At 41.2% G+C, this 72,089-nt stretch overlaps 1 protein-coding gene across 1 annotated transcript; it reads right to left on the bottom strand.

Moving 5' to 3' along the window:
- Window positions 1–13,089: 13,089 nt before the first annotated feature.
- LOC131922893 (uncharacterized) lies at window positions 13,090–50,432 on the bottom strand. The gene is made up of 6 exons (XM_059277729.1): window positions 50,327–50,432; window positions 38,305–38,465; window positions 21,320–21,606; window positions 15,031–15,126; window positions 13,517–13,569; window positions 13,090–13,177 (listed from the first exon to the last, which is right to left on the bottom strand). Exons 3-6 carry the CDS (start codon window positions 21,593–21,595, stop codon window positions 13,090–13,092), a joined length of 513 nt encoding a protein of 170 aa, XP_059133712.1. The 5' UTR covers window positions 21,596–21,606; window positions 38,305–38,465; window positions 50,327–50,432.
- Between the last annotated feature and the right edge of the window lie 21,657 nt (window positions 50,433–72,089).

The following is a 72,089-nucleotide window of genomic DNA, read 5'->3' as shown; positions in this document are numbered from 1 at the left end:
TTCCCACCAGCAGTGGAGGAGAGTTCCCCTAGCTCCACATCCTCTCCAGCATAAGGTGTCTTCAGTGTTTTTGATCATAGCCATTCTGACAGGCATAAGGTGGTATCTCAGAGTTGTTTTGATTTGCATTTCCCTGATGATTAGGGATGTTGAGCAATTCCTTAAATGTCTTTCAGCCATTTGAGTTTCCTCTGTTGAGAATTCTCTGTTTAGTTCTATAGTCCATTTCTTAATTGGACTGTTGGGCATTTTGATGTCTAATTTCTTGAGTTCCTTATATATTCTGGATATCAGTCCTCTGTCAGATGTGGGGTTGGTGAAGATCTTTTCCCATTCCATAGGCTGTCGCTTTGCCTTATTGACTGTATCCTTTGCTCTACAAAAGCTTCTCAGTTTCAAGAGGTCCCATTGATTGATTGTTTCTCTCAGTGTCTGTGCTACTGGTGTTCTATTTAGGAAGTGGTCTCCTATGCCAATGCGTTCAAGACTACTTCTTACCTTCTCTTCTAGCAGGTTCAGAGTAGCTGGATTTATGTTGAGGTCCTTGATCCACTTGGACTTAAGTTTTGTGCACGGTGATAGATATGGATCTATTTGCAGCCTTCTACATGTTGATATCCAGTTTTGCCAGCACCATTTGTTGAAGATGCTTTCTTTTTTCCATTGTGCACTTTTGGCTTCTTTGTCAAAAATTATTTGTTCATAGGTGTGCGGATTAATGTCAGGGTCTTCAATTCGATTCCATTGGTCCACATGTCGGTTTTTATGCCAGTACCAAGCTGTTTTTATTACTGTAGCTCTATAGTACAGCTTGAAGTCAGGGATCGTGATGCCTCCAGAGGTTGTGTTATTGTACAGGATTCTTTTGGCTATCCTGGGTTTTTTGTTTTTCCATATGAAGTTGAGTATTATTCTTTCCAGGTCTGTGAAGAATTGTGTTGGTATTTTGATGGGGATTGCATTGAATCTGTAGATTGCTTTTGGTAAGATTGCCATTTTTTCTATGTTAGTTCTGCCTATCCATGAGCATGGGACATCTTTCCATTTTCTGACACCTTCTTCAATTTCTTTTTTCAGGGACTTAAAGTTCTTGTCATATAGGTCTTTCACTTGCTTGGTTAGTGTTACCCCAAGGTATTTTATGTCATTTGTGGCTATAGTAAAGGGTGATGTATCTCTGATTTCCTTCTCCGCTTCTTTGTCTATTGTATATAGGAGGGCTACTGATTTTTTTGAGTTGATCTTGTATCCTGCTATGTTGCTGAAGGTGTTTATAAGCTGTATCAGTTCCTTGGTGGAATCTTTGGGGTTGCTCAAGTATACTATCATGTCATCTGCAAATAGGGAAAGCTTGACTTCTTCCTTTCCAATTTGTATCCCCTTAATCTCCTTATGTTGTCTTATTGCTCTGGCTAGAACTTCAAGTACTATATTGAATAAGTATGGGGAGAGTGGACAGCCTTGCCTCGTTCCTGATTTTAGTGGAATTGCTTTGAGTTTCTCTCCATTTAATTTGATGTTGGCTGTTGGCTTGCTGTAAATTGCCTTTATTATGTTTAGGTATGTTTCCTGTATTCCTGATCGCTCCAAGACCTTTATCATGAAGGGGTGTTGGATTTTGTCAAATGCCTTTTCAGCATCTAGTGAGATGATCATGTGGTTTTTTTCTTTGAGTTTGTTTATATGGTGTATTACATTGACAGACTTTCATATGTTGAACCATCCTTGCATCCCTGGAATGAATCCTACTTGATCATGGTGGATAATTGTTTTGATGTGTTCTTGGAGTCTGTTTGCCAGTATTTTATTGAGTATTTTTGTATCAATGTTCATGAGGGAGATCGGTCTGTAGTTCTCTTTCTTTGTTGTATCCTTGTTTGGTTTAGGAATCAGGGTAATTGTAGCCTCATAGAAGGAGTTTGGTAATGTTCCTTCTGTTTCTATTGTGTGGAACAATTTAGAGAGTATTGGTATTAACTCTTCTTTGAAGATCTGGTAGAATTCTGCACTGAAACCATCTGGTCCTGGGCTTTTTTTGGTTGGGAGACTTTTAATGACTGTTTCTATTTCGTTAGGGGTTATTGGACTATTTAAATAGTTTGTCTGGTCTTGACTTAGTTTAGGTATGTGGTACCTATCCAGAAAATTATCCATTTCTTTTAGGTTTTCCAGTTTTGTGGAATAGAGGTTTTTGAAGTATGACCTGATGATTCTCTGGATTTCCTCAATGTCTTGTTGTTATGTCCCCCTTTTCATTTCTGATTATGTTGATTTGGATGCTCTCTCTCTGTCTTTTGGTTAGTTTGGATAAGGGCTTGTCTATCTTGTTGATTTTCTCAAAGAATCAACTCTTTGTTTCATTAATTTTTTGTATTGTTCTCTTTGTTTCTATTTTATTGATTTCAGCTCTCGGTTTGATAATTTCCTGGCATCTATTTTTCCTGGGAGACTTTGCTTCTTCTTGTTCTAGAACTTTCAGGTGTGCTGTTAAGTCACTAGTGTGAGATTTCTCCAGCTTGTTTATGTGGGCATTTAGTGCTATGAATTTCCCTCTTAGTATTGCTTTCATAGTGTCCCATAGGTTTGGATATGTGGTGTCTTCATTTTCGTTGATCTCTAGGAAGTCTTTAATTTCTTTCTTTATTTCTTCCTTAACCCATTGGTGATTCAGTTGGGTATTATTCAGTTTCCATGAGATTGTAGGTTTTCTGTAGTTTTTGTTGTTGTTGAAATCCAACTTTAGACCATGGTGGTCTGATAGAACACAGGAGGTTATTCCAATTGTTTTGTATCTGTTTAGATTTGTTTTGTGGCCAAGTATGTGGTCGATTTTAGAGAAGGTTCCATGGGGTGCTGAGAAGAAGGTATATTCTTTTTTGTTAGGATAGAATGTTCTGTAGATATCGATTAAGTCCATTTGAGTCATGATATCAATTAAGTCCTTTTTTTCTCTGTTAACTTTCAATTTGGGAGATCTGTCCAGTGGTGAAAGTGGGGTGTTGAGGTCTCCCACTATTAATGTGTGGGGTTTTATATGTGATTTAAGCTTTAGTAATGTTTCTTTTACATATGAGGGTGCCCTTGTGTTTGGGGCATAAATGTTCAGAATTGAGACTTCATCTTGGTGGCTCTTTCCTGTGATGAGTATGTAATGCCTTTCTTGATCTCTTTTGATTGATTTTAGTTTGAAGTCTATTTTGCTGGATATCAGGATGGCTACACCCGCTTGTTTCTTAAGACCGTTTGATTGGAAAGTCTTTTCCCAGCCTTTTATTTTTAGGTAGTGTCTATCTTTGAACTTGAGATGTGTTTCTTGTATGCAGCAGAAAGATGGGTCCTGCTTTCGTATCCATTCTGTAAGCCTATGTCTTTTTATAGGTGAATTAAGTCCATTGATATTGAGGGATATTAATGTCCAGTGATTGTTCATTCCTGTTATTTTTTGATGGTGATGTGTGTGTACTTCTCTTCGTTGGGGTTTACTGCTGTGGCTTTATCTATTGCCTGTGTTTTTGAGGGTGTATCTGACTTCCTGAGGTTGGAATTTTCCTTCTAGTGCTTTCTGTAGGGCTGGGTTTGTGGATAAATATTGTTTAAATCTGGCTTTGTCATGGAATGTCTTGTTCACTCCATCTATGATGATTGAAAGTTTTGCTGGGTATATTAGTCTAGGCTGACATCCATGGTCTCTTAGTGTCTCATTACATCTGTCCAGGTCCTTCTGGCTTTCAAAGTCTCCATTGAGAAATCGGGTGTTATTCTGATAGGTTTGCCTTTATATGTCACTTGGCCTTTTTCCTTTGCTGCTCTTAATATTCTTTCTTTATTCTGTACATTTAATTGTTTAATTATTATGTGGCGAGGGGACTTTTTTGGGGGGTCTAGTCTGTTTGGTGTTCTATAGGCTTCTTGTATCTTCATAGGCATTTTCTTCTTTAAGTTGGGAAAGTTTTCTTCTATGATCTTGTTGAATATATTTTCTGTGCCCTTGAGTTGGTATTCTTCTCCTTCTTCTACCCCTATTATTTGTAGGTTTGGTCTTTTCATGGTGTCCCAAATTTCTTGGACATTTTGGTTCATGACTTTGTTGGCTTTAGTGTTTTCTTTGACTGATGAATCTATTTCTTCTACTGTATCTTCAACACTAGAGATCCTCTCTTCCATCTCTTGCATTCTGTTGATTATACTTGCATCTGAAGTTCCCAATCGTTTTCTCAGATTTTCTATTTCCAGCATTCCCTCTGTTTGTGTCTTCTTCATTTTTTCTATTTCCCTTTTCAGGTCTTGGACTGTTTCCTTCATTTGTTTCATTGATTTTTCTTGATTTTCTTTCAGTACTTTATTGTTTTCTTCCAGGACTTTATTGATTTCTTCTAATTTGTTTGCCCTTTCCTCTAGTTGTTTACAGCGTTCTTCACATTTTTTTGTCTTTTCCTCTACACAAGCCTCTAGCTTCTTCATGATGTCATTCATAAGGCTATTTTCTTCTGCTTCTTCCAATTTCTGATGTTCAGGTCTAGGTGTTGGAGGAGGGCTAGGGCCTGGTGATGCTGTATTGCTATTCATTTTGTTATATGCGTTTCTGCCTTGACGTCTGCCCATCTCCTTGTGGTTCGTTCTTGGCCTTATCCACACACTTGGTTCAGACAGAGCTAACAGATTTAGGGAGTCTCTCTCTCTTGTCCAGATGGGAGCTCTCTTGTCCAAATTGGAAGTCCAGGGCAGGATGGGAGCTCTTGTCCAGAAGGGAAGTCCGGGGCAGGATGGGAGCTCTCTCTCTCTCTCTCTCTCTCTCTCTCTCTCTCTCTCTCTCTCTCTGTGTGTGTGTGTGTGTGTGTGTGTGTGTGTGTGTGTGTGTGCTCCAGAAGGGAAGTCCGGGGCAAGATGGGAGCTGGGGGCTGGCCTCTAAGTCGCAGGAAGAGGCTTGGGGCTCAGGCGGATGGGCCTGGGGGCAGGGCGTGGAGACTGCAGGGTCTGCCAGGGGTCCTGGAGAAAGGGATCCTTCCCGGTGGGGCTAGAAGGGAACCTGCCCAGTGGCCAGAACCTGGGGCCAAGTTGGGCAGGTCTTCCCCGGAGTGGCTGGTGCCCAGGGATGGGGTCCGGGGCAATCTAGGGGACTCACCTGAGCTCCAGAAGGGAAGTCCGGGGCAAGATGGGAGCTGGGGGCCGGCCTCTAAGTCTCAGGAAGAAGCTTGGGGCTCGGGCGGATGGGCGTGGGGGCAGGGCGTGGAGACTGCAGGGTCTGCCAGGGGTCTTGGAGAAGGGGATCCTTCCCGGTGGCGCTAGAAGGGAACCTGCCCGGTGGCCAGAACCTGGGGCCAAGTTGGACAGGTCTTCCCCGGAGTGGCTGGTGCCCAGGGATGGGGTCCGGGGCAATCTAGGGGACTCCTATTTTTTTGGTTCTTAATGATTTATTACAGCCTGTCATTCTATCCATTACATCACTGGTCTCTCGGTTTGCATTTTTATCTTTCGAGTCTCAGTTGAGTCTTGAAGAACGGTGAGTAACATTTTAGTTTCAGAGGGTTAGAGCCCATGACCACCACGGCAGAGAGCACGTCGGCACACAGGTAGGCGTGGATCTTATAAATTAAGACTCAGCCATGCGGCACCTCCATTTTTAAGAAGAACTTTAGATTGAGGCCTAACATACTAATGTTTTCTGTCAGAGTCCTGTAGGGGATAAGATTTAGCAACTGATGCCAAGCTTACCACACACCGAGACGTGAATGACTACAGCAAATTAGAAGTGCCGTTGTTAAAATTTCCCCAACCTATCATATTACATAGAGTTTTAAATGACATGGTAATCTCTGGGTCAAGTGAACCCAAACAGGGAAAGATTAGTTTTTGTGGTTCATTTAGTCTTAAGGAAGAATGTGTCAATCATACTGTGAGGTTTTTTTAAGAGAAAATTAGGTCAGTAAGTTGTAAAAGTCTATTCCACAAGGAAAAAAAAAGAGGTACTTGATCTCAATGACTCATAGAAATGAAAGGTAAAAAAAATAACCAACTTAGCACATATTATAGGTGTTTCAATTTCATGTTCTTGCAATGAGTTGAGCACACAGATGCAAGAAGACTTGGGACATAGCAGAAGTAGATACCATGGAAAGCGAAGTGTGAAGCTATAGGCATATCTCAGTGTCAGAGCACAGTGCTTGCTTAACAAGTAATAAACATAGGGTCTGGGACAGGGAGAGGGGGAGACAGGAGGAAGAAGAGCAAGACAAACAAGGAGGAGAAGTAGAGAAAAGATATTTTTAAAAATCAAAGTGTAAAGATCAGGACTGCACAAAGGGGTTCACTCGAATTATTGCAGATCACTTAAATCTCACATCCTCTAATGAAATCGAAGAATCTAGGGAAATAGCCTTACTGTGCCTTACAGAAGCGAGTTTTTCCTGGAAGAATTAGCATGAGCAATCTAAGCCACAAGAGGAAGGAGAGACCACGAGCTAATAATATGTTCAAAACCTGCACGGTAACAGCAGCAGTCGCCAGCACCCATCCCACTCCAGTGCCTCAGTCACACCTCACTCTCAGGCAGAAGAGTGGGTAAAGAAGCAGACTTCCAAGAAAAGAGCCTACAGACTGAGGTAGCTAGAGGTCTACCCAGAAGCTGTTCACATCTGAGCATCCTACAGTCACTGGAGGATAGGTCCTATGATGGCTCTTCTTGGTTGTCAACTTGACTACGTCTGGAATGAACTACATTCCAGAAATGGGGGGCACACCTATGAGAGATTCTTTTTGCCACGTTTGGAATACATGAATCCACTTCTAGTCTGGACCTTTGAGGTGGGAAGATAGATGCCTTCAATCCTGATCTTGAGGCAGGAAGACATGCCTTAAATCTGAGCCATACCTTCTGATGGAAACTGGATGTGCTGGAAATGATGGCTTTTCAATCCATCCAAAATTTAAGGATGAACGATGAAAAAAGAAGCCAATGAACTATTGCTCAAGAACGAGTCTGTCTGTGAAGTGTTAAAGCAGCTGACCGGCGATTCATCCCATTCCTTCTAGGAGGATGCTACTAAGGAAAAAAGAAAGTAACAAGAAACAATAAAAAAATAAGTCAGCATGACCCAGTCCAATATTCTTGTGGAAGGGATAAGCGGAGACCAAGTAAATAGAAAAATTATACTAACTGGAAACAAGTTCTTATCTGTGAAAAAGCCTTAAAATGAATATTCATATCCTTTTGTTTAATACTTGGGTATTAAAATAAGACTACAATTTATGGACTATAAGCCATGGTTCCTTAGAAATATCACATATACCAAAGTATAAAATAGGGACCTGTCATCGATTAAAAACATTCACTATGCAAGACAGGAGCACAACACCTCACAGAGATCTGGTCGACCAGAACACAGACATCTATCTAATCTGGGAAAGAAGGACCCAAGAGCCACCTACTACATCTTAGGCCTCACTCAGCTTTCTTTGAGTCTCTTCCTTACCTAAATACCTGAAATGATCGGTAAAATATGATAGTGGCTATGATATCTTCTTATAGTGAGTTTAATGTGACAGCCTTGTTCGGGCTCACACTCCTGGGAAAGAAAAATAAGGAACCACTGTGCACAGCAGGCTAGCTGTGCGCTTCCAGGGATTCTCTCGTCCTTGCATCTCATCTCACATAGCAGCACTGGGATTGCAGACATGTGCTACTGCGGCACTGTAACACGTGGATTGACACCCAGGCCCTCACACTTACACAGCAATTACCTTATCCATTGGGCCATTGGGCCATCTCCCCATCTCCAGCCTTCTACTTATTATGTATTACGCTCAAGTAGGTTTCATCCCCTAAAAACCAGGTTGGCATCAGGTATCAGTATAAAGATTTAACTCAGTACAACAGACTGAGTTACAACTTCTCTAACTGATTAGTGAGGAAAATGTTTACTACCAGGAAAAATCAAAATATGATTCGAAAAGTCCATTCACTATTAAGAGACTAGAACCCTCTGAGCAACCTAGGAATGTATGTGTGGGAAATCGACAGTCAATGTCTATTTATTTCTATCAATATTTTTTCACTGTGTCTATGACTCAAACTTCATCAAATTGTTGTTTTGTTTTGTCTTTTTGCTTTTAAACCAGAAGTAAAGTGAATCTATGTAATCCAGAACTTGGGTACTAGAAACAGAAGAATCAAGAGTTCCGGGTCATCCTAAACTACAGATTGAGTTCAAGGCCAGTCTGGGCTACTTAGGACCCTGTCTCAAAAAGAGAGGTGATGATGATGATGATGATGATGATGAACTTTTTCACTTATACTCAGTCATATTCTCTATTCAACACTTTCTTGTTCCACAATTCCAACATGACTTCATTCTATGGAATTTTATAAACTAATACCAAAGGGTTTATGGAACAACACAACAACAAAAAATTGTTTTCAATAAAAATAAATACACAAATAGTGTGGTTAAAACCTGTCTTACCAGGTATTCAAGAGCAAAATAATATTAAAGAAATTTGAGAATTATTGTACTGGACCCAAAACAGACAAACTGGTGTGTGAAGTGAACAAGGTTCCAAACCAGACTCCTGACCACATGAAGCAATGCCTTATCCATAGGAAGCAATGCTCTGTAAAGGTTACCTGGACAGCTGGCCTGGAAAATAGTTTTATTTCCTACTAGGGATGGAAAACAAATGAGCCAAAGGCTTCCCATTTGCCTAGAAATGCCTAACAGTGGGTATTGACTAGATAGACACCTGGATCACCTGTCCATCCTTGAGAACATCAGAGGGGAGATAACAAACCCTGTGAATACCCAGGAACCTGTCACGTCATTCCATTTTCTAGAGCTTGAGCTTGGCATGGGGATGTACATCTGTAAGCCCAGAGCACTCAAAAAGCTGAGACAGGCAGGTTGAGAGGATAAAGCCAGCCTAGCATGACACACAGCAAGACCTTGTCTCAAAAAACAAAATTATTTTTCTTTTCAATTTAGGGATTTAGTGATCTAGAACAAGCCAGAACTTCACATCTGAAGTTAAGGACTAATTGCCAAACTTTGTACCTCACACCAAAAAGGAGTGCAATGTACTTGCCTTGTCTGAGCACTGAAGGCAGCCTAGTCCATACCTAACTACTGTCTGGAGTTTCTTCCTGTGAAGGGCTTTCTGCTTTGAGTTGCAGTTCATATTTAGGGTCCCATGAAGGTATAAACAACATCATTTCTGTAACAGTTACCTCAAGCACAATTTGATATGGTGTGTGTGTGTGTGTGTGTGTGTGGTGTGTATGTATGGTTCACCATCATGGGAGGCATGATCTTGCTCTTTCCCTACTGTTTCTCCTATGCTTTCACATAACAGTACCTCCAATGCAGTAGTGACTTCTGGCAATGGGACTCAAAAACAGAGCTACATGCCGTGGAATCCAGGCCAGGTATACCTGGTCAAGTTCCTGAATGGATAAAGACTGTAAGTTCAGAGCCAAATAAATAAATAAATAAAATAAACCTTGGATAGAAGCATGTGAATGTACATATGGGAATGGGTCTAATGTCTCAAGTATCTATGCCTATGGTCCCTACCAGAGAATGTATGCCACAAAAACGTCTAACTATTCAGGCGACATCAGTCAGTTTCTGTCACTTGTCTTCCTCTGCCTGCAACATACAAAAAAGGCATGACATCAAGGTTAGTGGCTGACACTTCCAACAGTATAGACGCCCCCACTCACAAAAGCTGATCTTCCTACTTTAATCTAACTCCTTCCTTTCACCAAATGCCAGATCAGATCTATAAACCGCATCCATCAATGCTGGCCCCTAGAAAACCCTCAATGAAACTGTCAGTGGTAGCATATCCCACCATTCCTTCCTCCTCGATAAGCCCATGTGGTTTGCCCATCAAAAAAGTGGAACCTGTCTCCCCCTGAATCTGGAACGGACCCCAGTATCTTTATTTACTATCTTGGGACTTCAAAGACTAAGTCATAAGACCTGCAAGTATCCTCTTAACCTCTTGAGCTACTTTCTGTCTTTAGGAAGTATCACATGAGAGAAACCAGGCACCGAATTCGAGATCAGACTACCTTGGAGTGACCATGCTGTGGGGTGATCAAGCCGTGTAGACATGCACTGAAGAATGAGCTATCTGTGCAGAAAAACAGAAGCAAACACACCTTGAAATGGACATGTGAGAAGTCATCACCTCTGAAGTAAATCTCTATCCCTGGACCCCGCAGCTGATGGCATGTTGAGTGAAGACAAGCTCCCTGGATCCATCCTGAATCCATAAATGAAGAATCAAGGACTTTAATTTTTATTTTATTTTAAGCCACCAAGTATTATGGTGACTTATTTCACAAAAATAAAGACCAGTCTGCCAGTTATTAGGCACTGACTGCATTAGATCCTTTCCTAATTCATCTCATAAATGGTATGCAAATCTTGCCTCTTCTGTTTGCAGGTCTAAGGCACTTAGAAACATTGACCCACTGACCCACATCTTACATGATATTGTCCCACTGCCAGAGGAACCACAACAAAAGAGATGCAGGAATTGGCAGATGAATCTTTAAGTCATTCACATAGTATAAAAAGCAAGCTCAGCTGAAATGCCAAATCAGAGGCCACATCTTACAGAGATATAAATGCCATCCTTTAGAATATAAGATTTCAGATATTTTACCTTCATATGATACTAGATACCCAACAGGGGATAAGGAGCATGAAGTGGAAGCAGGCATGGCCCACTTACAGCATCTCCAATCTTTTATAGTAGTCCCCTGTTGTAGCACCTCGAGGATTTGGGGGGTTAGGAATCTCAGTCTCAATGATACAACATTGTCACAGCAGACTGTTGTGTGACAGACTTCTCCTTGGGAGACAAAAGGCACAGTTAACTCACTCCAGATAAGGAGCCCGTGACAGAGACTGAAGTGCAAATACCACCAAATCCAGCTTGGTGAACCAATGAGTTTTATTGGGATTACTTGAGAAATATGGATGAGGGGTTACTCCTAGGATTTCTCAGAAATTACTCCCAGCATGAGTGGCAGCTCACAAAAGCTGCAAACCCAGAGCACACTGCACTTCCTACAGGCAGCTCAACAGGTTGGCGAGTGTCCTTTTCAGGTAGCTCAGTTGGTCTAAGTCCCTTCGAGGCAGCTCAACTGGTCTCTACTTCTTCAAGGTGCTGGTCTGAGCATCTTCTTTAAAGTTTGGCTCACCTGAAAGTGACCCTCGGCAATCTTTATTGTTTACTCTTAGGGAAGGAGGGGCCTAGTGAATCTGGTCAGTTTCAGGGAGTTCCTGATGCTATTTTGAGCTGTTTCTTTTCCACCTTGAGGAGTTTCCCTGGAGGATAGAAGGTTTCAATCTAGAGGAAACTACTATAAAACAGAGATGCAGGAAAGGCCCTATTCATCTTTGTAGTGTCCTTGCCTCCTATGCTCTTCAGCAAATAATTCCAAGCTCTCAGCAGGTTAGAAGTCACTTTATGTTTGCCACAGCACGAGATGTGACTTTGGAGAGATGGTTCTTTTCAGCAATCTCTAAGACAGCTGGCCACTAAGGCCCAGAAGCCAAGGAATTATGTCTCTCCTGTAAGAGAATCTTGGCAGAACATCCCACTTCTAGCCACTTCACACTCGGTTTAAGAGGAATAGGGACGACCTTCTATTCTGTAAGTAGATAACTATACCAAGCTCAATAAAACTCCTGGGGTTGTTAAAGTAAACCAAAGTGGATTCATTGAGCCTTCGTTGTCGAAACTGAAAGCATGGTATGAAAAACAAAGCTTTTCAACCAACCGAAAAAAACAGAACAGAGTCCAGCAAAATGCCCAGCCATATAAAATTAACCACATATTGACAAAAGGAACACCGTACTTTAGTAGAGAATAGCTACTTTAGTCAATAATACTGGATTAGTTGAATTTACGTATTGTAATGGTTAATTTATGTGTCAACCTAAATGAGGTAAGGGATACCTAAACAGCTGGCAAAACACTTCTGGGTGTGTCTCTGAAGGTGACATTGAACTGGTGGACTTTGTAAAGAGGATGGCCCTCAATGTGAGTGGATATCATTCAACCCAAGTAAAAGAAAGACACATGTTCTCTCCACTCTGAAGCTGGGACACTGAGGCTCCTGGTTCTCAGGGTTCAGATCTAAAAGCTGAGACATAGATCATGGGATTGAACTAATGATGTCGGGCTTGGTAGCAAGAGCCTTTGCCCAATATGTCACCTCACTGGTCTTCCTACTTATCACTTTTCATCCCATGCCTCTTTGTTCTTTCTCCCTTGATTGATGAATATTGAAAAAAGTGACATCATCAGAGAAAACATAACTTCTGGCAAGTCAACAAACTTATCTGTATGTATACCCAAGTTCTCCATCTTCCTTTTTATTAAAATTAAGCTCTACTTCTGTACTATTAAGAATGGATAGAGGATAGATTATAGGTAGGTGGATGGATGGATAGATAGATAGATAGATAGATAGATAGATAGATAGATCAATCCAAAAACAAATTCTGTTTATAATCTAGATCTCCTCTGTATGCCTCCTTTATTCACCTATAAAAACAGTAAGATTCATAATAGCACCTACATCATTGGTTATGACACTTCTTCAATTAATGGCATATAAAAAGTATTATTTCCCTCGTAGGAAGCACTAAACAGATGTTATTTCCTATACCATCCAACATAAAATCTTAAAGAAGTTAACTACATTTGTGGTCTCCTGTTGGAACAGTCCAAGAATGACATCATGTGAGAAAAACTCTGAGTGCTTATGAGAAAACAAGACAAGAGTCTTTTGACCTCAGTTTCTTCAAAAACAGAATTGTTCTTGGTATGTACTTTTGTGTCCCTCCCAAGTGTAGCAGATAGGAGTGGGTTTACTTCAGATTATCCATTACAATAGGATATTGTTATTTATTTATATACCTCTATGGAAAACATGTTTTGTCATGTGTCATGTGTGGCTTGTCCACAAGATGTGACATGCCCTTGTGATTGTACAGTTTACTGTTGTGACTCTTCTTAACCTTCAGAGTATAAATTGTCTGATGCTCTGAATAAAGCTGGTTATTGTGTGAGACTTTAGTCCTCCTCATTTATCAGCTCCATTCTCCCAGGTCCCACCACCTCTAGAGTGGAGACAGTCTCCACTTCCTCATTCTCATTTGCTCTTCAAAACAAAAATCAAATAATATCGTCACCTGTGTGGACTGTAAAGACTTCTCATTGCATATTGGAATAAAATTTAACTTCCTTCTGTGATAATTAATTTCCACTGTCAAATTGAGTGGATTAAGAAACATCCAGGGGATTAGTGAGATGCACCTTTGAGTATTGGGTGGGGCAGAGAGGATTGATTAACCAAGGATATGACATGCCCTGCGTATGTGTGGCAGCACCGCACAGGCTGGGGTTTGAGACTAAAGAAAAAAGAAAGAAGGAGGAAGCCAGCTGAACATCAGCATTCATTTCTCTGTTTCCTGGCTGCTGACACAATTCATCCAGTTGCCTCAGGCTCCCACCGTTGTCCCTTCTGCTCTGTGAGGGACTGTACTCCTTGAACTGTGAGACAAAAAAAGAAGAAGTAGAAGAAGAAGAATGAGGAGGAGAGGAGAGGAGAGAAGGAGAGAAGAAGAGAAGGAGAGAAGGGAGAGGAAGAGGAGAGGAGAGAAGGAGAGGAGAGAAGAAGAGAAGGAGAGAAGGAAGAAGGAGAGAAGGGAGAGAAAGAGAAGAGGAGAGAAGGAGGAGGAGGAGGAGGAAGAGGAGGAGGAGGAAGAGGAGGAGGAGGAGAAAAGAAAAAGAAAAACTCACTGGGTGGTGGTGGCGGCAGCGGCGGCGGCGGCGGCGCACGCCTTTAATCCCAGCACTCGGGAGGCAGAGCCAGGCAGATCTCTGTGAGTTCGAGGCCAGCCTGGTCTACAAAGTGAGTTCCAGGAAAGGTGCAAAACTACACAAAGAAACCCTGTCTTGAAAAACCAAAAAAAAAGAAAGAAAGGAAAAAAACTCCCTTTCTTAAGTTGCTTTACCAAGCTTTATTTGTCCTTATTTTTGTTTTTTTGTATGTGTGTATAAGGAAGATGGACAGACAGACAGATAGTAAATATGTTTATGCGTGTCAATGTATGAATGTTAGAAGATAACTGTCGTGGATATCGTTCTGTATAAATAAAACACTGATTGGCCAGTGGCCAAGCAGGATGTATAGGTGGGACAAGGAGAGAGGAGAATTCTGGGAAGTGGAAGGCGGAGGAAGGAGACACTGCCAGCTGCCGACATAACAAGCAGCATGTGAAGATGTTGGTAAGCCATGAGCCATGTGGCAAGGTATAGATTTATTTTTATTTTTATTTTGATAGCCAAATTTTGTGAGTCCCAGGGCTGTATCCTATACTGCATATCTCTCTCGCTCTCACTGTGAGAGCGAGAGACATAGATGATAGATAGACTGATGATTGATAGATAGATAGATAGATAGATAGATAGATAGATAGATAGATAGGTAGATAGATGATAGATAGATAGATAGATAGATAGATGATAGATAGATAGATAGATAATAGATAGATGACTCATTCTATCTGTACCGAAGTTGTCCTGTTGCTTCAGCATGGAAATTGCAATTAACATATCAAAAAGGAGGGAAGAATTCTGACTTTTTCCATGCCATGTGGAATTCCTGTTTATGCACTGAAGACTTCAGTGTTTGTGCAATGATTTCATCACAAGTGAGGTTGAATGCAGGGACATCCCACATCTTGTTTATGATGTCTCAGGCTGTGGTTGCTACCCTCCTAACCTCACTATTTCTCCTACTCTCTGCTCAGGCATGCCACTGTCTCTTCCTGTGATCTGTTACTCATCTGCTCCTGGTATCTTTGTTCTCACACTACGCTCTTTCTACACCTCCTATCTACAACATCAATCATGTGCTCTCTGCAGACATATGCAGACAGGTGTGGGACAGCGATGTGCCCATCATGTGTGAGAAAAGGAAGAGCAATTAGCATCTGTACATCTCATTACCTGGCCACCAATCTTCTCGCTGAATGAACTCAACACATTTTCTGTTGTTCTTCCTCCCATTTCTACAAGTTCTGATCCAATAACTGCTGTATTAGTCTTCCAAAACGTAGCCAAAGTTTTCAAAAAGACATCACATAGAACAAAGAAGTAGATTCAAAACCATTTATCAAACAAAACATTTGATTAGATGTTTATAGAGAATTATACAGTTTTCAAGCTTACAAAATCTTTTTATTGTTAGCAGATATGTTTCTCTCTCTGCCTAAGATGTACTATTACAAAATTAGCTAACAATAGAAAATAAAGGGAAAAAAACTCTCCAGTGAATTAATGTAGTTATTCTTTGTCCAGACACTTGCCTGAGCAGAACTTTGTCTAATAATGAGGAAGTAAATAGCTTCTTGAAACATGATTGAGAATAGTCTGCCTACGCCCTTAAGATTTAAATCTAACAAGTAATGGGTAGTAATAAAAAAATTATCACATAAATATTACTTGCTACATCATTCCTACTAATCATTTTCTTCAATTTATTCAATTTATTCAGAACTATCTCAGCAAACAAATGTGTAAATTATCTGCATATTCTGAGTATATCCAGGTCACCACCTAAAAGCAATGATATAACTCGGGGAATAGACCATGAATTTGAAAGATAATAAGAGGGTAAATTGAAGGGGTTGGAGGAAAGAAGGGGAAGGGGGTAATGATATGATTATATTTGTGTGTGTGTGTGTGTGTGTGTGTGTGTGTGTGTGTGTGTGTGTGTATATATATATGAAGAAAATATTCCCACAGGCTTTCCTAAAGCCAATCTAATGGGAATTTTTTTTCTAAGTTGAGGTTTTCTCTTCCCAGATGTGTGATGATATTTTGTTCCCCAAAATATTGTGCACCCTAATAAACTTATCTGTGGTCAGAGAACAGAACAGCCATAATATTAAACATAGAGGTTAGGCTGTGGTAGCACATGCCTTTAATCCTAGCATTCCAGAGGCAGAGATCCATCTGTATCTCTGTGAGTTCAAGGCCACACTGGAAACAGCCAGGCATGGTGACATGCCTTTAATCCCAGGAAGTGATGGCAGAAAGCAAAAAGGTATTTAAGGTGTGAGGACCAGAAACCAGAGCTGGTTAAGCTTTTAGGCTTTTGAGCAGCAGTTCAGCTGAGACCCATTCAGATGAGGACACAGAGGCTTCCAGTCTGAGGAAACAAGATCAGCTGAGGAATTGGCGAGGTGAGGGAGCTGTGGTTTGTTCTGCTTCTCTGATCTTCCAGCATTCACCCCAATACCTGGCTCCAGGCTTGTTTTTATTAATAAGACCTTCTAACAATTAATGCTACATAGATGAGTCTAGTTGTGTCAAGTTGACAAAAAATAAATAAAATAAGATGAAACAGCACATACATCACGTTCATTTAATCAAACAACAGTAGGAGATTTCCCACTAGAGTCTATGACCTTCTGAGCCTTGGGGTTTTGACCAGATTTACAATATCAAGCATGAATTCCCTCCCTCTGGCACTCAACATTGGACTTCAAATCCAATAAAGAAACAGTTCATTATCCCCATAAAATCATACCACTATTATACCATTGGGCACATCTTGCCTCGCAAGCCAGTGTATATCTTCCAGAGTTCACAGATGGAAAAGATTATTGATTTTTTTCTTCTCCAGAAGCCTGCATAGCACAATCTAGCACTATGATAGCTATCTAGTAGGGAGAGAGCTCCAGTTCAGTTCCAATTTGATTCCTCAAAACCCTGCCACCTAAGTATAAGAAGCCATCAGCAACAGGGTCTTACCGTCTAAGATGGTAACCAAGAGCAATGGTAATAGGTTGTGTTGTTTCGGGGGCCTCTGAGGACTCCCTGACCAAAAAATAATGTGTAGGGAGATAAAACACACCTGGCACTGAGATTGACTTCTAAGATTAACATTATCTACCCATGAAGACTACCTCTGTCCAAACTCTTTTTTATTATATTTTTAATCAGTCTACAGTGTGGTGGGTTTCCATACTGTTTTTCTCATATATCCTTGGTTTTCATTAACCTTCCCCTCACCTTCTCCTCTCCTCCCTCCTGCCTACCCCATTCCTGTTTGAAACTTTTTACTCCTAGCCTTCTCCAGCGCTACCTTCATGTCTCATATCCCTATACTATCCCCCCTCCCTTAAGGCTTTTGTCTCTAAAGTACACTTCTATTAGCTTTAATGTTGCCATGCTGTCATTAGTCATAGGCTTCCATAGGAATCACCAAACTAACTGCTTTTATCCAAGTGTGCCAAGCTGACACATTTTTCTTTGTCAATGAGACAAAAAATACTAATCATACAGCATACATCTACTACAATATACTGACTGAGAACTGAAAACATGTAAATTAGCATTCAGAAGAAACTTTTTCATTTCATGCTCCATCAGAATACTATCTTTCCACAGCTAAAGGTCATTCATCAGTCCAGTTTTGTTATAAAGATTTGTTTCTCACTGGTGACAGTTACTTTTTTTCACTTCTACACTATGCGTTTCTGTTTCTATATGGTTCAGAATGGACTGCTGGCATATTTTGTCTTCCACGGCTATTGGGTAGTGATTCTCCAGTCCTTGCCTTCCTCGAAGTAAATTCATCATCCTGATGAATTCATCTGATCTTCCTGCATCTTCCCTGGCTTTCTTACACCCACAGCTCCTGCTTTCCTGGCCTGGTGTCCAGACAAGCACTGCCTAGCTGTTCCTACAGCTGTTCCACCATCAATATGCCCCAGTGGGTGGTCCCATAACCACATGCATTTAGATAGCACTAAATGGACACTGGAGAGGGGAATAGAAAGTGAGTATGATCAAAATACATCATATACATGTGTCAATTTTCAAAGAATAAATAAAAGTATTAGAAAATAAGGAAGTCCATGACTCTTGTCTATATGCACTTCCTGAAGAATATATGGCAGAATGCTTCCTAATTAGTAACTTCCTAAGCTGTGGTTACTAATGCCTCTTGGATTTTATACTTTATTCCAAACTTCAATAGTCTATTACTATGACAAAAAATGCCTGCAACTGTGTAACATATAAAGAAAACAGTTGTATTTAGCTCATAATCTTGAAGATTTAAAACTATGGTGTTGCCATATGCTCAGCCCTGGCAAGGACTTTGTGGGTTGAGTCACGTGGCAAGATTGCATCACAGTAGGAGGGCAGGTGAGAGAAATATCTCACATGATGAGGCAGGACACCTGAGTGAGAAGGAACCAGTCTTAATCTTCCATAGCTCCCTCTCTTGAGGGATACTAGCATCTCCATAGGTCAGCCTTAAACCTTGCAATAGCAACATCCACAGAGCCCTAGTAACCTTGAATCAAGCTTCATCACTCAGAACTTCCATACCTCTCCAATATCACCATACTGAGGACCAAGCTGCCATCACATGAACCTGGGAAGACATTCAAACCACAGCATACACTCAGGTGTTCTTGTCCTGGCCATGTGACATTTGAATATTGAAATAGAGAAAAAGACCACATCACTTTCCCCAAATGATGTCCACACACAAGCTTGCTGCATCTCAGCCACCAGTGAACCCAGTCCTTGAGGAGCCACAGATAAGCTGTCATTTCCAGGGTGGAAAAGAGTCACGAATCCATAAGAAAACTTAAACCACCAGATCCTGACCCTTCAAAACCGCATGATGAAATGCTAAGTTAGAAATTTCCATTTCCCATACACGGGGCAACACTTAAAATAGGGGACAATCCTACTACCAGGAAGTTTGCTAATGAAGTTGTACTTGAGTGCTTAATTAAAACTCCAAATTATCACATAAATCCAACACTAAGGGCTAAATCTCTGTCTGTATTGATGCTACAACTTCCTGAGTAATGTAAGTCATAAGCCCACTCTCTCTAGCTCCAACCAGTAATTCATGCTTCCTTTCCCTGGGAGACAGGTGAAACCTGGGCACTCCTGCACCCAGCTCCCTGGGTTTCATCACAAATAATATCTTTACTCTCCTCCCGTGCATGTCTTAGCTTCGTCTTCACCGGATAGCTGGCTCATCCTTTCCATATAGCAGCCATTTGTACACTGTCTCTCCTTTCTGACAGTATCATACAAGTATATAATGAATCTTAATCATTCTTCCTCCCCATGACCCTTTCTTCTCTCCTTCCTCTAACATACATCATCCTAGCAAATATCCCTCTTCCTCCTCCTCCTCTCATGGCTTCTTTCTGTGGGTGACCCACTGGGTTTATTTGGAATTCTTTGCGTGAGCAGGGGCAGGAGGTTATTTACTGAAGCAAAGCCAACTTATACGCAGCTACATCACTATCTGCAGTTAGTAGGTAAATAACACCCCTACTACCAGTACCCGTCAACTGCCATTCCTCTCTCAGGGAGGCACAGGGCCTTGTGTTTTATGCAGGTAATCAAAAGCTGTTCAAGAGTGCAATGGCTGTGTCATGCAAAAAGATGTCTTTTTGCTGCACATTCCTCTGGCTGCTACCTCCTCCTCTTCCTCCTCTTCCTCCTCCTCCTTTTAAGAAGGTCTCGTGTATCCTGGGTTGGCCTCCAACTTTCTATGTACTAAAGATGGACTCGAACTTCTGATCTTCCTCTCCCTGTGTCCTTAGTTCTGGGATTACCAATGTGCACCATCACATCTGGTTTATTCAGTGCTTCTGATGAAAACCGGAGCCTCATGTATGTATGCTAAGCAAGATTTCTACCAATCATCAGTCCCTAGAAAACTGTTATGAGCACAAATTATACCATAGTATTTTCTCACTACTAACACTGAGCTGGCCCAAACAAAAACAAAACAAAACAAAGAAAAAAACCCTACTAGATAATAGTAGGTAAGCACAAGTCATCTGCTGTCTTACTTTCTTGCTTATCATGATTCTTTTCCTTGGCAGGCCCTCATCACCTATATGCCCTTCACTGAAACCATTAGATAGGTGACTTTCTCCTCATTCCTTTCAAATAGCCACTGGTTTTATTTGTTTTTGTTCTGGTTTTTTGTTTTTTGTTTTGTTTTTTTTTGTCCTCCACAATCTTACCAAAAAAATACTTTATGGTTCTGCAGGTAACTTTCTGTCTTGACTAAGGACTTTTTCTTGGACCCACTGTCTCTTTTTCCTGTCTCATCTCCCACACTAATGACTGTGAGTTTAAAAGGCTATCACTATAGCATTGCACTGTCAACAATGATAGACGGAAAATCCATCCTGAGAAGCAGAAGGGCTTTGCTGCCACAGCAGCTGTGGGTTAAACAGAAAGAAAAACTCACAGAAAGCTGTTGACTTTTCCACCTGAGCAACAAAGAGAGCATCTCCACACTCAGTCATACTTTGTCTGATTCATAACTGGCTTGTAACAATACTTCGGGGACTATGGGGATGGCTCCGTTGGTTAAAACCAGCCACACAAACAGGTGGGCCTGAGTTTGCATCCCCAGCACCCACTAAAAGCCAGGCACAGACACCTGCACATGCCTGAAATGTGAGATCTGTGGGAAGATGCAGAGATGGGTAGATCCCTAGAGTGTATTTATCCAGCCAGCCTACCCAGATTGGTGAACTCCAGATTCAGTAAGAGTAAGACCCTGTCTCAAAAAATGAGCCATCTAGGAAGACACTGACATCAACCTCTCTATCTGTCTCCCCCACTTCTCTCTTTCTCTCTCCTGCCTCTTCTCTCTCTCTCTCTCTCTCTCTCTCTCTCTCACACACACACACACACACACACACACTCACATACACATATATACACACACACACACACACAGGCTCATGCACATATACACACAAACACTTACATACTCTACACACATGCACAAAATACTTGAGATTTCCAACAGTGAATATGGAAGTGTTTTTATAGGACCACTAGCATATGGATACTAAAAACTTACTAATTACACTTTTCACTGTCTTTTCCATCCCTTTAAGGATTTCTGGATAGGAGACTTTACCTTGAGGTATAATATTTAAGGGTTGTTTTTTGTTGTTCTTCTTCTATTTATGTGTGTCTACCATATGTGTACAGGTGTACATAGAGGATAGAATAGGGCACTGGACCCCCTGGAGCTGGAATTATAGGATGTCATGAACCTCCCAACATGGGTGCTGAGGCCTGAACTCTGCAGGAACAGCAAGCACGCTTAACCACTAAGCTATCTCTCCAGCAACATAAAATGAATTTTAAAGATAAAAATCAAACTGTTCATGTTCACTATTATATAATTTCTAGGAACCATGTGATCGGTAATCTCCAGTACCTGATGAATGCATGTTGTAAGAAGAAAGTAGCAAGACTCATTCCCATGCATTGCCCTTGAAAGCTCATCCATTACTTCAAAGTCAGGGCAGATATGCTGTTTCTTGAATGAGGGCCCAGTATGAAAAGGCGTAGATGACTGGATGTAGATCAAGGCAAACCCTAGCAGTGATGACACATCTCCAGGTTGTTTGGCTTCATTTTTCTTCTGCCTGTCACAGTTCCCAGCCTTCCTGTCAGAACACATCCTGTCTTTCTTATTGAAACTATTATTCATAGTCAAAGTATCTGCAAGGAAAAACATAAACAACAGGGAAGGCTCGTAGTTCACATTCATTCTTCTTGAAGACAGCTAAGTCAGTTCCTCCTCTCTTCATCTCCCCAACATGCATATGCCAACCTGCCTTAGAGAAATTTACCCACCTTGCCCTAGGGAAAATAAATATATCTTAATCTTGAATAGAATATCAAGGAGCAAAAAAAAAGTATGATTTCAATGTGTTATAGAGTAACAACATCCTTTATTTCTGCTTCATATATCATGTCAACCTTGGAAAAGCAACACTCACAGAAACTAGACCTGCTCCATGGAGGCAAGTCCAAGTTCAGACACTTTGGCAAAGTCTGGAGCATGCTTAGTCTTAGGTTCTCATTCCCAATCTTAGGAAGAACCCATATGGCAAAGCCACTGAAGAACTTGCATCTGCCGTGTGGGAATGTGGTAGATATTTATGAGCAGACCCCAAGTTCAAACAAATCCTGCTTTCAGTTCAAAACTCCATGTGTTGATGAGAATAAAGGGAAACAGTTAGAGTGAGTGAGAATACCACATTAAATCTCTCCCTTCTTCAAACTGTGTGAGTGAGACATAGATCAAGAATAGATGTTTGGAGTAGGTTATAGGGCAACATTTTTTTTTTCTTTTTAAAAGCAAACTTTAATTGACATCTTCATTGTACATAGTGATGGGTTTCATGAAGACATTTCCTTTTTTTGTTTTATTTTGAGGGCAATCTGGCTGCGACATCTGTCACCCCATTGATTGTCAGGGTTGATTCAGCTGATCCGGCTGGCTAGGCAGGTGTCCCCTTCCTCTCTGACTGCTCCATGTGCATCCCTCCCAAAGCCCAGTCAAAGAGGATGACCTTCCCCAAATAGAGGAAGATTGGTCTTTGGTCAAGGGCATAGAAGTAGCTGTACTCCCCTGTTAGAACCTCCAAACAATCTCTCAACGATAACATTGTTCATAGCCTTGATTCCACAGCATTTACTGTTTTACCAAATGCCACAAGGGTAAGGGTACCTGCTTACTTCCTTCTTCCTCAGCCAACAGTATCCAGTGCCTAGTCCATTGCCCTGCCTTCCATCTCAACTATGTGGTCTAAAATGTCCTCCAATCCAGCTATGATAATGGTCCTGCTGTCCAACTCAACTATGTACCCTAGTTATGTAGGAAAAACACACGGAAATCTCCCACAAAAGATCAGTTGAGATGAAGACAGCCTGTTTCTGTTGAACTATCAGGTTATCATTAGTTCAAGATCATCCAAAACTGAAAATCTAGAATGCTTCTCTAGACTGTAATCATCAGTAAAAACCAATGTCCCTGGGCTTGCCTGGAAAGACAGTTTACGGATCGCTGATGGTACTTATATATCATCTCGTTCAACACTTGGAAGATTATAAGGGTTAAAGATGGTCCCATGATTAAAATGAGATTGTCAGTATCGATATAAATGGGATCTGGTGATAGGTGTGCTGCTGGTCCCGTGGTGGGGGTTTAGGTGCCCATCTGTGAAGTACTCTTCTTCATCACTAAGTACTCCACTTGTGGATTGACCCTTTGGGACAGTTTCTCTTCTTCCAGAAGAGAAGCTTCTTGGAAAGTGTGGCATAAGGTGAAGACAAAAGAGTGAAGTTTACCCCAGGATTCTAACTCAGAGGCAAGTCTAGAAATATCCACACATCAATGGAGCTTCCAAGTCAGCATTTCTGTCCCTCAAATCTACTATAGCCACATACAGCTGGTTTTCTGTCTCTACCACAGCTGAACTCTCTCAGAGCATGAGACACTGGTGGGAATAATTCACGGAAATCAGCTCTGAAGGCAAAACTCATAGACTAGTTCCTAATGGCTGAATAAAAGTAGGAAGGTATTGCTTCTCTTACACCAACATTACTAACCTCCCTACTAGCACTGGAGAAGGTCCGGTCACTATATGGAAGACATTCTTCACATGTCACATGGTATGTGACAGCCATGGAACAAAGGGAAAAAGAATACTGCATGTCTCTGGCCTGCAGTGGATCCCCAGAAACTTTGTTCACCTATAATTACCAAGACTCTGTGGTCAGCTTATATTTTTAACTTCTGCTCTTTAATAATAAACATCTGGCTCCCAGCAGCACTTTATGTATGAACTCATACTTGAGTGCATTTTGTCTTCCATTGGTTGTCTCTGCATAAGACTCTCATCAAAATGCCTGCCAAAATTAAGTGCATTCAAAAAGTACTATAACTTACCCAGAGCTCGGAATGAGTCAATTTTATGCATGGGTTACTTTGCCTGCTGCTGTGACCAAACACCTGATGAGAAGCAACTTACTAGAGGAGGTTTTTATCTGAGGTTCTGGTTTGCAGAGATACTCTCAATCATGGTGCGAAGGCCACTTGGTAGGAATGGCTTGCAGCTGTGCAAGCAGGAGCCTGACAAGATGTGCTCACATCTCCAGAGATCAGGAAGCAGAGAGAGAGAACAAGGAGAGGAATCAGGCTATAAACCCACCACCACCCACCCCACCCACCACCATCCCACGACCCACCCCCACCCACCATCACCCTGATAACCCACTTCCTCCAGCACTTGGCTCCACCTCCTAAAGTTTCCACACCCAAAGACAGTAGAAAACATCAAGGAAACAGTGTTTTCCAGACAAAAGTCCCACCACTAGCTGAGGAAATAATGGTATTTATAGCTGTTATGATAGGGGAAATCAGTTTTCTTTCATGATGTGACCCCCCCCCTCCCCCGTGAGCTGACTACACACCAGGAGAGAACCAGTTCCTCAGATTAGCTTGACAACACAAACTGGACACAGTGGGGAAAGAAGAAAAGGAGTCATCTCAAAGTTGGGTGAGAGAAGAAGGTAGAGAGAGTGGTAATTGGAGGAGCTGGGGGAGTCAGGTAAATATATTCAAAATACATTGGAAGAAATTCTCAAAATTTTTAATTTAAAATGTTGCCCAAAAGAGTACATTTCCATACCCTGCCAAAATAGCACCACCACAGAAGACCAAGTGTTCCAACACACGAGCCTGGGGAAAGAGGGCATCGTACATTTAAACCACAACATGGAGAAATCTACTTCTAAACCTTAAGCTCAACTTTTAAAAAAAATTTTCCCATGCTACTAGATCCTCAGTTTTTTATACACCAACTGCCAGACTATGTGGTGATATTTTGTGTGTGCTGAAATGTGGTGATATTTTATTTGTGCTTTAATAAATAAAGCTTGCCTGCAGATCAGAGGAAAAAGCCAGCCACAACACAGAAGTCATGCAATGTTAGCACACACCTTTAATCCTATCACTCACTTGGCAGGCAGGATCTCTGTGTGTTCAAGGCCATACTGGAAACAGAGCTAGGTGTGGTGGCACACTCCTTAAATTCCAACACTAGTTAACCATGGAGGTCTGGAGGTCTGTACAGATAGACAGGAAGTGACAGAGCTGGCCAGGAAGAGGAAGTGATGTAGCCGAATGGAGAGAGTAAATCAGATGGCAGAACAGCAAGGTATATAGGCGTGGGTAGACAGGAAGTCGCTCTCTTTGGTAGCTGCAGAGTTGGTGAGGTAATGTTGGCTGGTGGCTTTCCCTATTTCCCTGATCTCTCTAAGGCTTTCACCTCTATATATGGCTCCATGTTTTTTATTTAATAAGACCATTTAGAAATTCATCTACAAAACTACCTAAAATTTTTAAAAAGGAAAACAATAGCATGTCTGCTTAACCTTGTGCAGAAAGAAAACCCTAAGTCCAAAAAAAGACTGAACATGCAAGTCAAAACAACTAAAATTCTTGTGATGGTTACCATGGTAATCACAACATGGCTGCAGAGGAGGCAAAAAATGTCAAGAGGCTGAGACCCCTGAAGGTCCTGTTTCTCTGTTCCCAAGGACGTCTGTTATCTAAATGTGGACAAACAGGATAAGACAGGACATGGAAACCAGACAGTTGCAGCCAGGAAGAGTCAAGATAAGGCCAACAAAATATTTCCAGATATCTCAAGCAACAGCCTGGCAGCAGCTGCTGCTTAACAGAGGCTTCAGGGTCCTGCCCTAGTGACCACCAAGAATTTTACAGTTGATTAGAAGCATTTGGCCAGGAGAATCTTTTATTCCTCGAAATCTAACCCGAAGCAGCATCCAAGGTACACTGAACACTTTCATAGTAGATGTTTAATTTTACTGATGCTAGCCTTATAGACATTTAATACATGCCTATAACTGAATTATGTTTACATAAAACAAGATACTTTTGTTCTCAGCATTGTCTGTCAATGATGCAAAGAGGTAAGGAAAAAACATATCTGACCTGGGAGCCATGGGACCCTAGTTTCTCCTCAAGCCAGAGCCTCCTCTAGTTAGCTATATCACAGGCAAATCATAAATTCTTCACTTCTACTAATCTAAATGTATGTCAGATTTGAAGATCTTCCATCACTTGATACATTGATTGAGCTCATGAAATACCTTGTTGAGAGGATATTTGATCACACTGTGAATCCTGAATTTGCCTTTGGTTTAATTAAATAAAATTAACCTTGGGTCATGAGGCTGCATCAACAACTAGTTGACAGAAAGTAATCATAGAGCCTCAGAGGGCATCTAGGAGAGCTAGAGAGACACCAGAAGTACTAGGGTGGGGTTTGGAGTGGTGCAAGTTTCTGTGTACACCAGCAAGGAGAGAGAGTTAGCTAGTTGCTACTCAGCCTCTCTGAGCTCACAGGTTTTCACCCCAGCCTTTGAATCTCGAGTCTTATTTATAATTATAACAATACAGATTTAGTTGAAGCTACTTTTAGTGGCAACAACAGGGCTGGTGCCTGCAGGAGCAGAGTTTTCACCAGGCTGTGTGGCCTGAGCTGCCAGGCCACTGCTAGAGAAGCAGGCCAGTAACTGCAGAGTTGCAATTGCTGGCTGAGATAGCAGTAGATTAAGGTACAGCCACTGTGCCGAATTTAAAACAACATTACCTAGCACTGTTTAAGATATAATAGGAACACACAGAAATACATTTTAAAATGTTATGGCTTTCCACAATGTCAAAATTGTATTAGTTTGTATTCTTGCTTGCATGAAAACACGATATCCTTCAAGGTTTCTGTGGGTTCTGATTCATTAGTGTCCCATGTTGTGACACCCTGCAGTAGTTAGGTTAAGATCTGAGGAGTATAACAATAGTAATGAAAGAACATGGCATTACAGAGGATGAGACCTAGGCCAAAGGGAGGCAAGGCACAGCAGACTTGAGGTGTGACAGTCCCAGAGATGAAAGCTACAAATGACAGGAGCTCAGCAGCTGAGAGGATAATGATTACTGTGGCCGAAGATTTCTGGAATGTCTTCCCCATAATACAATCTAATCAGGACCCAAAATGGTATGGGTGGAGAGATGAAAAGAAAGTTCTACACAGATAAACAGAATTTAGAAAAGAAGTAAATTTAGCATGTTTAGGGCAGAACTGACCAAATTCACCAATAAATAAAAAGCTTTCTATTAGAGAAAACAAACATTTGCTTAAAAATCTTCCAAATGTTTACATTTGTGAACATGTACCTTGAGCATGTACCTCGTGTTAGAGTGTTGGTTGGTTTTTGTCAACTTGTCGTAAGCCTAGACATGTCTGAGAAAGAGACTCTTAATAAAGAAAATGCCTCCATAAGATTGGCCTGTAGGCAAGTCTGTGGGGTTTTCTTGATTAATGATTGATGGAGGCGGGCCCAGCTCATCTGCAGCAGTGCCATCCTTAGGCAGGTGGTTCTGGATAGTATAAGAAACCAGGCAGAGCAAACCATTGAGGAGCAAGTAAGCAGCATTCCTCCATGGCCTCTGCTTCCACGTTCCTGCCCTGACTTCCTTCATTAATGGATTGTGACCTGAGAGTTGTAAGATGAAATAGACCCTTTCCTACCCAAGCTGCTTTTTGGTCATAGTGTTTTATCACAACAGGCAAAACCCCTGCCTCCCAGGCCACACATGCTGGTTAGAAAAAAATAAATAACATACAAGTAAAATGTAGAATATACCAAATGAGAAATTATGGCTACATAGAAAAATATAATTTAAAAAGGCGATACATTGGTCAGGAGGGCTCTTAGCACTAATTAAGGGACTAGGGGTGTAGGAGAAAACACAGGCATAACCTGGTGGCCAGCATGCTCCTGAAGTCCGAACACTGAATTCTGAAGTAGTCTGAATAGTTGGTAGCTGGCCCGCAGAGTCTGCCTTCTCCATGTCTCCTTTCAGGTGCTTCTTCCACATAGAAACCCTAGTGGTATGAGTGCCCACTATCCAATCTGAAGTAATGCACTAACCAATCACAGTTGATAGTTGTGATTGCTCACATGCAGTAAAGACACCTGGAACCATCTCTGGAGTGGTTTATTTCTGTGCCCTTTACCAACCCACAGGCATTTTGGTCTTGCCAGGGTACACTCTGGTAACAACGGTATAGGGGAAATAACTAGTTAGTGCTTGGTTCAAGACCATGCAGGTCTTCAGCTCTGTCTCCATTGTCTAACTCAAATCCAGCTTGCTGTTGCATAAGCACATTTCTATTCTCCGCCTTCCTGCTTCACTCATGATCAGGAAAATAGAGGTCAAGTATTTACCTGAAAATTTACACCAAGCTTATTTCCCCAGGTCTTTGAATTCAATCCCAACTTTGATGGAGCAATGATGCAGCTTCACACAAAGCCAAGAAACCCACCTTGGGAATGACTAACTTTATGGCATGTTCTGGGTCTTCCCAGAGCTGTTCTGAGTGTGGAAAACCTGGGACCTCAGTTTTCTTTCAGGCGCTGGAAATCAACACATGGTTTCCTAGTAAGATGGATTTGCTACAGCGAATCATCTGGGAAGAGGGGGACAAGAAGCTCTTCCATAAGGAAAAGAGGCTTGCAGGGTGCAGATGAAAACACACAGGAAGAGAAAACAAAGTAAAGAACTAGTCAAAGACTATTTGATAGGGCCAACAGTGAACATACAGTAGGAGGAAAAGACAAATTGCCTACTATTCAAATTTTACAAATATAAATCTGGGAGCAAATTGCAGAGGTTTTAAAGGAAGATACGTTCAAGTCTGGGCATCATAGTTCCTGGGTGATTTCATAACAATGAAGGCATCTAAGGAGGCAGCTACGAGCAGAGCATTAGAGGGTAGAGCATGGGAGGGTGGCTAGAACGTTGGGTCTGGAGAAATGAAGATGAGGATGATCCACAGAGAGGAGAGAGCTGAGTTCTTAAAATGAGCCCATTGAGACCCCAGGGGAGAGATTAAAGAACTGTCACTGCAGGGTACCAGAGTGCGTAGACTCCAGCTTTAGGAGATGCAAGGTAGAGGGGGAAGCAGAAGGAGGTTGAGAAGTGCGGTGTACAAGGCATTGATTCCCACAGAAGGGTCAGCCAAGAGTTAAACAAACACTTCTAAACTCAGCAAAGTCACTGGGTGTCTTTAATGAGACCGTAATGGAGCCCTGTGTCTATCTTATTCCTCTGTACACTCATTTGCATCCCTGGGGATCCAGGCAGCCTGGCTGGGGTGGGGGAGTCAGGTCACTATAATCACCCTCTACTGTGGAGCTATGGGATGGCAAATCATTTAAGACAAAGCAAATACCAGTACTTTGTAAAGCCACTCTTTGACACCTGCTAGGTTCAGGCCCCTTAAGGAGCTGTCACCAGCAAAGCCTAGATGCCAGCTGAGAATTTGTGCTGCGGACTGCTGTGCAAATGTACTTTCCTCACTCAGAGCTGCAGTGGTGAACAGTGATTGCTGCTTGAAAACCTCTCTGTGTGGGTTATCATGCTGAGGACCCAGACAGCCTCTCTGCAGGTGAGGATGTTTTGGGGACTTGAATGGGGGAGAGGGTTGGCCGGTGGTTAGTCAAGTTTTATTTTGTTTTTTATTTATTTATTTATACCATACAGAGAGAGTATGGTAGTTTGGATGAGAATTGTTCCCCCTAGGCTTGGGTGTTTGGACACTTGACTGCAGAGATATACACAGCTTTGGGATTGACATTGACAGTGTTTGACAATGACAGACACTTGTGTAGGAAAGCTAGGCTCAGATGGGCCATGCACTCTAATGGAGATGCACCAGCACCCTGGAAATTCAGTGTCTTTATTAAATAGCGCTGAGTGAGGAGGCTGGCTTATTATATCCAGCTGAATGAGGACAGTTAGATAATCTTAGTTGGGGGGTCTCTGTAGGGGAGCAATCTCAGGCTACAGTCATGGGGAAGAAAAGGCTGTGGTTGATACTTTCTACACACATTGTCAACATCAGTATTTGGACCAGTGGAACATGAGTCTGAGGCACTGGCATCCTTCACAAAGCCATGCTCATCATGTCAATAATACACATTCACTTAGGACTTAAGAAACAAAGAAATAGAAGTCTCTGTGTCTTGTTCTGCCTCCCCCTGCATCTTCTTTATACTTCCCACTTCCCTTCCTTAGTGCAGTAGTTACTTAGCTCATTGCCATGACCAAATCCTGACAAAAAATTTAAGGAAAGAAAGGTGTGTTACAGCTCACAACTTGAGGATAAAGTTTACTGTAACAGGAGGTCATGGCATCAGGAACATGAGGCAACCAGTCTTATTGCATCCATAGTCAGAAAGCAGAGACGAGAGCTGATGCTCAACTTACTTTCTCCTTTTAATCCAGTCCAGGACCAGTCCATGAAAGAATGCTACCCACGTTGGGATAGGACTTCCCACCTCAACTAACCTTCCCAGCTTAATTAATCTAGAGATATTCCCGTATATACACATTAAGGTTTGTTCTCATGTTAATTCAAGTTGGTGCTCAAGATTAACCATCACACTGACTGAGGTGTTTTTTTTTTAAAAGATCCTTCATCCTTTCCAATGTGATGCTCCCCCAACTTCTGAAGCTTGTATGATCCTGTTTGACCTTCCACCGATGACACTGGTCAGATTTCTGTAAGCCTTTGGTTGATTTCTAAATACTGTTCCTAGCTGACACCTTCCTATGATGAAATTGAAACTTAGCATTACTGATGACATGCATCTGACTCTTTACAACTATGTATAGTCAAAAGCTCCTGACACAGTCTTCTCTTCATGAGGCTTGGTCTCTGTAAAAACAGTGCTGGGACTCAAAAGAAACACTAGCTCTTCGGAGAATCAGTCATTCTTCCAACACTGAAAACAAGCGGGGTACCACATCTAGAAAACTCACTCTTGAAAAGAGGTCTACATGGGAATGTGTGCTGTCAAAGGAAGACTGAGTCACCATCAGACCATCATCTGAGTCACTAGACGCACTACACCTAAAGTGTCCAAAACCCCACAGTGTTATGTACAATAAATCCTCTTTCTCCTTATCAGAACCATGTATATAATTCTGGATTTTTGTGGGTTTGTTTGTTTGTTTGTTTGTTTGTTTTAGCTTGAGTACCCTCTAAGTTTTCTCAACCTGAGGCCATGTAGCTGTACTTTCGACTCTAGTTTACAGTTACTTCTGGCTACCAGTGCACTCAAGTTATGTCTTAAAATGTCCATTAGTGTCTTCTCTGGGAAAAACCATCTTGAACACAGATTCAAGCATCCCATTACCTGCCAGTTTATCAAGAACATTTTAAAACTTAGCTGAGGACTTGTCTTAAATCAAGTGAACTAAGCATACACTTTCACATTTCAGATCCAGAATGAGGATGCTACCTGCTCATTCTACTTCTGCCTTCTCATGAACAGAGAGATCCAGACAAAAGCCACAGCTCTATGACTGTGCTGTGGTTGCTTAGGCTCAGTAACCTGCAGAAAATCAGGTTGTTAGACAACCACAAAGTTTAGCTTTTGTTCATTAAAAGTGCTGTAAAGAACAGTTTCTGTGACAAGAGTTTTAACAAAAAAAAATAGTTTTAATTTCTTAATTTAATTTACTATAAAATCAACATTTAATTGACAAAATCCAAGTAGAAAAGACCACAGGTCATTCCCTTAACAAGATGTGGTGTTCAAATTAACCATGAAATGGAAAATTCTGTACATGCCTTAGAAGAATATTTACTGATGGCAGAAAGGCTAAGAGGCACACAGCCAATCCCAGCAAGAACAGTGGTCCGAACAGACGGCCAACAATCCAGAGACTGACGTTATCCTATCTCTCTTTCACCTTCTTTATCAATTCTAGTCAAGTCCCTAGCTTCCTAATGGTCTTTAGATTTTCAGCTACCAATTAATGACGGCAGCTTCGCCCTACCCATCCTCACATTGAAATCCTAACTAGTCCCCCTGCCTCCAGCTTTCCCCATTTCACACCACTCCAATTTTCTACGTATCTTTCTGAGTGCAAGTCACCATCAAAGCCTCCTTGGAAAGGCCTTCACAGGACCCATGTGATCCTCAGCGTGTTGTATGGTTCTTCAGTTACTTTGACTTGGCTCTGGCTACTTCCAACATACATGTTTTCAGCCCAGCTCACATGTGTATTATATACCCTACAAAGATTGTCCTCTCTTCTTTATCAATTAGAGTCTTCTAGAAACCCATGTTTAAGGCAAAATTAAAAGGTCTTATTCTAATAGTAATAGTATAATCAGAGTGTAAAAGGATAAGTATCTGTCACAGTCCCCCAAATGTGTCCACCTTGTTGAACGAAGTGAAGCAGAGTCATAAGGAACATTTTAAGGACAGATGTTTGGGATATTCAGATGCACTAGGACATAGCACATCTCTCTTCTTGACTATTTCCCTCGCTATACTAGAAACTGTATACCTTTCATCATGGGCATAATATAATGGGCTTGTAGTGTGGGAAACTATTAATAACTACATTTGTGGTTACACAAATGTGACTTCCTGTTTATGAACTCAAGATGTTCATCTGACTTGGAGGAATTTAGATCATTACAGCACTGTAAGACTAATATAGGAAGCTATAAGCAAAATATATGGTACCTCTTCTTCTAGGCTACATTTATATTTAAATACATCTGTTCAGCTGTTTAAGTATATCCACTAGAATTATAGATAATAATTTTCTACCTGGATACACCTCTTAACTTATCTGAAGCAATAAATAAAATGGAAACTACAAGTGTATGTCTTATAGTCCTTCTGAATAATTTTGGTGATGGGTCAGGAAGAAGAACCACTGCCCTGAGGTTACAGAGTAATCATGTTGTGTGATCTGGAGTTCCCGTAAATCTCTGTAAGCAAATTCTGCAAGATTTTGATGACAGAGGTTGAAGCATTTATCTAATCTAATTATTCTTTATCAATAAAAACTCAGGAGTCAGACATTGGGGTAAGAACCGAAATGATCAGAGAAGCGATGAAGTGACCAGAGACCTCTTCTCTCTCTCCTTCCTCAATCCAAAAGAGGTGAGAATCTTTCTAAGCCCCTCCCTACTACTTCCTGTGTCTGTCTATATGCCCTGGGTCCTCCAAAACATCTATAGCTAATTCTGGTCAGCTTTTAGCTAGCTCCACCCTTTGATTCAAAGTAAACTTGATTGTCAGTCTCAGGATGTCAGAGTGCCATCAAAATATCCCATGACATGAAGTCTTCTTCCAAAATTATAAACAACCCCCAACTCTTCTACTCTCACCAAGAAGCAGTACACAGAATGTTTTCACATATTTCCAACCTCTGAAGAACCTGGAGGCAGAAACAATGGGTCAGGATAGAGAAAGGAAAAGGGGGGGAGGCATACTCTTTGGAAGAAAGAGAGAAGATGGCAGCAATACATCCAAATATATCACAATTAATTTGAAAGTACTAAATTTGCCTATGAAGATGCTCAGATTAAGGGAAAAAAACACAAATCTAGTTCTATGCTCTCTTTAGGACATAAAGAAAATTACAAAAAGAAATAGAGATACAAAAAAAGACACAGTATTCAAATGCTAAGCCATGAAAGTAAATGAAGCAAGGGATTACAGGCTAATTCCTCACAGTTTTTAATATTCCTTTATATTTATTATATTATTTATATTATATAATGGAATTTTATATATACTAGTTTTAAATACATTATGAGCTGGGATATAGCTCAGTGGTAGAGCCCTTGCTTAGCATATTCAAGGTTCTGGGTTCAATCCCTAGCATTTCACAAAACAGTAAATAAACTAAATAAAATTTATCAGTCTAAAGCCATAGGCATTATTAAATGTAATGAACTGGTAAATCAGGGAAGACTTTTACACACTTTCTTACAATGCAGAAATAAAATTTCAGCTCAGAAAATCCATTTGTATGCTATTTCTTTATGCTATGTGCCCCATGTGATTGCTGAGGGAGGGAGTGTCTCTATTTTTCGGCGTTATGGGAGCTGGTAAGTTGCTCATGTCCCATTGGATGGCCCAACCCCCATGCACATAGGGGTAGCTCTTACTGAACTCACGGGTTATTAATAACACAGAGAGAGAGAGAGAGAGAGAGAGAGAGAGAGAGAGAGAGAGAGAGAGAGAGAGAGAGAGAGAGAACATAAAGTTTGGGAACTGGTTTTAGATGAGGGTGCCTGGAGGAGTTAGAGTGATGGATGGTGGATAGGTACAACCAGAATGTATTGTATAAGTGTGGGAAGTTTTTGAAGAATAAATTTAAAATATTATTTTAACAAAAAAACTATGTTTTAACTGGTGAGATGCCTCAGTAACCTAAGTTTAATTCCTGGGGCCCACATGATGGGAAGAGAGAACTACCTCCCGTCTTCCGGCATTCACATACTATAGCACACACGTGGATGCAGACACAAACAAAAAGGTAAGTCAATACAGGGGATTTCAAATTTTTTAAAAGGAAACTTAAAAAACTTCTTCAACTCAGAATGAGATTCTGCTCACAGTGCTGAGAGAGTAGAGGCTTCCCTCAGAAGCCCTTTCTGAAGTCCTTCTCCAACCACAGCCACCCAGTCACGCAGCTAATCCTGGCTATATCCTAATTAGGACGCTGCCGTGTGACTGTGGAATGAGACCTCATAAATCTTATGGCTAATCACATGAGTTTAATGGCCCCAATAAGCCTTCCAGAACATCACATGGCACCACTCTCTTTTTATAACTTCTTAATTTAGCTTTCAGTTTTACCTCCTCTCGTTTTATTTTTAATTTCCCTTCTTGACCAAGGTTGTTATTAATTCTTCTCCCCATAGTCAGGAAATACATGCAGTATCAACTCTTCCTTTTTTAATTTTTAACCCCTCCCACCTACTCCACTTCATGTTCTTTCTCTTAAAAGAAAGAACCAAAAACAAACTAAATTTAGAAAAGAGCACAAAAAAAGACCATGCCTTTCTTGGAGTGTGGGCTTGATATACCTAGTATGGCTTCCTTGATGGAAACTTGGTTTTCCCTCTCCAGCAACTATCAATTGCAAATAGCTCCTTGGTTGGGGATGAGTCTTTGTGCCCCTCCTCCCCTCCTCCACGCTAGGTCTAATGCATGCTGTCAGTCTCTGTGAGCTCATATGTGAGTCAGCCCTGTTGTGTCCGGAAAGGACTGTTTTCTTGGAGTCCTCCACCACTCCTGGCTCGTACAATCTTCCCACCTCCTCTTCCTCATAGATACCTAAGCTTTTAGGGGGAGGGTACGGTACAGATATCTTATTTAAGGCTGAGTTCTTTCTACTAGTTATTTTAGAATATACCATTAGCTGCTGACAATCAAATGGTCGTCAACCCTTTCAATCATGGCTTTTTAAACTCCTCTATGAAACTAACTCATTCTGTAGGCGTGCTGCTGTTCAGCTACGGAAGAACAGAAATCATCACAGATTTTAAAGCACGAAAAGAAGAGGTATTTTTAAGATACCAAAATGTTTAGGGTTCAGAATTGAAGAACAGAGAAGAGAATAAGAGGTTGCAGCAAAAGAGAACTTTAAAATTCCCTCCGGTTCTGTCTCGATTCATGTTTTCTCTGGCATCACCTCTATTATGGTCCTTGGGGAAAGAGGTCTCATGTCAGAAAACAAATGCAATAAAATTCACTTAAAAGTTGTGCAAAGTGTTTGTTTGTTTTCGAAGTTTGTACTTGCTAAAGCCGACTCTCTTAAACATGAATGAGAAAACTTGTCTAAAAGAATGGTGAAGGAGACAGTGGTGGTGCAGGCCTTTAATCCCAGCACTCGGGAAGCAGAGGCAAGCAGATCTCTGTGAGTTCGAGGCCAGCCTGGTCTACAGGTGAGTTCCAGGACAACCAAGGCTACACAGAAAAACCCTGTCTCAGAAATAAATAAATAAATAAATAATTATGAAAGGGCACTAGTTTGAGTGTTAAACATCCTGCACTCAGTTGAGTCTCACTCACTAGCCACGTCACTGCAGGTGCAGCTAGACCCTTTTAGAGCGTGGTTCTCCAGTGCAAGAGTGTCATTCTCTGAGATGTAGATGCATTTTTCCCTACGTGCCTTACAAGGCCCCACACAATGTTATGTACATACAGGGCCTCAGCTAGTTTTTCACTGGTAGGTCTAATCCCATGAACTTTATGTGTTCTCATGACTAAACATTTGTCCTGGTGTTTTTTGATTATTTGATTTTTTGTCAGCTTAATACAAAATAGGCTCATCCGAAAAGAGGCAACCTCAATTGAGAAAATGCATCCATTACATTGGTTTGTTGGCAACCCTATAGGGGCATTTTCTTGATTGACGATTGGTGTGGAAGGGTCCAGCCCACTCTGGGTGCTGCCGTCCATGGGCAGGTCATCCTGGGGTGTATAAAAAAGTAAAATGAGCAAGCCATGAGGGGCAAGCCAGTAAGAAACTTTCCTCCATGGTCTCTACTTCAGTTCCTGCCTTGAGTTCCTAGCCTGACTTCCTCATGAAGGACTGTAGACGGTAAGCTGAAAGAAGCCCTTGCTTTCTCAGGTTAGGTTTTGCTCATGGTGCTTATCACAGCAATAGAAAGCTAACTAAGACAGCTTCCTATGGACATATTTTTAAAGTCAGACAAATTCTTGGTTATATTCCAACTCTGTCCCCAGAATGTCACTGTGTAGAAGTTAAAATTCAACCCAGAGCTAAAGAGATGTATCTGTGGATAGACTGTTTGCTGTGCAAGCATGTGGAGATGAGTTTGGAACCCCCAGAAGGTGCTGGGGGACAGCCACAGGAGGATCCCAAAGGCTTGCTGGCAAGGCAGTCTAGTCAAATGCAGAACTCCAGGTTCAGAGAAAGAGATCCTGCCCCCAAATAAACCAAAAAGTAGACAGGAATTCTGTCCCTGGAGTAGGTCATTACTGACTTCTAATTCTATTTCTTTGCTCTTTAACCTGAAGCAAGTAAGTAGTTAACCTCTAGGGCCTGCTTTGGGTTTTTTTTTGGGGGGGGGAGTTGTTTATTTCTTTATTTATTTTGTTTTATTACCTCAGTACTGAAACCTTCTTGTTTATTATGAGAATTAAATAACATAGTGCTTATAACATGCACAATGGTAGATACTAAAAAAGTTTCTTATGAGATGTTGGTCAGAGAGACCCCAGAGGCCCCCAAAACAGTACAGGCTCTTCCCATTCTTCTTGATTATCTACCAGAACTAGATGATAAGACCCTAATGCTAAAGACATCACACACCTTGGATGCACCATAGAGAGAAATCAAACTGGATCTAGCATGGGAAGCTTGCTCCCGGACAGCCAGCTTTCTTAGCTAAAGGGTTTACAAGATACTATGCTGGGTGTTGGGAGTGAAAAAGCATCAATGGCCTCTTCTAGCTGTGAACCCTATGATCCATGGGACCAACCTGGCAAACAATACGTGCTCATCAGTAGAACAGACCATGGCATTATTATGAAAGTAGCCAATTTCCCTCAGATTGGATCTGAGACCCAGAGATCCACAGGAGTGAATACATACTTGGTGCTATAAACCTGGTCAAAAACCCGTGACAGAAGAGATTATAAGCCCTAGAGGGGAACTAAAAATTATTGTTTAGATGAATTGACATAATGTCAAGCTGCCTTATGAATAGCCATGTTTATACTCATAAATAAAAGATATGCTCAGCTTTAATCAAAGAAGCCTTTCTTTCCAGGGAATGGTGGTGAATATAGACTCATGACTGCATGAGGTGATAAAAATATGTTACGGATGAATGTTCAACCCTAAGCAAGACATTTATTCCATTCTATCCCCTCTAAGGCCCAGAGAACATTGTGAGAGAGGGGCCTGGAAGAACGCAGGAACTGGAAGATAGGCTGAAGGAGTACGCAGTGTCATTTTCTGGGCAAGACATAGCTATCATAACCCCAAATTATAGCAACTACAAATACACACACTGGGTCTGCACAAGAATGGGTCCCTCAAAAGTCAGATATGGTTGGAAGAGGAGCTCAGAGGCCCCTACACCTCACTGCTGAACCATCTACTACTGATGCTTTCAGGGAGGTGGGGAATCAGTGGGGAATCGGCTGTTCACTCACTGAGGACCCCACCTGGTGCCAATGGATCATTCCAATCCATTGCTCAGAGATGGCCCTGGTTAAACTACATGGGTCTCAAAACCAACACAAAAATCATTTATCAGGAAAGGGATTGGTAGGAAGAGGAAGGAAGGAGGTGGAGGTTGATAGTAATGGGAAGGTAATTAAGAGAGGGTGAAGAATACATTAAATACATGTATGAAATTGTCAAATAACAAAATTAACCCATTTTAAACCCCTATCCATAACATTGTTGGACTGACCTTGACAGCCACACCCATCTTTTCTAAGCTCAGCAGTGCTTACCATTTAAGTCACCAACTGTGGCACGTTGCCGCAACAGTCTCTGAGCTAAGTCCCAAGCTTTCCTGGCAAGATTTCGGCCTGAAGCCAGAGTCCCAGTTTGTACCTGTCTGTCCTCGTTCGGCCATTGTGGTAAAACATCTCTTAGGCTTGGGAGTTCATACCTGAGTATAAGCATGAAGTAACACACATCAGTAATTTTTTAATTCTAATTGCTGTTATCTTTCTGTCATAGCTTAGATTTTATCCTCTCAGTGACATTACCCTCAGTCTTCTTGTCCTCCCTGCCCAATATCCTGAAGCTACTCATTCCACTTTCCTACCTAGTATTAAGTATATCCTGCTGGAGAACTAGCATTCTGTACTATCCTCTGCTTCATGTTTGAGACGGTAAGATCTTCCAGGCTTGTCTATCTTTGACCCAATGTTACCACCATATTTTATTCAAATATTACCACAATACTTAGAATATACAAAAAAAGTTTGTCACATATGTTAGAAGTAAAATGGATTTCATTTTGAGGATCTCCATGAAAAGTGTCAGAAAATTACTCTTTCCCACCCCTCAAAAACCTGGCTAGATGAGAGACTCCAAAAGAAACTGCAGATAGACTAAAACAATGGAGAAGATTCTGAGTTCGTAAATCACAGAACTGGAAATAAAAAGTACACCAGGGATTGATCACGTAGTTGCTTATGGAAAGCCAAAGTGGAAAGAATTCTCCACCAGTATTGGAAGGCCTGGAGTTAGTCCAAGGCCTGTCATTACTGCCTGTGTGCCTCCGTAAGCCTGGTACTGGAAATAGTGATTCACGGCCCCATCAAAACTCTTGCCACATACACACATCTGGACACACTGTCATTAGCCTCATTCTACAGCTAGCAAGATTGAAACACAAACAGTACAACATCTCAAACCAGAACCCAGCAGCAACTAGCTGCCTCAACTCGGGTGAAATGGGAGCAGGAGGCCTTCCTGTCAGAAGACCGGCCTCTAGAAGTGGCCTAGAAGCACAAGGAAACACTTTTTAGAATCAGAGCTCCTCTGTCCTCCACCATGAACAGGTCCCCACACTTGAGAGCAGACAGAGCACTCTGCCAGTAATCAAAACAATCACTGAGCTCCCTGAGAATGGCGAAGTGTTCATCTGTGTCCATGCCAAGTAACTGGAGACAGAAATTGCTCAAAGTCCATCTATGAACACAGTGTTGTCTCAGTCATCATGTCTGTGTAGCCACTGGGACAACCTCAAAAGTCTACCAATTAGCTATAGAAACATGTCCAGAGTTGAGAACTTGACTACCTCTGGGCTTATCCACCCACATCCAAATGGATTGTTGTCTAGTATTTAAAAACATCTGTAGGTGTAGAATGCATGCAGCGATTTTAGCATATGAAAGCCATTCAGCCTCCTAGAAGACAAGATGACAGACCAGTGCTGAATTATAATTTAAACATTGAAAGTCCATTGAGAGGCGTTTCATCTAAGGCAATAGTTTTTGAGTTTTCAATGAGAAATCTGGAAGTCAACTAAGCGATATATATGTTTTAAATTCTTGGCTATCATTTTATTGATATATGATTCCCATATCATAAACTTCACCCTTTTAAAGTGTCCATATAATGCATATTTTCAGTGTAGTCAAAGGTACTACGACTCTTAATTTCAGAAGTGTTTAGTCACTCAAGTGATAAATCTTTTATTAGCACTCACTCCGCATTCTTCAGGAGCCCCGTTGCTAAAACTGCTAGTCTCCCTTTTCGCTATGAGCTTGCCTATTCTGAACACTTTAAACAAATGCATTAATACAGCCTATTACTTTTTGTGCCTAGCTTCTTTCTGTGTTGGTTTTTGCTCTATAACATTAGATCACAGGACCTAATAAGGGAACTTATCTTAGAGGTATCAGCTTTCATTTTCAGAAATACCTTGCCATGCTTTATAAAATGCTTAAAACTCAGGGCTGCAGAGACAGCTGAGCAGTTCGAAGTGCCTAACGCTCTTGCAGAAAACGTGAGTTCAGTTGCACACAAATGCATGAAACCCAAATTTTAGATAATCTGATGACCTCGTTTGACATCTGCAGACTCATGCAAGTACATGGTTCACATACATACACTCAAGCACAAACCCATACACATAAAAGAAAATAATTTTTAAATGCTTAGAATTCATGAACTGGGGTCTGATTTAGCCTGTTGACTCCCAGACTATAAGCAGGGACATTCCTAAAATTTACCAGGCTAATGATAGTCTGTCTTAAGTCTAAAATCATCCTTCAGATAAGCCTGGTTTCACAGGAAACACAAGAATGCCATAAGTCCATGAATCCAAAGCTGTGTATATCTGTTCATTGGCCCCAGAGCAACCTGGAGCAATTTTTTTTAACTTGTCTTATTTTTCACCTTTCTCATCTATAAAATGAGAGGGACAATATTTTCTTCACAGGGATGTTAAAAAGGACTAGGAAAAATATGCACCAAGTACGTAAAGCAACACACAAAGAAAACCTTGAATAAATTACTATTACTCCTACTTTAGAACTATTATTTTCTTATTTCCTTAAGTGCTGCTATTCATCACTGTGTTCAGACAACCAGTCAAAGAATTATGTTGGTGGTGATCCTTGCTTGCCTTGTGGGAATGGCATGTAATAGTAAATACAAAATATACATTTTTATTGTTTGTTTGTTTGTTTGTTTGTTGTTTTGTTTGTTTTGTTTTGTTTCGGAGACAGGGTTTCTCTGTGTATACCCAGCTGTCCTAGAATTTGCTCAGGCTTGTTACTAACTAACTCTTACATTTAAATTAACCCATATTTCTTATCTATGCTTTACCACATGGCTCATGGCTTGTTACCTCATTTTCTACACATCCTGCTTCCTCGGTGGCTGGCTGGCGTCTCCCTACTCCACCTTTCTCCTTCCCATCATTCTCAGTTTGGCTCTCCTGCCTAACTTTATCCTGTTCAGCTATTGACCAGTTGGCTTGTTTATTAAACCAATCATAGTGACATATATTTGCACAGCAAAAGGAATATTCCACAGCAGCCTCCTGTGTTCTGGGATTAAAGGCCTGTGCTACCACCAGCCAAAATATACATTTTTTTAGTCTAAAGTCCCATGCCTCCTTTGTAATTTAATCTTACAACTTGGTTCTAGAAAAGAATTCTGTGATCCTTGTGTACATGTTTCACCTAGAATCTTGTGTCAGCACAGCTTTTCCATGAGGAAATTAGTCAACCAGGAGCTTCTTGGAAGAAATGCCTATGAAGGATTAAGGATAGTGGCAGCTGGCATGGGTAGGGAGAACCTCAGACCATGATGCCAATCAGACACTTGGGAGAGAACAGAAAAGGACTAGACAGTAGGGGAATCTGGCTGAAGTACAGATCTGAGTTCTGAGCCAGGCTTCCTGTGGATGCATAATAAAGATTATCCATTAAAGGAAACCACTAGCCGGAAGGAGCCAGCTAGCTCTACTACCCCTCCTGGCCACTACTGGAAGAGAGTACCTGTCAGGTGAATGCAGACATTGCAGCTGTGGGCCTTGCTTACAGCAGGTTCTTATTAAAACTGACCTTGGCCAGGCTTAGAAAATACTCCTGAGGTCTATCCTGTCAAAGAAAGGGGTGTGAGATACTGAGGCAGTGAGCCGACAGCTACCAGATGAAATGCCAAGCACAAGTGGCTTTGACCTCTAAATTAAACCCATCACTGACTTCATTATCTACTTCATTTCACTTATAGAGACACAGGATGAAGCAAGCCCCAGAGGGTGTGGTCCCAGAAGTAAAAGAAGATGGCAGATAAAGTACATCTGGATCAGACAGTACAGAGAAAGCTTCCAGAACTAGAGCAGACGGGGAGGTGTTCATCACAGACCTACCCACGCCCAGAGCAAGCACCCATAATGCAAAGCAGGTTGCTGCAGCACCCACTGGAGTGCAGAACAGGATAATTCCAGTTGTCAAAGCTACGGGTGAGGCAAGAGGAAGAAGTGAGTCACTGCTCAGGAGGTAAAGCGAAGATCTCTGAGCTCAGGACCACAAATAAAGAAAAGCAAGAGAGGGCAGTGTTGCTGTCTGGCTCATTTCACATTGTCATGAAGGGCTGCGTGGCATATGACCGACAAACATCTGCTATGCAGAGAACGAATGTTTCAAAGCATTTGTAAATCCAACAAACATTCCCAAGTGACTGTAGGAGAAAAGAAATCCCTGTAGTTGCACTAAACCCTGCCAGGAAGACAAACCTCAAAAGCAATTAAAGCACAAGATGATACCTTATGGGTCATGTGATGGGTGACAGAGGTGAACTTGAATGGACACTAGGCTTTCGGGTAGCAACAACTATAACAAAATCACTCCCATTGACTGCCCTGAATCCTGCTAGGGAGACAAACTCCAAAGGCAATTAGAACAAAGCACAATACCTTGTGGATCATGTGATGACTGAGGAGAGTTAACTCTCGAAGTCACGTGATCATGTGACTCATCGCCCTAACTAGAAGACTCTGAGAAAGGCGGGAAACATCACTGATAATTACACCGGAACAATAGACATAAACTAGGACCTGCTCCTGGGCAAACCAGGGGGAATGTCATTCCTCTGAGGAATAAAAGTGGGGATAAAATACTTAGAAGCAGGTAGGAGTGGGCCCTGCACTGAAGAGGAAAGGGATGAGAGAGATGGATAGGCAAAGGGAGAAAAAGAAGTTGCCCAAAGGGACTTCAGAATGTTGAAGCTGGAAGGACCTCAAAGATAAACCAGCTTAACTTTACTACAGAGAAACCATGGGAGGGCGGTGGGAGAAACCATCACTTGTTAAGTGCCCATCATATACTATGCTATACGTTTTTAAAGAATATTCTTATTTAGTCCTAATTAGAACAGCACATTTATTTGTTTGTTTTTTTTTTAATTTGTATTGACAAGGTTTCACTATGTTGCCCAGACTGGCTTCAAAGTCCTGGGCCCAGGCAAACCTCCCTGCCTCATCGTCCCAACTAAATTGGGACCACAGATATATAATAGTGAACAAGGCCAATTTGGATATCACTACCCTCAGCTTACAAATGAAGACACAGCTCAGGGAAACCGAGTGACAGAGCTGAGGTTCTAATCCTGCTGTGGAACTGTAGTTTGTATGTCCATAATTAGTAGCACACATAGAATTCCTACCTAGGATTTCTAACTTTCAGTCTACTTTTAAAAGATATCTAGGATAAATGAGTTTATACTGGATTAAATACTGTCTCCCCCAAAATTCAGATTCATTTGGAACATCAGAATGTGACTTTATTTAGTAACAGGGTCTTGCAAATATAACCAAATTCAAATGAGGTCATGTTGGATTAAGATGGACCCTATTCTAATAAATGTTGTCCTGGTAACAGAGAAGTGTAAACACGTCATGGGAAGAGACATGGGAATACACACAAGGAAAAACATCCTTCATCCATTAAGATGACTTAATTCCCAGCTAAAAAATGTCAAAAGGGCTGGCAACCTCTAGAAACCAGGAAATGACAGGGAAATAGTCTGTAGAGCATGGTTCTCAATCTGTGAGTCCTGACCCCTACAGGGGCCCCACATTATATATCATGAGTATCAGATGTTTACATTACAATTCATAACAGTAGCAAAATTACAGTTATGAAGTAACAACAAAATAATTTTGTGGTTGGAGGTCACCACAACATGAGGAGCTGCATTAAAGGGTTGCAGTGTTAGGAAGGTTGAGAACCACCGGTAGAGGATTAGAAGGGAGTGAGGCCCTATTAACATCTTTATTTTAAATTTCTGTCCTCCAAAAATATAAGACAACAAATTTTTGTTTTAAACCAGGGGTTCTCAGCCTTCCTAATACTGTGACCCTTTAAAACAGTTCCTCATGTTGTGGTGACCCCCAAACAAAAAATTATTCTTGTTGCTACATCATAACTGTAATTTTGCTACCGTTATGAATCCTGATGTAAATACCTAATATGCAAATATTTTATGTGTGACCCCTGTCGGGGTTTGCAACCAGGTTGAGAATTGCTGTTTAAACCAATGATTGTGGAACTTTCTTATGGCAGCCCAGCAAGATACCATGGAAATACAGCACAAATAGGCAATTGAGCAGGAAGGGTGGGGACAGAAGAAAGGTCACAGGAAGGCCAGTGGCAAAGAGCGAGACTGATATTCTATAAGAAATAACTGGAGCAAAGGAAAAGGTGAGGTAACCAAAACCCCACACACCAAAAATAGTTATTTCGGTTCCATGATGATACCTGCTCTATCAGCCCATTCTCGTCACTGCCCCTTCCAGCTTTGAAGGAGCTCATAGGCTTGCTGGCCATCTCTGTCCCAGGGAAAATTAAAAAGTGACGAAGCCCAAGAAAAACCGGACCTGATCTTCTCACAGGAATGAAACCCACATCCACGGTGAATGCCACAATGAACGATGAGTCACCGCTTCAACTAATCAAGTCGACTTTGCTCTGGCGAGAATGACTACATAATCTCTAATCACTGAAATTGTTAGAGCATATATAAATATCAAACCAGGGAAATGGAGTAGTAGAAAAACCAAATCAACTTAAAACACACTGTGAAGAAGAGGGAAACAACGGAGGACAGAAAGTAAAGACTATAACACGACGCCAGGTCGGTGAGACGCACCAAGAGTGTGCTTGGGAAGGGGGATAGAAGGATCAGAGTTCAAGGTTATCCCCAGCCACCTAGGAAACCAAGATCAGCATGGACTACAGGAGACTCTGTCTCAAAAAAAAAAGTGGAAAGGAGGAAAAAAGAGAAAGAGAAGAAAAAAGAAGCACTTAAAACACAAATATGTCCATGATTACATCAATGTACACCAATGGAAATGCTTTTAAGAATACAAATGGATGTATTGTGGGAGAAAATAAAATATAATATCCATTGTTTACAAGAGAAATATTTAAAATAAAAGAAACATTAAAGTCAGAAACAGTAAGATGAGAAAGGATACAACATGCAAACACTAAAACATACAAAACTGTCTCAGATAGAGTTCTCTTTGGAACAGAAGCAAATACTTGAAAAGATAGTTTCCTTGGGAAGTGATCCCAGGAATCGCCAATAGAAGAATTTGGAAGAGGAGAGAGTGAAAAGAACATGAAGTTCTGTGGATAGAGAGTTAGGGGGGCTTGGGAGGAATCGAGGGAGGGGGAAAACATGATCAAAATATGTTGCATAACTCCCAAGTCCCAGGGTGGTGAGCTCCAGTACAATGAACAAAAATGTGATGGAGAAATGGGAAAGAGAGTACATGGTGGAGAGATGGCAGAGAAAAAGAAGAAAACCGATTCATGCATGGTAGAGAGAGGTGGAACTGGGAACTCAGTGGCATTGAGAACAGGCCAATATGAGGAGCCTGAACTGCCACCCAAGTCCATGGTGATGTCCGGCCCCAGCCATTTGGATGTCTATGGTTGCGGTCTGGGTTGCCAACTGAGACTGTGTTGATGCGGGGAAGGGTATGCCACAGTCACCACTGATCTGAGAGGCCTGTGCTGCTGCCCCCTGAGGCCATGATGATGTCTGGCTAGAGCGCAAAGGGACTGGTCCTGTGGAACCATAGCCGCAGGAGCTCCATGACTCTGGCCAACAGCAGGATATCTGAGGTGAGGTTACGGTATTAATGCTGTAACAGAAGCCAGAGGCCTTGAACCAGACCAGTGACTCATTGCAATGAACCTTTGCAAGTAAAGCTGTTTGGGCAAAAGGGTATACTGGGTGACACAGAGTTTCCAATGCCACCATGACGTGATGGAGGGGCCAGAAAAACGGAGGAGTGGAGTGGCACAGGTATGGTGGAACTGGAGACTGGACAGGTGTGCCTGGTGTGAGAGAAGGCTGTAATTGATAGAGGAGTGGGTTGTTGCCGAGAGGGGCTGGTGAGATTTTTTTCTTTTCTGTTTATTTTTTTAATTCTAATTGTATTTTTTTAATTTTCTTTTGGGGTGGAGGTTACAAGGTTGGAGAGCAGATATGGAAGGACTGGGAAGTGAGCGGGATTGAGATGCGTGATGTGAAATACCCACAGAATCAATAAAAAAAAGTTTTAAAAAGTATATATATTTATTTTATATACTATATGATACATTTATTCTATATAACATATATTTAAATTTATGTATATATGTTTATAACATGTATTATACTGATATATACATATATATATTGCATGAAAAATTTAAGTAGAAAGATTACAAAGAGAAAAGGAAACCATTCTTAGGTGTATTAATTAGCAGGCTACCACACTAGAAACCTGTGACTCAATCTTTCTGAGAACCTATGAGACATGATGTATAATATCTAAGAATAGCCCAGCCAATAGGCAAAGAAACCCAGGCAATACCCATCTGTCTGTCACCAGTCAGCCCTGCTACCAAGGTATAGACCTCCAAGAACCTCTAACCTGCCTTCCCTGGCATTTCTTTCTGGTAAGAAAAAGCACACAACTAAAGAACCACAGGTGGGGTGGGGTGAGGGGAGGGGAGGCTGGAGAGGTGGGAGGAGGGAAGAGTAGGATCTGTGGTTGGTATGTAAAATGAATAAGAAAAACTTTCTTAATTTAAAAAAAAAGAAGAAGAAGAAGAATCACAGGTGATTATGGTAGAGAGCCACCGTCATGCACAGCAGTGGCGGGTGCCCTGGAAATGGAAGCTCATTAATGGGATCTGCTGCATGGTGAAAACAGACTGTGAGGCAAAAGGCATTGCTAGAAACAGAAAGCGATGCTTTAAAGACTCAGGTCGTGCCATTCACACTTAATGCATAACCAGTACAAGCACAAACACCCCTCATAACACAGCATCACACTATATCCGTCAAACACTGATAGAACTTAAAGAGACACTAGCAAATACACAACTGTAGCAGCTCCTCGCTTACTTTCCTCATGAACTAATACAAATACAAATACAAATACAAATACAAATACAATACTCCTAAAGATATCAAAGATCCAAACAGCATGAACAGCTGATTTAATTAACACAGATAAAGAGAATGTCTAACAGCTTCAAAGTATTTTCTTCAAACATAAAAGGTTCTTTTTAAAAACTGACATAAACCAAGTCTTATATGTTTCACAACAAATATTACCCAAAAATAATGTTTTCTAGCCACAATCCACATGCAAATTAATAGCTAACAGACTATGAAAAACCTACATACACAGATATTAAAAAAAAATATGTCTTAAACAACTTATAGATCAATATTTTTAAATCACAATGATATCTTAAATTAATTTTAAATATCTTAAATTAATTGTAATGAGAATGATACATTAAATTTTATCATAAATTATTAAAGTTGTACAAAGATGGAAATGTATAGTCTTAAGTATGTGTAAGAAAAAATGAAGAGTTTGAAATCAGGTTATCTCAAGAAATAAAACAGATCAAATCAACACCAACTGACCTGGCTAGATTTTTATCAACTTGACACAGGCTAGAGTCATTTGAAAAAGAGGGAAGGAACCTGAATTGAGAAAAGGCGCCAACCAGTTTGGCCTGTGGGCAAGCCTAAGGGCATTTTCTTGGTTAATAATTGATGTGGAAGAGCTGCCCAGCCCTCTCTGGGGGTGGTGCCAACCCTCTGCAGGTGATCCTGAGTTGTATAAGAAAACAGGCTGAACAAGCTATGAGGATCAGTTCAGTGAGTCTCGTTTCCCCCTGGTTCCGCATCAGCCCCTTCCTCCAGGTTCCTGCCCGCAGCTCCTTCCTGGCTCTCCTCATTGATGGGGTGCCATCTGAAACTTGTAAGCTGGAATGAACCCTTCCCTCCCCAAGACGCTTTTTGTTTATGATATTTATCACAGCAATAAAAACCTTGACTAAAACACCAGTGAAGGCAAAAGGAATAAGTCATGTGACCAGTACATATGAAAACAGAGGTAGGTAAAACAAAAAAAAAGAGCGTTAGTAGAAAGAATCACAGAACCAGAAATTGTTTCATGAAATATTTAATAAATTGGTATTTCTTGACATTTCATGAAATATTTCAAAACTGATTAAGAAATAGAAAATACATAAAAATTATGCATTAAAAATTATGGATGGATGCACTGTCAGGGCTTTTATTTTCAATCTTACAGGTCCTTTGCATACATGCTATGGTTTCCGGCTTTATGTTTTTGTAGATTTCAGTATGTGCGGATGTATGTGTCTCTGTATCTATGTGTTCCTCAAGCTTTTTCTTTGGTTCTGTTTTCTTATGTGTGTTTGTTTGTTTGGTCCTATTCTAGTTTGTTTTTATCTTATCTATTTTTTATTTAGATTCCTATTTGTATCCTAATGAGAGAAAGAAAGAAAGGATGGGTGGAGAAGTGGGCAGGATCTGGGAGGACTTGGGGAATGGGACACATACTCAGAATGTATTAAAAAATTATTTTTTAAAAATATTAAAAATTTTAGCCTGGTGGTGGTGGTGGCACACACCTTTAATCCTAGCACTTGGAAGGCAGAGCCAGGCGGATCTCTGTGAGATCAAGGCCAGCCTGGTCTACAGAGCGAGATCCAGGACAGGCACCAAAACTACACAGAGAAACCCTGTCTCGAAAAAAAAACAAAAAAAATTAAAATTTTATTAAAAATTATTTTCAGTTTAAAAAGATGGATGCATCATTAAAGATCACGGGAATAAGAATATCTTTACATGACATTTTGAACTACATATTAATGTATTTTTCTTTCTTTTTTATTTGCAGTGTTAGAGATCAAGCCTAGATTTTTGCATATCTTAGGCAGACACTCTACTTACTGAACTTCATCCTCCCCCCAAAAGGGTAGCCTAGGGTGGCCTCAAGCTCACAGTCCTCCTGCCTCATCCTCCTCAGCTCACTGATTACTGGTGTATGCCACTATAACCCTATCAAAACTGAAAAATGAAACAGAAAATCTAAGTCAGTGTATAGCTCAGAACCAGAAGCCCTGGTTCCTGGATTCAATACCAAGTACAAGAAGGAGGAGGAAAAAATCAAAATAATTATATAACTACTTAAAATTAAATTTATACTTACAGCTTTCACAAACAGAATATACCTTTATAGATGGTATTTACATACACATTCTATAATAAATTCTACTGTACTATCTGGAAATAACAATTTATTGTAATTGTGTTTTATGAATTTAACATCATCATGATATGAAAAGCTGACAAGTAAGAGACAAGAGAACTTCCGGTAGTGACTCTCTGAGTAGGAAATGCGAAACTAGGGTGAAAAGACAAAAAAAGATACTCTGAGAGTCATGAAGATTGAATGAGACACGTTGAGTCATTACTCATCAACAGTAGAGCTGTATATATAGAATATCCAAAATAATGCTGTCCTAATTTGCTTTTTATTGCCGTGATCAAACACTGGCCAAAAGCAACCTAGGGAAAAAAAAACAGTTCATTTGGCCTACATTTCCATGTGACTGTCTATGGGGCGGCAGGTTCAGCACAGAATCTCAAGCAGGACTCTGGAGTCAGGGACTGATGCAGAGACCATGGAGGACCTGGACTTACTGATTTGGTTCAGGCTTATGTTTAGCATTTTCTTTTGCCTCCCAGGATCACCAAAAGTGGACTAGGCCCTCTCACATCAGTCATTAATAAAGAAAATGCCCCCGTAGGTCAATCTGATGGAAGCAATTCTTCAGTTAAGATCCCTAGTGACCCTAGTTTGTATCAACTTGACAAAACTAACCACTATAAATCACCAGAATATTAACTGAGTTTAGCAGAAATTTTAATTAGCAAATTTTGTATTTTCACAATTTCATACATGTATACTGTGTATTTAGGCCCTCTTCCCACCTCCCACTTCCACTACCACCACTACCCACTCCTTACCTAATCCCTTTTCTCTATTTACCAGTTTGAGTTTTGTTTAGTGTCTGCAGAATTTAATCAGGGACATCTGTGTGGTCCTTAGTTTGGAATTAATCATCAGAGCTTGGTGGGCTCACCAGGGGGTACACTGGGTATCACACTTACCCTCTTCCAGAATCTGTCAGTTGCCAATAGTTTGACAATAGGTAGTGAGGTCCTGTGAGTCTCTTTCCCCAACCACAGCTGACTGTTAGGGATTCTGAGTCCTCAACGATTCCTTATTCTCAACATTTTGTGCATCTTCACAAGAAAAGGCATCTCAGTTTATGGCTGAGAGTAGCCTTTGTCTGTGGGAATAAACAGACGTCTAGCAGTGGTTTGATGCTGCGTCAGTTCAGCTAAGTACAATTATCACATTCAATGTTCATACATCAAAATTAAGTGTCATTCTACATTCCAGAAAGAATAGAGAAATACACTTTTAAATGCCACCATTTACAATAGCTACAAAATATAACGTATCTACAATACAATAGATAGTATATATAGGGAGATAGTATAGTCAGTAAAATGTTTGCTATGCAAGCATGAGCATCTGAGTTTCATCTGCAGAATCCATGTGAAATAAGTTGTCATGGTGACTCACACTTTGACACTGGGGAGGAGGCAGAGACTAGGCTTATCCCTGGTGCCCTTGGCCGATCTAGCCTACCCTACTTGGTGAGTTCCTGTCTCAAGGCAAGGTGGATCGTGCCTGAGGAACACACACACACACACACACACACACACACACACACATACACCTACACCTACACACACACAAATATACACATACACAAAAATAATGGGCCATGCAAATAACTTCAGTAGACATTACTCCAAGAAAATACAGGAATGGAAACAAGCACATGAAAAGATATCAAAGTCACAAGTCATCGGGAAGGTGTCAATCAAAACCCCTTCATTCCCATCACAGTAACTATTTCTAAGAGAAAACTTTTAAAAGAAGCGCTCGTAAGGGTGTGAAGAAATTATAAGTGTTGTTCATTCCCAAAGAACATGAAGTGGTACAGCCAGCATAGAAAACAGTCTAGCATCACCTGAAAAAGTTAAAAGCAGAATTATCACATGACCCCAGCTATTCTATTTCAATGTACACCCAAAAGAATGGAAAGCAAGGACTCAGAGACCCAGGCACCCACGCCTATAACAGCTTTAGTTCATAATAGGCATAAGATAGAGACAACACAAGCACTCTCAACAGATCTGGTGAACAAATGAAGTGCTCACATGCAGTGGACTATTGACCTCGCATGACCTCCCAATGCCTGTGGCAACACAGATGAAACAGTATCCTGGACTAGAATAAGCTAAATACAGAAGAACAAAGACTGCGACATCACTTGCAAGAGAGATCCAGAACAGGCAAACTCATGGAGACAGAAAGGATTAGCTGGGACTAGAAGAAGTGGGATGATGAGCAATTGTTAATTGTTTACAAAGCTTCTATTTTTTTAAAAAAAAAAAAAGCAGGCTGCAAGTAGACAGTTGTAACCATTGCGTAATACTGTGAGTATGTTCCATGTCACTGAATTGCACACTTTAAAGTAGTTAGAACGGTGGTTTATACTCATTGTTTTAAGCATATTTTTGGTGTGGTACTGGAAGTGGAACACAGCCCTGTATGTAGCAGGCAAGTGCCCTGCCATACTGCACCATCCACTGTCTAGTTATTAGGTTTAGTTATTAGGGCCCTTTCTCATTCTGAAACAACTCTAGTTGGAGCCCAGGACAGCCAGGCACACAGAAGTCACCTAATAAGTTTACTCAATAATTGATCAGCCAGTAGATTTCTTGGATGGCGAGGTCATTCACTGTTTACATCAATGGGGAAGGGAAGGGAAGAGAAGCAGAGAGACAAGCGCTTAGTGCCTACTCCACCACAGATATTGCTGAAGTCTTTTCACCTTTAAAGACTCCAATAACTCAGACAGAACTTACTGTCGTAATCGGAACTCCAGTTGGGCATCCTGTTTTGTTCACTCACTGCTTATATTTTCCTATTATCATCTTCATATGTATCAGGAGGCCAACATGGGACATGATTTTTCAGTAACGATGGGCTGGTTTTCCTCTAGGTAGCCTGTATGGTGCAAACTGAACTCCATCAGCAATCGCAGCCACAAGGCTTACCGTGAGGTCACGTGGGATAGCTCACAGCACCGGACTTCTCCAGGTTACCTGCCCCACTGGCATTCCATATGAGAGCAAAGGATAGCTTTGGTAGTGAAGTACCGAATGGACTCAACTGCTTATTTTTGTGTTAAGGTGTCAGCCCTGGCTCCCAATCCCTCTGTTGAGGCAGATTAGTGAGGGCACAGACCCAGAAAGACTAAGGAGAGGGCTACACCCAGAAGCACCTCCAGGAAATGTTGGTGTGGAACACATACCGGGATTATACCGGGAAATGAGAACGTTAGCATCTGTCTGTCACAACGGGACAAAACCAAGCAGTTTTTCAGCCATTCTCTGGAATAAATGATTCCAGTTCTTTAACGATGACCTGTGGGTCAGCTTTAAATAATAAAAACAGAAGTGTTGTCTAGAAGCCCAAGGGACTGGAGGTCAAAGCCCAGCTCCACCACTTACCAAGCATATTAGCTTGGCAAGTCGTGTCATGTCTTTGGATCTCAGTTGCATCACCTGTAAAATGACGGCTTACTGGAGGTTCTGTGTAATGTAGTCCTAGAAGCTGCTGCCTAGATACCAACGCTGGCTGCACCACTAGGTGTGGCACCTCAGAGACCTCTGTACCCTCCGTGAACTACTTACCTCAGTGGAAAATGATGGCGTATCTATACATTTAATGGTAATTAAATGAGCTAACGCTGCTGGCATCCTTAGAACTACATTATAATGAGAGCCGAATAAAATTTAAATGGGTAATATTATGAGAATTCAATTTTTAAAAAATAAAAATAGCCTCAGAGATTTAAAAACATTTCAGAAATCTGATTTTCTAAAGTTTGCTACCAGCGAACATTACATTTTGCCTTTACTGAATGAGTCCATTCATTACATTTGCTGAATGTAAAAATTCAGTGTAAATTTTCTTAGTAGAAACTTTAAAGAAGGAATGATTTTTCCATTGGAGCTAATTATCAAGAAACCCTTTAGAGCATGCATACTATTAAATATAATTAATAAGAAGAAGAATTAATAACAATCAATAAGCTTTTAAATCCTCTAATACTTCTAAACCTTCAAAGAGGTTTTTTCTTTCTTTCTTTCTTTCTTTCTTTCTTTCTTTCTTTCTTTCTTTCTTTCAGGCAATTACCGAGCTCCAAAACTGAATCAATATTGCTTCAAGAAAGAACAGAGAAGCCCCACTACCTGTTGACACAGTTGTTGAAGCAGGATGTGATCTGAGATCAGTGGGTACAGCCTGACCGGGTCTACTGTCTAGAATAAGATGGCAAGGAGTAGGAGACGGCCACTAGGGTGTTGGGAACTGAAGAATGAAGAGCTCTGTCTTTGGTTTCCTTCACTGTGTGTTGTCCTCCAGCCTCTACTTGGCCCCTGCCGGGGCTTCTGAAACTATTTCTCACTAAAAGCTCAAGAGAAATGGAAAGTAAAAATTCAAATAATGGGTTAGACAAATTGATTATTTATTCTTGTTTTTGGCTAATAGTCATAAATACACTTGTATGTTTTCTGCTCATTTGGTAGATGATACATAGAAATGTTGATCGTTTCCATTCTCTATAAGAGAAAGCAATTCATGTACTCGTTGATCACGCTTTTATTTGTTTATGTTAAGAAGTATGTGTGTCATAATATAAAGTTCCCAACAATATGGCTGACACTTCTAGGAAAGCTAACTCTACTTTATAATATCTGCCAAGTAAAACATATAGAAGTGTTCTAGGAATTGATACATTCTATTAGACTCCCGTACCCCAAGCCCAAGGTTCATAACCTAGAAGCCAAGGACAGAGTACAAGGCCTCCAGGAACTTGATACCACCTAATCAAGTGCATTTTATTTTATACATTTCTTTTGTTCCCACCCCTTAAGACTGTTTAATCCCCTCTCACAGTCCATCTCCAAAGACCTAAAAACCAAATCGTTAGGTTGAATCACAGCAATGACCTCACTTCTCTGTTTCCAATTTTCTGTATTAGTTACTTTCACTTGACTGTGACCAAACTAAGGGATGAAAACAGCATGAAGGAGGGGAGATTGATTCTGTCTCATGCCTCAGGGTTGCTGTCCATCACCCTGAGACAGAGCAGTGGTAACAGATATGTGTAGCTGTGCATAGCACGGCAAACCAGCAAGCCCTGAGCAGTCAGACTCAGCGCCCAAGCTACAACCGATAGAAGCCTGTCTCTAAGGATTAACTTTTACCAGCCAGACCCCACCTCCTAGCATTCCATATCCCTCCAAAACATTTTTTTTTTTTTTTTGGTTTTCTGAGACAGGGTTTCTCTGCGTAGTTTTGGTGCCTGTCCTGGATCTCGCACTGTAGGCTGGCCTCGAACTCACAGAGATTCACCTTGCTCTGCCTACCAAGTGCTGGGATTAAAGGCATGCACCACCACTGCCCAGCTTCCTTCCAAAATAATGTTGTACCAGCAAGAGAATCGATGCTCAAAATGTAAGAAGGGGGTTAGATTCAGACCATAACAGTTATAAACCTTGGGGAGTGTCATACTTTTTTTCAGATTTCTTGTATTTCTGAATCAGTGTTTTTCTATCTGGTGAAATGGATCTCTCTACAACTTTTATGAGGTGGACTTAGTAAATAGCTTGGTAAATTTCAAAAGCTATATGTGGGAACAGAAGTTTATTATGCAACATCTTCTCTAACTGGGTACTATCATGTAATCTCTCTTTGGGGCACGGTCCATATTGTATGGGGGTTGTAGAAAGTCACTATCTCTATGTAAGAGTTCAGGCAGTGGGTGTATACAAAAGCAGTCTAGGCAGGTGTGGTGTAGGTAGAAGAATGTGAGTCCTGTGTGGCTAACCCTGGAATGAGAGTGCTGGCCTCTACTGAGTTTGGGGACACCATTGAGATTGACTCTTATTTGAATGGACCTCTGGTATTGACTCCGAGAGTGGTGAAGGGCTTTGAGCACCTATCCTCTAGACACTTCTGCAGGTTTTGGTGCTTCCCAAGGAAAGGCAGAAGCAGACATCCTGGCACCCTCTTTGTGAGGCTTACATTCCATCTTGATAGCACTGTGGAATTCAGCAAGGTGCAGGGGTGATGCATGCCAGCGGCTCACCCATATGCAGATGCAAAAACTGTCCTCTCTCCCACTGCTACCATATTCATGTGTGCTTTACCAGTATCCGGATCTCAGTGCCCCTCTGGATGTGCATGCTGAGGACACGATAGTTTGGAGTTATTCTCCCCCTACCCTTGATTCTTTTAGCTACAGTGATCATTAGAGATCAAGCAAAAAAGAGTCGTGACTAGAGATTAACAAAATGCATGTCAATTGAGATGCTCACAGGGCAGGGCACAGGAAGAATGTGGTTGGCACTGGACTCAGTTTCTCTCCAGACCTCCTTAGGCAGTGAGCCCTGAGGGACGGGTGACTGACATCTGAGCTCACTGCACCTCCCTCATCCTCTGCGTCGGTTTCTTTCATTTGAAACGCCTACCAGGGATTGTGTAGGAGTGGGTTGTGCCTGGAGCCAAGCAATAGTCCTCTTAGCCAATGTGCTCACAGGAGCAAGGGAGAGCAGAGCGCAGTCAGATGTCTTACTCCATACCATCTGAGACTGTGCTTGGCACAGCTACAACTGGGACCTGGGCATCTTGCTCAAAACATCCTAGTACACCTTTGTGAGCAAAGGAGCAGTGGAGATTGAACAGGTGTCCATGAGTTGAGAGATGGAAAGGACAAGCAGAAAACTGCCCTCAATCCTAGTACCCACGTGGATCCTCAGACGACTGACCACCTCTGTGGCCTTAGAGAACAAGAGTTCTTTTAGATGATACTTGCTGATCCCATCTATATCATAATGCCTGCTCCTTACTAAGTACTATGTCCAGTGAGTGGTGTCGGAGTCGCTCCATCAAGCCTAGCCTGGCTTGTGAGTCAGCCACCAGCTTGGCCAGTGTGTTGGTAATCTGTGGGGCCTGAGATGGGAACATGTAGGAATTTCTGCCCCTAGAGCAGTCCAAATTCAGGCAGTAGGGCCTCTCTTAAGATGGTTCAAGGCCACAGAGGAGTACTACACTGAAGAGCTCCCTCGAGGTGAACTCCTCCCCCAGGGCCAATCTACAGTGCATATTTCAAGACCTCTTACCTTTATGACTATAAGTCTGCGAGGGCTGTGAACCTTTTCCAGACAGGACTATCACATATCTACGTTTACAGTGATCACTGGAGCTCACTCACCTTTGCCCTAGGTGTAGAAGGTGGCAGGTGATGGGATATTGTGTTTGTCTTGCTGGGCTGATGTCTAAAGTCTCTGGGTTTTACGAGGTGTCCATTCCTCTACTATTGAATTCCAATGTTCTCCCATAGCTACTCAATAGACACATGTACACTGTTGCTCTGGTTCTGTTTTGTGAAGAAGCAAGTGAGTACTGAATCACTCCAACCATCCTCAAGTCTTTTCCTCAGTTGCTCATTCTTGCTGTCTTCTTTCAGATGGTAAATCACAAAATATGAATAGGTTGATGGATAGATTCAGAAGCTCCTACATAGAGCCATAAAAGAACATCGCTGATAAATCCAGCAATACGTTGGATTAGTCAGGCTAGTTCAGATATAGATAGAAATGAGTAAAAAGCCCAGAAAACACACTACCAGAAAAACTATTTCCCAAGATTACTATTTCAAAAAACGTAGAGAGCAATCAAGGAAGACAACCAGCATCGACCTCTGGCCTCCACATAGGAGCATACTTGTAGATACACATGCACACACCCACACAAATGTACATACACCATGAAAGAAAGGGAGGGGGGAGGAAGGGGAGGAAGAAGAGGAGGGGGAGAAAAAGGAGGAGGGAGAGAGAGAGTAAAGACAATCATGTACCAATTCAGAGAAATACATATCAGAGGTCTACACTTACCTCTGTTTATGTAGACAGCACAACTCAAAGTCCCTTTGAGTAGCAGAGCAGAAGAATTAAAAAACCAACAAGGCAGGGGCCTTGGAGTGGATGATTCATACTAGCAAGTGGACACAACTTAAGCTTCAATTCAATTTACTCACTTCTGTCACAAAGTCAGAAGGAGCCAGTGAAAACACTCTTGGCACACAGACATTTCAAGCTTCTGAAAAGGTCACTTGCTCTTGTGGTTTATGAAAGGAATGAAGAGAGGGTGCAGAACCACAGCAACATTAACTGAGCCCAGTTCACTGATAATATCAACTAACATTCAACTCACTTAGACAGGGCCAAAAATATTTAGCGGTTGTATTTATTTATAAGCTAATAAGGATTTGTTTAAAAGCCGTTAACTGCTTTAAAATCCTGAGTTGACTAAGATCGTGTCTTAAAGTACACTGCACCCTCCTCCACTGCCCTCTCAATACCATATTTCCAAGATACATAGTCTAATTATCCCAGCCAAAATGGCTACATTCCTCTCAAATAGGAACTCATAATACTTCATTAAAACCACTAATATTTCACTTTTATTATTCTATTTGATAGTTATGTTGCTTGAGAGTGAAGCATGTCTTTTACTTTTTTAAAAGATGACTTGAACAGGAGCTGTCTCCCACTCTTTTACTAGCTTTTGGGAACCTACTCCATACTGGGTCGCTTTGCCCAGCCTTAATACATGCGGAGGTGCTTAGTCTTACTCAACTTGATGTTTTATCGATATTCATAGGAGACCTGGCCTTTCCTGGATGTAGAGGGAAGAGAAGGGGATTGGGAGTAGGAGGTGGGAATCGGGGAGAGAGACTGGGACGGGTGGATGGGGGGAGGCTTCTACTGGGATGTAAAATAAATAGATGAATGTTTTTAAAAGGGAGAAAATACAGAAGGGAAAATAAATAAAAGATGACTTACAGATATTAGACATCAAAATATTGATTAATTGAATGACTTCAATTTTCTGTAACATACCATTGTATGGAAAGGGGTTTAATGATTTTAATTCTGAGGAAGGATTGGCAATGATGTAAATTTCTCATGACCTTTATGTTTAGTGTGCTTGCCTTTCCACTTATATTGTAATTAGGCCATTGAAAACCTTTGATTTTCCAAAACACACAACTACCCAAAAAAAAGTGGTATACCAGAAGAATGCTGAATAAGTAGAAATGCTTTGGAATTTTCCTTAACTGTTTTGTCTTGGTCTCTGGGAAAGACTTGATAATGGAGATTTGGATTGGAATTTTACCCAGGAGTGACCTCAGTAGGCATCTGTAATGTAAAGGGGTGAGGAAGGAAATGTCAAGGGAAAGCTGAACTGTGACACAGAAGTGACATTGATCTCAATAGATGCCATGAGGGCTAGAGTAGCCTTCACAGTTGTTGCAGGCTGAGACTATTGTGGCCGCGTTGCAAGACACACACACACACACACACACACACATACACACACACACGAGCAAGACCACCACAGAGCTGATATCCGATGCAAAACACACAGGAGCTTATTGATAACAAGCAAGCCCGGGCTTGGTTCATTCCAGCACTTGACACAGCAGGTAGAGGAGGACAGCCCTGAGCTCTCAGAGTGAGGGGTTTTAATGGAAAAAAATCGCAAGCAGGGTGGTACAAGCCTTAGTGTCATATGATTCGGTGAAGATGTATAACCTTTGAATTTACTGGTTGGGGTTTACAGTTATCACTTTTGGGCAGGCCTGGACAAGTCCCAGGCTCTGTCCTTGAGCTGCCATGGAGGGTGGCTGGCCTTGCACGTTCACAGTGACACATGCACATAGCTCTAAGTTGGTGAGGGGGTCCCAGACATTAAACAACTGGCTGAACCTTGAGCAGTCAGAGTATGTGCAAAAAGGGAGCTACTGCAAGGACTATGCCATAGCCCTCCCAGAAACTGCTTGCTCAAGTCTCAGGAAACTGAAATTGAGGTCTGATCTCTGAGAGAAGACTGAGCAGCCTGTTATAGCATCTGCCTGGTCCTTTCAAGACAAATGAGCCCAGAATACTTGCAAGTCACTTAGAACTTAGACGCACAGTACTTCCACATTAAAAAGCACAGGCTTGGATAAGGGGATTCTCAGTGGTCAAAGGCAATCTCTGGTGAGGAAACTGAGGCAAATTTGTCAGCAGAAATGCTCAGGGTACTGAGAGAATGAGTGCATCAGTCATGGAGTGGGGGCTTCCAGGTGGAATACCACAATATCCCCCCACAGGTTGATCTACAAAGCAAGTGAATGACTCGTATGACTAATATAGAGAATGTATCTAAGTAAGTCACCATTGCTGTTTAGTCCAGAAAGTTAAGTCACTATGCCATGTTTTTACGGCATTGGGGAAGTTACTGGTGTGACGTTACCGCTTAAACAAAACAGTATCCGTATTTATCCCATGGAAAACAGGTTTGTTTGAACGAGTTGATAAGAAATCAATAGGGCCTCACAATAAGAGAGTCTAACATGTTTAAATGACCTGGGATTAGTGTGTTAACCATTAGTGTGGCCCACCATTAAGAACTCTGAACCTGAGACCCAGATACTAAATATGTGATTCCGTATTCTCCGGACTGTCTATGAGATCCCTTAAGTTACACTATTTTAGGGATCAGGGGCCCCCCATGACCACTGCTGCTGTCATTTGCATTTTTAGGATGTGTTAGTTAACTTTTCTGAGCCACAATTTTCTCAACTGCTGGGGCCCTACATAGATAGGGTGATACGCAGACGTGCTTAGTAGAATTCCCATATATTCATGTATTCACAAAATCAGTAATAATGAACAGTACTAAGCACAGAACAGTTGAACTATACTCAAGTGTGACAGTTTACAACTATATTCAGTAAAATATTTTCTATAAAATAGATCCAAGAAAACCACCTTTTGGAAATTTAGATTGTAATTCTCTGCAAGGCTCGACAAAACACTAAAAACAGTGATCAGTCCCAGTTGTCCAGGGTCAGCTTCCTTGGACCATTGTTTCAAACTCTAGCTCACTTCCTGATTAAAAAAAAAAAAGTTAGATAATATCTCTCTTGCTATAGTTAAGTTTGCTTTTAATTAGGGCTTTTTTTTCATTTTCTTGGAAATGTGTACATGAATTAAAATATACGAAGTGTCACTAATTGAAATACATACTTCATCACATGATTGGATCAAATGAGTCTTAACCATCTTATTGAATAATATGTTCCTCAAATGTAAGCACATCTCAGAAACTGTCGTTGTCTCTGTGGGCATTAACATTAGTATCCTGCCCCCAGAAGACCATTATTACCACACAAGTTACAAGTTCTCTGTTCAAAGAAACTTTATGTTTTACCTCTAAACTATCACTACGTGGGACACCTCTTGAATCTTAGTGGCCTTCATAGAAATATCACAGGAAAGACAGTAAAAAAAAGTAGGCCCAAATTAAGCTGTCCTAAATCTAACTCTCCCAGGGGTTTTTTGGAAATGTTTTTTATTATTTTTTTGAGAATTTCATACAGTGTATTCTGAACATATTTTCAGAATACCCTAGTGGGTTAGGCAGAAAAGCTTCAAGATTTTCCCATGTCTCTTGACTTTCTGTATTTTACTCAGCTAATGGCTGAAAACTTTTTTCTTTGAAAGATCAGATTTTTTTGGTTCATAAGAAAATGGAAGGATGATCGTTTCCCACGTGGTCTGTGAATAGAACTATTACCTGTGTGTATTTGCTATGTTTCAAAGGGAAAGAGAGAAAAATGTGTGAGAGAAGAGGGCGAGACAGAGAGAGAGATGAAGGCAGAGAGAGAGAGAGAGAGAGAGAGAGAGAGAGAGAGAGAGAGAGAGAGAGAGAGAGAGACTGCTGTGACTGCTAAAAAGAAACAGGGTAATTTTCCCTTTCCATAAGATCACCGGTCCTTGGGTTGCAGAGGAAATATTGACAGAATCTGAAACTGAATTGACTGTTATCAAGAGATGTTCAGATCGCTCGAAGACTGTTAGGCAGCATTCACACCCACCGATTCTCCTTAACCAGTGCCTTGGAAAGAGCTGAAGGTCACCACTGTGTTTTCACAAAGGAAAGGTCACAGAATTCTTGAACCAAAAGATTTTGAAAATATCTAGCTCGTGGCTTCATTTTTAGGGACCAAGAAAATGTGAGAACATGAAACGTATTTTTAAATGTATCTTTAGAGCATTATTATTGTATTGTTGAAAATAAAAATATAATACAGTAAATAGAAAACAAATTTTTTAAATCTCCTCTTACCCATTCCTGCTGAGATAGAAATGAAGGGTTGTTGTTGTTGTTTTTTTCCTATGTTAGGGTTGCAAAGAACTGCTGTAGCAGACGCTCCTTGTTATAAAAATTCATGGTGGCATACACTTTAAATCTCAGCACTTGGGAGGTAGAAGCAAGCAGATCTCTGTGAGTTCAAAGCCAGACTGGTCCACACAGTGAGTTCCAGGCCAGTCAGAGCTACATAGTGAGTCACTGTCTCAAAAGACCAAAGTAAATAAAAACACTAGATGCAACATTTACACTAAAAGTTATTTCCGACATGTTACAATTTTGTCATCAAACTAAATTAAGTTACTCTGTTCTAGAGAGTCCAGCAGTTTATTTACTTTAAACCTCAAGAATGTCAACTGGTCCACCCTGAAAACATACATATAAATAACATTATACAGATGGAAGAGGTAATTTAGGAACATAAACATATACACATTTTTGCATGTAACAACAATTAACAAAAAGAGCCCATGAATTTTAAAGAGAGTAATTGCATATGGGATGGTTTAGAGGGAGGAAAGGGAAGGGAGAAATGATGTAATTATATTATAATCTCAAAAATTAAATAAAAAGGCTCACAACTCTAATGTTCAGATTGTGAAGTTATTTGACCTCTCTTTTAATGTTAAAGTCGGCTCCCTGACCTTGACCAGAGTTTGCAAGGGTGTGTATAACTGTTGATGTTACAGAAATAACTGACTGAGCCAATACAGAGTGTGGCATCCTAAAACTGATGGAGGTACACTAAATGACAGAAGAGCAGGCTTAGAAAGGACTGAAAATCATCTAGGAGCCTTCAACAGATACTTAACAAATCTTAAAATTGGAGACATTAGATAACGTATCCAAGGAAAACAGGTTTTGGTCATATTGATGTCACCTTCCTCGATTACAAAACAAAAACAGCATTAATTGGCCCACTCACCTCCTAGGACAGATGTGAGGTTTAAAATGAAATGATATATGTCTGAGGAGATGGTTCAGTGGATAAGAGCACTTGTGTACCTCATGAGGACCTCAGTTCCCAGCACCCAGTAAAAAGCCAGAAGGAATGTGCCTGTAATCCCAGCACTGAGTGGAAGACAGGGGTGGGTACAGAGACAGGAGGATGGCTGAGGTGTGCTGGTCAGAGAGCCTAGCAAAAACAAAACAAAACAGAGATCTCCAGGGAGGGTCAATCAGAGACCTTGTCTTGTCTCAAGGGAATAGGGCCAAGTGTGGCAGAGCAGACATCCAACATTCTCTGGCCTCACCACATGAGAATACAAATACAGGTATATATAAACATAGTTGCACATGTGTGTATATACACACGCGCAGAGACACACACACATTCACCATATACACAATCACTTTTTTTTTTTTAGAAATACAAATGTAGACAGAAGGTTTCTCTGGTCCCACCTGGCCCCGCAGTCCCGCAGCTGCTTATAAAACAATCACTCAGTGGCTTAATATTATTTACGAACTGTATGGCCTATAGCAGGCCTCTTGCTAGCTAGCTCTTATAAGTTAAATTAACCCATTTCTATTAATCTGTGTTTTGCCATGTGTCCTGTGGCTTTACCAGTCTGCTGGCATGTTGCTCCTTGATGCGGGCTGGCATCTCTCCATACTCCACCTTTCTCTTTCCTGTCTCTCTCCTTGGATTTCCCACCTCTAAGCTGCCTTGCCATAGGCCAAAGCAGCTTATTTATTAACCAATGGGAACAACATATCTTCATAGCATACAGAAAGACATCCCCCAGCATACAGAAAATGTCAAAATTGAGATAAGATGATATAGACAAATGTACCATTATTAAGTTGTCTAAACATCAAAGAACATGTAAGGCAGTAGACTTAAAAAGTAACATTGTATCTTGTCAACATTCTAAAGTGCCAGTTCAATCTCACCAAATGTATTAGCCGAGTCATGGAAGATCTCAGACCCAGCTACCTCACCTTCAAAAAAGGAGAAAATAATGAGCTGTTTTTCCAACACTGCATGGCTGAAAGTATGAAATGGGGAGGAAGGAGTACACAGCACAGGTGACTGTAAACATTAAAGGGCTGTCACCCGTGCCCTGTGTGGCTCAGTTACACAGTGTTACAAAGAAACAGCAGTTCAGCACAGCACACACAGGCAGGAGCATTCACACATCCGTCCTCATCCGGCCTGACTTTCTTAGCATTTCAGAAAACCTAGTGCATTGATTTGTGGATTGCATTTCCCTGATCACTTTTCTTTGGAGAAATATTTCTTAAACTTTTTCCCATTTCTAATTGGAGTATTTGTCTCTTTTTTATTTATTTATTTTATGTGAATGGTATGAAAATGTCAGATCCCCTGGAACTGGAGTTACAGACAGTTGTGAACTGCCATGTGAGAGCTGGGAATTGAACCCTGGTCCTCTAGAAGAGCAGCCAGTGCTCTTAACCACTGAGCCATCTCTCCAGCCCCGAGTATTTATCTCTTTAGTGCTAGTTGTCGACAGTCTTCATATGTTCTGGAAATAAAGTCCTTCTCAGAGACATAATGTGCAAACATGGCCTCCCCTTCTGTTGCTGCTCTTTTTACTTTCTTGTGGTGTTGTCTGAAGCACTAGACTCAATTTTAGCCATGTTCCATATTTTTATCCTTTGGAGCTTCTACTTTTTTGTCTTTTTTGATTTTGTACTCGTTCAAATATATGTGCAATAGAGAGAAGAATAAACCTGGTCCATCTTGACTGGACATAAAATGTAAAGTATAACCATGTCTTATATAAAGTCACTAAGTTCTGTGCTCTTCCTCCAAGCCACATTTTCACTCCATACATCCACTTGCTTTTCATCAAAGTTCTTCTTGGCAGATATTATGATTTGAATCTAAAATGTTTCCCCAAAGTCCATGTGTTGAAGGCATCTGGTGCAGAGGTATTCAGAAGTAAGGTCTTTGGGGTGTGGTTGGACTGTAAGAGCTCCGGCATTCTCTGTAGATTAATCTAGTAGCCAGGTTCCATTTCTTAATAGCCTATTCAATAGGTACTAATTAGTTAACCTACTAATGAAGGCAGTGCTTTGGTTTCCGGTCACCCCTCAATCGTGATACTTCATGGGGACCAAGCCTTCAACACAGAAGCCTTTCACAGAATATTTTATATATGAAATCGTAACAACACATAACTAAAGGGAGATTGGGGATATCTGAGTAGTTCGACCAGCCACAATGTAACTACAGTTTAGAACCAATTCCCTAGTTGCGGAACACAATGCCATGACTGGTCCAGAATGATCAAATTATCAGCTCTCTCCAATCAGTGTAGGCATCATTAGCTTAACATGACTAAGAAAAGCTGAAGACGTATCTAAGACGAAAAGAGCTTGTTGAAATGTCACTACCTGGTAGGAAGAACAAGGTCTGTCTGTTAGAGTACATAGCATCTTTGCAAGTCTATAGGACTCCATAGTTGTTGTTTTACAATGAGTGTATTTCTTTTCAAGCCAGTGTGATGGAGGTGGAGAGCCAGCTCAGCAGTTAAGAGCACTTGCTGCTATTCCAGAGGACTGGAGTTCAGTTCCCAGGCCCCACATAACGCAGCTTGTAACTGCCTACTCCAGCCCTAAGGGATGTGAAGCCTCTGGTCTTCTCAGTGTACCTGCACTCATTTGCACACACACACACACACACACACACACACACACACACACACACACAAACCTAAAAAAAAAAAATCTAAAAAATAATAATCTTAAAAAGGGACCTTTTGTGGATATTAGATATAAGGAAAGGGTAACCAGACTACAATCCTCAGCCCCAGAAAAGCTAGGTAACAAGGAGGACCCTAAGAGGGACACATGGATCTCCCTGGGAAGAGGAAATAGATGAGATGTCCTGGGTAAACTGGGGGTGGGGTGGGGGGAGTAGAGGTGAGGGAATGGGGGGATGGGAACATGAGGGATCAGCATGGTTGAACTGGGGTCAGGACAGAAAGGGAGAGTAATAAAAGAGATATCTTGATAGAGGGGGCCATGAAGGGGTTAGGGAGAAACCTGGTGCCAGTGAAACTCCCAGGAAACCACAAAGATGACCCCAGCAAAGACTCCTAGCAATAGTAGAGAGGGTGCCTGAGCTAGCCTTCTTCCCCTGTAATCAAGTCAATGTCTACCCTAATTGTCATCATAGAACCTTCATCCAGCGCCTTATGGAAGCAGGTGCAGAGATCCACAGCCAAGCACTGAGCTGAGCTCCAGGAGTCCAGTTGAAGAGAGGATGGAGGGATTATATAAGCAGTGGGGCATCAAGATCACAATGGGAAAACCCACAGAGACAGCTGATGCGAGCTTATGGGAGCTCACAGACTCTCCTCCCGAGACAGATAGGGAGGCAGACTGGTATCGACCTAGGCCCTCTGTATCTGGGTGACAGTTGTGTTGCTGGGTCTTTTTTGGGGCCCCTAGCAGTGGGACCAGGACCTGTTCCTGATGCATGAGGGGGCTCTTTGGAACCTATTCCCTATGATGGGATGCCTTGTTCAGCCTTGATGCAGGGTGGGAGGAGCTTGGTCCTGCATCAACTTGATATGCCGTGCTTTATGGATTCCCAAGGGAGACCTTACCCCACCTGAATGAAGAAGGCAGAGGAGTGGATGAGGGGTAGAAGAGAGGTGGGGGAGGGGAGGGGAGAAGAGGAGGGAGGGGAACCTGTGGTTGGTATGTAAAATAAAACAAAGAAAAAAATTTTAAATGGACCTTTTAAAAGGAGCCATTGTCATTTAATGTGCTAATATAAAAAGGTAATGATGAAACAATAAGATTTTAATCCATTTTTAAAATTCTGTATATATGCATAGCTACGCACACTTCCCACAGTTAAATTTCTGCTGCCACTTGTGACATTAAATATTGTTCTACAATGTATACCTATCTACGCTTGGTTCCTTCTCTAAACACAGCAAATTCTCATAATACAAATAACCCAACGTGTAAGGAAATTTTGTTCTCTAAGATTGTACTACATTTAACTTTTTCAAGTGAACAGTTTCAAACTACAGTTTCAAGCAGGAGCAAGGATCAGTGGTTAAAAACAGGAAGTTCCATGAGTAAACTTGAAACCAGTGAAAATGCAGAAGATAATAAGGGAAATTCAGAAAAATCTGAAATTGTCCACAGATGTGACAGTTGTGACTGTTTTATCCGTTTTCCCATGTGAGCTTGGAGTGAAAAACTCGACTGGAACACCCTCCGAGGCAGGCAGAAGACCAACAGAGGGTAGCCACAAGCTGTCCTCACTTGCCACCTGCAAGGATTTACCTTTGTCTCAGGTGGAGTTAATTACGAATTGTTAATTTTGTTAAGGAGAAGTTGAATAAGACCATGATGTTCACAGAACTACTGAAAACCCGACCATACAAAGACTAGTCAGCCCAGAATTTAATGAAAAGCTCAAGCCAGAAGAGCCAAATTCGTGATGTCCTCCTCAAAGAGGATCTCAGACACACACACACCCTTAGAAAATGAAGACCATGTGTTAGCGGCCAGTGGGGGTTTGAACTCTGGGAGAAGTTGTGGAGGCTGGAATGAGTGGCTTAGAGCAAGGGAAGCTCTGAAATCGTAATTTCAAATAACTCATCTTTATAGTTCAAAAAAAAAAAGTAAATGTGAATGAAGTTAACTAGTTGTTGTTTTTTTCTAATCTGGAACTTGAATTAAGAGATCAATATCAATCATTTGGTATTTCTTCAGTCTCTTTTTGCCGTGTCTACTGTGATGTGTTGGGTGATAAAATGGTGAGTCAACACCTTTTCCCTGAGTTACGTGCAGGTGTTGAAATCTAAGACACACAGAGCTGTAGGGGCAATGACAGCTTAGCACAAACCTCTGCAAAGCTTGAATGTCAAGCAACTGGCACGAACCCATGTCACAGCTTCTCATAGGCTGCCTCGTGACGCCCAGAGGACTCAGGGGAGCAGTTAATGTATTTTGAATACTTCTCATTTTAGAAAAAGTCATGATGAAATCACATTTCTTCAACCACATAGATTACATATTATCTTCTCTAGCAGAAGGGGCTGGTTAGGGTTAAGCTGCTGTTTTTCATCATGAAGAATGGTTTAAAACATGCTTAATCTTACCATCCAAAGACCTTTAGTTGCATCCGAATTCTCAGTTTATGACTTAAGACTGTGAAATAAATGCCTTTTGGAAGAATAGGTGATACAGTTATCATTAAACCCTACCTGAGTCAAGCCAACTTGTCTCAATGATAATAAATGACCATCAACCTCAATGTTCGCTGGAAGGCTTGATTGATCCTGCTCTTAGACCCCATCCTGAGGAATGTGACGTCAAGTAGTTTTGTCAGAAACCTATATCCACTCACAGTCCCCACATCTTAAACTCCTGCATGTACTTAGGCTTTCTCTGCTTCCGTTAAAGTAACTATCAATGACAACAGGAACTCCAGGACCTCATCAGCCTGCTTGACACATGCTGGGACATGGAGGAGATGCCTTACAGACTTACACCTGCTCTTTCCTCTCTCCACTGCATCTCTTTACTTTCAGAATGTTTCCTTTATTTTCAACTGCAGTGCAATTTGCCAGCATATATTCTCCTGGGGACAGTAATCCTCATGCTGTGTCAATTATTAGAACAGGGTTAGAAATCGAGACAGTTTCCAAAATGACCTCACTGTCAGCACAGACACAGTTGATGTTACTCTTCTTAGGACACATACATCTTTGACTTTCCTGCTTTTCTAATCCAATCTGAGTAATGCCACACAGCTGGAACAAACTACTTCTGCCTTCATTTATTATCATTGTTTCTGTTATCGTTATTATTTCTCCTTCCTCCTCTCATAAACAATGGTTCGTGTCTATGGGACTTTTAAGAAAGGTCTGCATATTAGATTTGTTGTTTTAACTGAATCAGTATGTACCAAGGCTATAATAAATTAGCTACCTAAGAATGAAGAAAAAATAAGTGGGTAGGTACAGGTCATGAAACTCGAAAGGGAACCAAGCAAAGGATTCTAGGGATAGGAGGAAGTAATGGATCACACATGTCATAAAAGTGAAGGTTACTGGGGGTGGGAGAGTACAGGAGTGGGGCAGGGAGATGGAGGAGAAGAAGGGAGAAGGAGAAGCAAAAACAAAAATCATGAATTCAAAATACCATACAGAAACCTACTACTTTATGTGCTAATATTAAAGGTGAATAAATGAAAACAGAAATGAGTAATAAATGCAGGGCTAGACATTTGCAGCTTAGTGGTACAGTACTTGCCTATCACGTATGAGGCACTTGGTTTGATCCCAAGCATCAGACCACACAAGAAATATTTAATTGGTATATTAATCAAATATTGTCCCCAAAAATCTTAGGTCTCTAGGAGTGGAAAGTGGGTAAGAGTGAACAAGTAAATAAATAACCAGTAAAGTGAGTTTTTAGAAAGATGAGGAAGTGAAGTACAAAGTTTGTATCCACACAGAAGAGAGAAGTTCCAAGTGTTTGATTGATCAGAAAACCCATCTTAGAGGGAATGGACTTCAAAGACGTCTTTGAAGTACGAAACCCCAGTATCCAGGAGAGGAAGCAGAGCCATGCTAGGAGCACAGCCATTCCCCACACTAGAAGCGATGCAGGCCTGAGCTGGAGAGGAATCGGCGGGAGGAAGAGAAAGGAAAACACAGTAGGTGATGGACACCTACATGTCCGCAGCTGCATGAGAGCCCTTGGAACACATGACTCCATGAACAGATAATAAAAGTGGAAATGAGAGACACGACAAAGCGCATTAAACTTGCTCAGGATGGAAGAATCCTTAGTAAGCAGCAAACCATACTCTGAACTCAGATGTCTGTCTCCCAAACAGAAACCCTGTACCCTGTGTACCATAAAGCCAACAGCATCCTCTTAGCAATTCCCTTGCATGGGACGTGAGATGTGATGAAAAATGTAAAAATTACTTAAGACTTTAGAAGATGACTCATTAATAGTGGCATCATCGGGAGAAAAAAAATAGTGGCATCATCAACAGAACACATCGAAGCAACCACGTAGACTTCAGAGTTTGGTGGCATCCGTGAGTTTTGTTTTAGATATTCTGAGTTTGAACTAACAGCTGCCTACGGAAGCCCCAGTAGCAGTTGGAAATTGTTAAAATTTATGAGTTCTAGATGAAAGGTGACTGAAGGAATTCAAGTGTAAAGCAATGAGTGGATCAGAAGATTTCTAAGGCAAAGAATGGAGAAAAGAGAGTATTTCCACTATGGAGAAGACAGAAGACAGAAAACACAGCTGTAGTGAGGGGAATGAAAGGGATGCTCTCAGAAAAATGAAAGGTACACAGAGGCATGAGAAAACTCTGAGAGGTGAGATTTTTTTTTCCCAGAGATGGAGGAGTATTTAGACCTTTCCATATCTAGCCTGGATATAGAATGCCTGTTGGTTTTCCAGAAGGTTTGAGAGAGAAGTAAAGGAAGAAGGCATGCTATGTCGTGAGGGATTCAAAAGGGCCCTTGTGAAGAGGAAGTGAAAGCAGAATTTGTACTCTTTTAGAAGTACGGTGTGAACGGAAGAGAGATAAGGTTGGAGCCTGCTACAGCAGCAGGGTCAGAGGAGGGTTATTTTAGGATAGGGAGGGCCCTGGGCATATGTGTGGGTAGGAAGAAAGACTGAAGATCGAATAAAGATAGGACAGGAACGATGGCACAGACCAAGAAGTGAGCAGTAACAGAATCAAAAACAGGGTCTGGGGAGGAAGTCCAGCTTACCTTCTGAGGTAAAGGACAAGAGTGTCCAGGAGATACTGGGGGAAGAGAGTTTGCTTAGCCTCACAAGAACTGGCTACATCCTCAATTAAACAAATGATAAAGAGGATCTCTCTGAAGAGGGTGGATCTCATCTCTAAAAGGAAGAAAGCATGTTTATGTAGGTCAAAGAATAAAATTTGATTCTGAAAAATTATCAAGCATCAACGGTTTCCTTAGCTACTTTCTATAGCAGTTACTCTATTTCTTCAAGAATTAAAACTCTTATTCTTGGGCTAGGAAGATGGCTCAGTGGGTAATAGCACTTGCTATGTAAACATGAAGACCTGGGGGCCTGGGTTCAAATCCCTAGCACCTACATAAATCCCAGGCATGACCACATGCACCTGTAATCCCAATATTATGGGGAGTAAAAACAGGAAGATTACTGGGGTGTTCTGGCCACCAGGCCAGTTCCAGGTTCAGGTAGTGTCTCAAAGAAATAAGATAATGATAGAACATGGCATCATTTTCTGGCTTACACATATACACAGGGATACCTGCACCCACACATACACCTGTGACTACATCACATACACACATACACCAAACACATTTACATCAATATGGACATTTTAAAAGAAAGAAAGAAAGAAAGAAAGAAAGAAAGAAAGAAAGAAAGAAAGAAAGAAAGAAAGAAAGAAAGAAAGAAAGAAAGAAAGAAAGAAACTGCTATTCTCTAAAAGTACACAGGACCAAAGAGATGGCCCAGAAGTTAAAAGTGTGTACTGCTTTTCCAGAAAAACCAAGTTTGAGTTCCAGTCCTCACTTGGGGCAGCTCACAATTGCCCATAATGCCAGATCCCTAGCTCCCTAGATGCCTGCACTCACACACAGACACACAATTAAAAGTAAAAATAGATATTTAAAAGTAAAAGTGCATACCTCTCTCTTAGACTGCAAAGTTGTTCTACTGTAGATGATGAATACAGCCTTTATGCTACCAGAAAAACAAAGCAACTCTCTGAATTTTAAATCTGCATTCTTGTCCAAGCTTCAGATATCCATACCAGTGCAGTTTACCTGCACAAGTTCTGATCTCAGTGCTCATCATCAAAACCTATCAATTATGTAGCTATCCTCATTCATTTAAAAATAACATATGCTGTTTTTTAATGTTTCTCTTTTTAGAATTGGTCGTGTGTACTGATTGTAATGGCACTTCATTACATAAGGACAGTAAATGCCACATTTAATCATACCATCATATTATACGTGGATTAACAACAGATATTTTACAATGAAATAAAGGACCTGGGAGGTAGCTCAGTGGATAACTTTATGCAAGCATGAGTCTGTGTTCAGATACCCAGCACTCACGGACAAGTGAGGTATGGCAACTCATATCCATAACCACCGTGTTGAGGGAAGGGGATGTCAGAGAGAAGTGGATTGCCAGAGTGCATTAGCTAGTCAAGTCTAGCTGAAATGATGAGCTCCAGGTTCAATGAGAGACAAATTAAGACAACTCTGTCTCAAAAAATAATGTGGAGAGAGCTAGAGGAAGACACTCAACATTAACCACTGCTCTCCAAATGCACGTTCGTGCACACACACACACACACACACACACACACACACACACCACCACCACCACTAAATAAATCAGTAATAAAATTAAAAATAAACAGTTCTCAGAGCTTTGTTACTAATGAATGCTTCATGTTGCCACTTTTCATCACTAAGTGCTCACATTTATTGGGACTCTATGTTGAAGGTGTGAGGTTAATGAATGGTTTCA

The sequence above is a fragment of the Peromyscus eremicus genome, chromosome 12 (assembly GCF_949786415.1).
Source record: "Peromyscus eremicus chromosome 12, PerEre_H2_v1, whole genome shotgun sequence".
Lineage (NCBI taxonomy): Eukaryota > Metazoa > Chordata > Mammalia > Rodentia > Cricetidae > Peromyscus > Peromyscus eremicus.
The sequence above is the reverse complement of the archived record's forward strand: the minus strand, read 5'-3'. Positions and strand labels throughout refer to the sequence as shown.

Coding starts and splice junctions, on each gene's coding strand:
- LOC131922893 (XM_059277729.1), bottom strand. CDS start 21,595: ATGAATAATAGTTTCAATAAGAAAGACAGGATGTGTTCTGACAGGAAG. Junction 15,127..21,319: donor TTACAACATGCATTCATCAG/GTACTGGAGATT, acceptor ACGTTTTGGAAG/ACTAATACAGCAGTTATTGG. Junction 13,570..15,030: donor GCGAGAAGATTGGTGGCCAG/GTAATGAGATGT, acceptor TTTGTCTCACAG/TTCAAGGAGTACAGTCCCTC.